Genomic DNA, 72,089 nt, shown 5'->3' with positions numbered 1-72,089 from the left:
TCTCATCAGTACTTTTCAAAAGCAACTTTGTTTTCTTAGGAGAGAAACAACTGCGGTCTGTATCCTTTTAGGTAACACTTAAAAGCCTTTTCCTGCCAGGAGGATCAATATGTTCTGTACGCAAAACAGATTATTAAATTCATCATCTTTTTGCAACCGGAGCAACTGAAATATAGTGATGAACTGTCCCAAGGGGCATATTCTATCATAGGCACTTGACATTTCGGCAATTTTTGGTGCTTGTAGAACAAGTGAAGTATAGTTTTTTACATTACTCTTGTTGCAGCTTGTGCTTTTAGGAATACTTGTATGATTCTCATTGGCCTCAAACTTTAGTACTTTGAAACGAGACATAGTTATTTCAGCTTTCTTTTTTTCTTTTTTCTTTTTTTTTTTTTTTTTTTGAAATGTGTGAAAACTATGCCATTCTAGTCAAGTGTAGCACTAACTTGAAAAAGTCTGAGTCTGTAAGTATTAGTCTGTAATGTGCTCGTGTTTCTCGGCTTTTTCACATTTTTATTTCTGCATGCCTGGCATCGTCTTCAGTAGAAAGACTTCCAATCTGCAAGTGATGTCACTTTGAATTGATGGACCTAATTTTATAATTCTAGGTAGATTGCCATTGGCCATAAAGTCTCAGTTGTATCCTTTATGGATGTTATTTCGACATAAATCACTGTATTGTGCATATCTTGCCGTAAAGTTTCTTTAAGTTAACTAGTTATTTTCAACTTGTATAATAGGGAATTTGAAGTCTTTTGTGTTATAATATGTTCACTTTAATCTTAAAAACAACGAACAATAAACAAGGGTTGCGAGTTCTTCTACCGCTCCTACTAGATTTGCCTGCTATAATTATGTCCTTATTTTTCTTTGTTTCTACTGTTTTAGGAATTTGAGAATGTGTTCCCATGCGAATCCTCTTCCGAACCAAAATACCAGCTTCGAAGAACAAGTTCGGCATCTTTTTGACTCGTAACTCGAACCAATGCGTTTATGATATTGGATTCATGGTGAAACTGCTATGGAATCTCATCATCAAGCTGCTTGTTCATTCCGCTGCTGATATAGTTCTTCCCATGCACTGCTAGAGTTTGTGTGTTCTGTACATCTATGTTTAACTAGGAATACATACAGCAGCAAAAGTGCCATGTTGATAGGTTTTGGTTCGGTTTTGCTGGAAAATTATTTTAGGAAAGACTTGGGTGCATGGTATAAGTCGGTGCTTTGTTAATATTCTAATGTGGGTTAGCCATGATAGTTCCATGTTACAAAGTTCCCTGGATAGTTAAGTTTGTGGCTTCCCAAATTGAAAGAAAGAAATCTTGAATATTTTTAAGCTTTTAATTTAATCATCTAAGGAAATTATTCTTAATTGAAATTTGTATTCTTGCCATACTTTCTGTTCATGGATTACACCAAATCATCATGTGAGTGTTACATTAGCTTGAAAAGGAAAAAAAAGTTGAACAATGATAATAATAATGTATATGAGCTGACAGAAGGTGAATTGACATGAATTTTTATATTCCATTCCTCTATGGAATATTTTAAAAAGGTGAATTTCGTGAGACAAATGAGAGAGTTATGAGATTTGAATTTGGAAGTATTTGTTTTGATTAATTACGCCACAATCCAAAGCCAAATTTTGGCATTCGATAACAAAATCAATGTTTGGTACAGTGACATTTTTATTGTTAAAATTTGACATGTCACACTGGTGTTAAATTTAATCCTGAGTCAAACAAATAACATATGAAATGCATTGTGCATTAGTGTATAAAGTATAAAATAGAACATTTTACCCAAAATAAATTCTAGTTTTAGAAATAATCATGGGATAAAGATTGAAGAATGCCATCTAAATTTGAGTCTGTTTAGTTCGCTGATTCGAGTTGAAATGTGAGTTTATGTAAAAGCTTTTTACTGTAGTAAAAAAGTTAAATGTGACTGTTTTTAAGAGTTTTTTACTGTAGTAAAACTTAAATTTTAAACTCGAATCGGTGAAATGAACAGGTCTTATACTTTTTCTCTTCAAGAGATGGGAATTCCAATGTGCCGAGAGCGTAGGTTGTCTTTTCAATTCTGGATCATTCAAATCTACGTAATACAAGCCATAATCAGATTCATAACCGTTCAACATCTCCAACAAATCTTAAGAAGGACCATGTGAAATATCCTTTCACGTTCGACCCATTCCTTGCAAGTTTAAACAAAAGGAAGCCAAACAAACACAACAAAGAAAAATAAAAATGTCAAACTCTACTCACATAACATAAAAGAAAATAGTAATTGTATAACAACAAAGGAAACTTAAAAAAACAAAAACAAAAACAAAAAACAAAAAATAAAGACCGTGTTTGGAATTGATCCAGTTTTTATTTTTTACGTTTTTCGAGAAAGAAAAAATGAAAACGTTTTTAAAACGGCGTTTGACACAATAAAGACAATAAACGGAAATGAAAACGATTTTTTGGTTTAGTGTAAAATGAGAGAAAAATGAAAAACGACTTTTAGTCGTTTTTCGGGCTCGTTTGTTTGCGTTTTCGTTTTCGTTTTTCACGGTTTTCAAAGCAAAAAAATGAAAACGGGTGTTAAAAACGTGTTTGGTGCAATTTTTTTTAAAAAACAAAACCAAAAACGTTTTTGTCTTTTTGTGGAAATCAGAAAACGAAAAAAATGTGTTTTCATTTTCTTGTTTTCGTTTTCTGTTTTCTGAAAAACGGATTTCACTTTTTTTTTTCTTTTTCATTTTCTTCCCTCTTTTCTGAAACCGTTTTTGTATTATATATGTTTATTTAATATATTTATTTAATATATTATTATTTAATATATTTAATAATATTATTTATATAATATATTTAATAATATTATTTATTTAATATATTTAATATATTATTTATTTAATATATTTAATAATATTATTTATTTAATATATTATTACATGTTTTCAAAAATTAAACCACCAAACGCAGTTTCAGTTTTTTTTAAAACTGAAATCAATCTCTAAATAAAACTACCAAACGCATTTTTAGAAATAATTCAAAAATGAAACTAAAAACGTTTTCATTTTCATTTTCGTACAGAAAATAAAAACGTTTTGGAACTAATTCCAAACGCACCCTTCATTTTTTGTTTTTATTTTCTCCTCTCTCGAGCAGAGAGAGAAAGAGAGACATTAATATGTTTTTTTTACACTGAAAATAATCTCTTGATAAAACCATCAAACGCATTTTCAAAAATGATTTCTGTCTGAGATTGAAAACGTTTTCATTTTCATTTTCATACAAAAAATAAAATCATTTTGAAACGAGTTTCAAACACGCCCAAAAAAATTCCTCTATGGAATCTTTATTTTATTTTATTTTTTTTTAGAAAAATAAGTATCGGAAACTTTAGTATACAGGTTTAGTGGAATGAGCATAGAGGAACACTATAAACATTTATGTACCCAAAAAAAAAAAGACTACTACAAACATAACTCAAAAACTACACTAAAAAAAAAACAACCCCTGAGTCACCCCACAGTACATACTTCATCTTATACCAATAGTACCGTGCAACACTTTTACAAGTATTGAATGACGGTTTATGAATTTAGATTGTCGGAATTTTTATTATTTGATCCCCTAATAAAAATAACTCAAATTTCATCGTGTTTTCACTTATCCATTATTCAACGTATGATAAATTGCATGCACAATACATCCAGAAAAGGACGGGTCGCAATACAGATATAGCTTTAAATATTTTTTTCTGTGGCGTTGATCGTGTTTGGAATTGATCCCGTTTTTATTTTTTATGTTTTTTGAGAAAGAAAAAATGAAAACGTTTCTAAAAAATGAAAAGTAAAACGGCGTTTGGCGCAATAAAGACAAAAAACAGAAATGAAAACGATTTTTTAGTTTAGTGTAAAATGAGAGAGAACTGAAAAACGATTTTTAATCGTTTTTTATTTTTTGTTTTCGTTTTCTCCTCTCTCGAGCTGAGAGAGAAAGATATACATTAATGAGTTTTTTTATACTGAAAACAATCTCTTGATAAAACTATCAAACGCATTTTCAAAAATAATTTGTCTGAAATTGAAAACGTTTTCATTTTTATTTTCATATAAAAAATAAAATTATTTTAAAATGAGTTCCAAACACGCTTGTTGTGTTCATCCAATGAATTTTTTGTAAAACCCTTTTAAAATAGTGTCATGAGAAGAGAGAGAGAGACTGATCTTACCACTTTCATGGATATAAATAAGAGGATTGTTATGATGTTGCTTTATATACTCGAGAATTCCTGTCAGACCCCAGGGTGTGATTGGATACTGCATCAAACTAGAGAAACAATGACATACAAGAATTACCAGACACAAATCAACCAACAAAAAAAGGTTTATTATTCGGTTTTTTACCTCAAATATTGACGGGTCATTTTGCACAGCTGCCAGCAAAAAAAAAAAAAAAAAAAAAAAAAAAAAAGAACAGCTTCAATGAGTCAACGATTCTACTGAAAATCTATTGAAATTAAATAGTGTTTGAACCTCAACTCACTGATTGATTCATTGAGAGAGAGAGTACTGAACTTCGAGAATTCGATCAATAGAGCTCAGTTTTAAACTATCAAATTTGTAGCTATCTGTTTTGCGTGCTTTTTATTTGACGTAATTTTTTTACCAGATCTAACATTTAGAAATGTGCAAAGTCAATTTTTTTCCCCTACAATTATGTCATGACATCCAAGTTACGTTTATGCGAAAGAGGCATACGATATAGCTTTACTCCCATGTCCGCAATGACGTCCCTGTTTTCTGACTGAATGGTGCTAGACTTGTCCTTAACATCACATTGTAATAATTCAATCCTAAAAATTCGAAGGAACCCAACCCCTAATGAGGGCGGATTCCTAAAAAGTTTGGAGTTTTTCTATAAGTGGTTGGAACCATATTTTTAAAAGAGCTAAAATAGGTTAATATGATTTTTTTAAGTTTTTAATAAGCAATGAAAATATTAGAATGAAGTTTAAAATATTGTGCAAGTTTTAAAATCTATTGAAAAGAGTAGTTTGAGAAGTCATATTTTGTGATTTTGATTAGAAACTCTTCTAAAAAGTTAAAAACTTTGCTAACAGGTCATTTAAACACTTCTAAAAGAGATTTTAAATCTAAAAAACTAAAAATAACTTTTAAGAAGCTCTTGCAAACGTACCCAAAGACTACTTGGGTAAAGATAAAATAAAAATGAAAAGTAGTAACATGTAACTTACCAAACAATATAAAAGTCATTTGCTCTTTGAGTAGCAATTTTATCTTCATTGCTGTCTGTTAGAGGGATAAACCAATAAGCAAAGATATTGATTCCTACAAATCCCTGTTGCTTGTCCTGCATTGACCCACACATTTATTTTAATTTTGTGAGATATACAATATGTGCTTGTAAATTTCTAAATACAAATCCCTGATGCTTGTCCTGCATTCACCCACACATTTATTTTAATTTTGTGAGATATACAATATGTGCTTGTAAATTTCTAAATTCTTATAATCAGATCAACCAGTCTCTAAGACTCTTTATATTTTTCTCTAACATAATTTCTAATTTCAGCATGACGACCAACATTCAGAGCGATAACTAGGCTCCACATACTCAACAATCGCCCACTTTAACTTTTAAAAATATAAAGAAATAAAAAACTTAGGCCTAGTTCATTTTACCGATTTGAGTTTAAAATTTGAGTTTTGCTACTGTAAAAAGCTCTCAGAAACAATCACATCTAACTTTTTTACTACAGTAAAAAATTTTCATATAAAGTCACATCTCAACTCAAATCAGCGAACTAAAGGCCCTTAGAGATTACCTTGTAGTTTTTCTCATACAATCTAGCAACTGATGCATGTGCCAACAACATATGATGAGCTGCAGTGTATGGCTCAGTCGAGGAGTTGCCCGTGGAGCAGTCACCAACTCCGAGTGGACGCGAACATAGTTTAGGTGGTAGAGATCCTAGATCATAACCCCCTAATAAAAACACATTGGCCTCGTTTATAGTAGTCCAATGTTTAACTCTATCACCAAACTCTCTGAAGCACACATCTGCAAATTCTCTGAAGTCTTTCTTACAACCACACAACACGTTATTCGATCATGTCAATCGCTCAGTTTTGTACTGTCAGCGTGAAATTTACCAGCTATAGCTGAAGAAACATACATAAATTTTCGACTAACCCATCCTCCATACTCGTCTTCTAGTACCTGTGAGAGGTCAGAATGGTGTAGTGTAACATGTGGTTGGATTCCTGAGAAACAAGGAAGTTTTAGCATTATGTTTTCTGTATCTAAAGAGAAAAGTTAAAAAGAGAAATAATCATCCTCGTATACCCTATAGTTTTCAACTTTATTATATTATTACTTTGATATTCCCAAATCCGATGATTTTTTTTTAGTCTAATAAATAACAAGAAAAAAAACAACAAAATTTTAAGAAAGTACTAAAAAAATAAAATGCTAAAACAAAGAAGTTCTCCTTGCCTCCCTGCTTTATCTTTTTTTATTAAGTTTGTTAACTTAAGTCTAATACTTGTAATAAGTGTAATAATGTTTTTATTAGTTTTTAGTATTGTTGAGTTGGCATATAGTAGCTGTGTAGTTTGTTAGGATCAACAGAATTAGTTTTCGCTAGTTTTACTTGTCTTTTTCTTTTCGGTTATTCAAGAGCTGTATATAAGCTTCTTTTGTATTCAGTTGAGAATAAGAAATGAGATTAATCTTTTCTCAATTTTCATTTTCTTCATCATAATATTTTTCTTTTTTTCCTTGTGAATTTTTTTTCCTCTCGTCATTAATATTTTTAGGCTAAAAATGGGAGAAAGGCCATGGCATGCCCCAAAAAACTACCTTGATGCTTTCAGATGATTTTTTTTTTTTTTTGAAAACTAAAGGTACCCTGAAAGGGTTATGACAACACAAAGATACCAACCTGATAAAGTCGAAAACTACAAATACGAAATATGATAATTTCCCAAAAATATAAAAGTATTCAATGTATCATGTATTGGTAGTGACCATGGTTGACTAATTCATTGATAAAGTTGTTGTAGTATTGCAAACCCTAAGGATTTAGAGATCCTCTTCCGTCTGCAGAACAAAGGATGGTCAAAATGTTAGAAGAAATCGACCTTGTTCTTGATTTCTTGTAATACAAGTAATTAGCTGCGGTGATCATACTTGGGATAAGCCTTGACCATGAAATAGAGAATCTGAATGCATCTAAACCTGTCTTGACAATGAGTTGAACATCTTCCTGCAAGTGAAATTCTATGAGCCAAATCAGCCTAATTAGCTTTTAGATGTGATCACATAGGAGTGAAAATGAAGTTAAATATATTCTTTACAATAATAAAAAATACAGATTAATTGACCTTTATCAATGACTAGAGAACGGCCAGGGAATTTGACCCTAAGAGACGGGAGAGCCTATCAGATAGCGCAATTAGTACGGGCATTGAAAGGGAATTGGACTAAAATTCTTAAATTGTGACGTGGTAGCTGGCGGCAATATTAGAGAGCCCGGTGACGTTGGTGGAGTCTCCGGAAGAGTTACTTTTTTGTTTAACAGCCCGCTCCACCCCAGAAACGACTTAACGGTAGGGTCCAACGGCTAGAAGTGCACCGTACATCGCGCGGTTTCCGATGTGCCCCTATCGCGCATGCCACTTTATTAGAACAAAAAGAAAATTCTTTTCAAAAGAAGACCAAAACAAAAATATAAGACATCGTTCATTTCACCGATTCGAGTTTTTAATTTTAGATTTTTACAGTTAAAAGCTCTATGAAAATGTTACATCTAACTTTTTCTACTACAGTTAAAAGCTCTAAAAAAATATCACATCTCAACTTGAATTAAAAACTCAAATCCGCGAAGCGAACGAGGCTTAAAAGAAAAAAGGAAAGGACATTTTATTTATTTGTAATTTAACAAACTCAATGACTCAAACTAGAGATATTCTGCACATACTAAAATAACTAAACCTCAATCAACATGCTGCTTATTCGTGTGTGTGGGTGTGGATTGAGAAGACAAATATTACATAGAGATTTTTTGTAAAAATATTATTGTGTAATTTAAGTTTATAGTTGTTCTCTTTTATCATTTTATGTAAAGCATTTTTGTAAAAATATAATTATAATTTAAAAGAGCGTGTGAATAGAATATTTATTGAGATAAATATTGACCTCATTTAATTTATAAATTTAAATTTTTAATTTAAATTAAGATATAATTATATGAGAATTTTTTACCATAAAAAAAATTAAAAATCACTTTTTATAAAAATTTTAACTATAATAAAATTAAAATTAAAATTTTAAATTAATAAAATGAATGAAAAATTCTCATGTACATTACATGCGATGTCTCCAGTGGCTCCATTCATATATGATAATATTTAAATATGAGTCAATAAAGTACATATGTTAAAAAAATCACTCAAGTACATCAACATGTGGACAGATGTTTTTTCTTAAAAAAAGTACATGTTGGGCTGTTGGCGATTGCAGTTTAAAAAAAGTTATTTTCAATAACTTTTCTTTCTTTTATGGAAAAGATAATTTTCCCGCGCAATCTATTTTTTTAATTAAAACGATTTGCCCAGAAACTTGTGCGTTCCTAAAATGGCAAAGAGATAAATTTCCATGACAAAGGCAGATCTCCCAGGATTTTCTCACCTAGCATCCACGGATGAATTCTTATTGTCCAAAGCGGGGTTAAATTATGCCAAATATGTTTTGGGTTAACGTAACTTTAAACTCCCAAAATACTAGTTGACAAAAATAGGATCAAATTTCTATCCATTCTACCTCTAGATCTTTTTATTTTAACAAAAAAAGAAGAAAAAAAGTGTCTTTTTCTGTGAAGATCTCTATACTAATATAACCAATATTTTATCCTTAGATCTAATAAAAAATCATGTCAAATTAAAAGTATGCATAACTCATGATATATAGATCTAAAAATACCCTTTTTAGAAGTTCATTTTTTCAGACTCTAAGATAAATCTCTCTAAAAAAATAAAAGGGACAAACAAAAAAACAAAAACAAACCATCAAAGACAAAGTATCTCATATGTTTAGATTCCATTCATTTCATCAATTTTAATTTAAATTTTAAATTTTACTACAATAAAAAATTTTCACAAATAATCACATTTAATTTTTTTATTATAATAAAAAACTTTCAAATAAAATCATTTCTTAACTCGAATTAGCGAACTAAACAGACTTCAGAGTCCTCCCCATCTTGGTTTGCAGCGCCCTCCATCTGCTCGACACAAAACAAAACACAAAATCACCGCAAACCCAAATCCTTAAAATCCCAAAACTCAATGAAAACATCATTATTGATCAATGTTTCTACGTTTAGAAATTGCCATATTGAAATGCGCATTGATCAAAAAATGGACCTGATAAACCGAGGAAGCAGCACCAAACACAAACCCAGATGGGAAATCATCACTGCAAAGCTCATAAGAGTAAATAGTAAGAAAGAGATGCCCCAACTCTAATTCCACTCTGCAAAAAATTTGTTAAAAATTAATGACAAAACCTTGCAGAGGCAGAGATTCAAGTTGTAATTTCTTCTCTCTCTCTCTCTCTCTCTCTCTCTCTCTCTCTCTCTCTCTCTCTCTCTCTCTCTCTCTCAGTTTGTGGGTACGTATAAAAGGAAACTATGAGATAAGATTTTGTTTTGTTGAGTCGTTTAAAAAGAATATGCTATGTTATTTACCTTACGCCAAACATTTAGCAGTAAATAACAACTATGTTATTTGCTTCAGTCGTTTAAAAAGAATATGCTATTTACTTTTGAAATATTGTGTTGGTGTCTTTATCCTAGAATTTGAGAAAACTAGGCTATTTAGCGCACTTATGAGAGGAGGCCATGGATTATTACGGCTTTGCATTTATACCTTTAATAATCGTCACTTTCACGAGTTAAAAGTCCATATTACCACTTGTGTACATTAAGTAACTAAAATAAATCAATGGTCTATTATATCTTTGAGTAAACCATTGATTTAAAGTAGGAAAAAAAAAAAAAAAACTCTCCATACAAAGAACACGTATTAAAGAACTAACGTAAATCATTGGTCTACTTTTCAGTAAAATAATGGGCGCACTTAGAACTCGTTCTAAAATAATTTTATTTTTTGTATGAAAATAAAAATGAAAACGTTTTCAATCTCAGACAGAAATCATTTTTAAAAATGCGTTTGGTAATTTTATCAAGAGATTATTTTCAGTGTAAAAAAATCTATTAATGTCTCTCTCTCTTTCTCTATGCTCGAGAGAGGAGAAAACGAAAACAAAAAATGAAAAACGACTAAAAGTCATTTTTCATTTCTCTCTCATTTTATACTAAACTAAAAAATCGTTTTTATTTCCGTTTTTTATTTTTATTGCGTCAAACGCCGTTTTAAAAACATTTTCATTTTTTCTTTATCAAAAAAACGTAAAAAAATAAAAACAAAATCAATTCCAAACACGGCCAATGTTTTAAAGAAAAAGATTTCTACTCAAAACACAGATCTCACATGAGGGGAGGCTTTGCGGTGGCTTCCATGGTGTGGAAGGAAGGAAGGGGATTTGGGCAGCGACATCGTGGTAGGGGGCAAAGATCCAATGTGGATTGCAACATCGGATCTTGCCGCCACTACGACTCGTGGAGGTGTCACCGCAATTTTGACAAAATAAGAAACTTGAGGAATGCCACAAGAATTAAACATGTTACGATTTTTGCCACTCCAATTCCACAGGATTTGAATTTCTGCCACTCCAAAAAGATAAAATAAAGTGGCAGAAATCCTAACATTAATCTCAAGTGGAGTTTTTTATATGGCAAACAAAAAACCAATACATAGCCCAACGAAACACCCTCACATGGTAAACTCTTACACAAATGCACTCCCCTTGTGAGGCTTTGAAGCCACAATCCGAAATAAAATAATACAAAGTAAATATACATGTTGACAAGTGACTAAAGGGCATGCCTAGTTAATCACATAAATCCCTTTTGAAGGAAGGAGAGGAGAATAACTCTTATTTACATAAGAGTATATGATACACTATATATGATTACATTGTATAACAAAGCAAACCACATCTGCAGAGCCAGCAGTTGTGTGTGTAACGTTTCTTCTACAAAGTGGATATCTTTTTTCCTACCCATGTATAGCAGTTTGAAAAATGCAATTTAATGGACAAAAGGGAAACAAGACTAACACCAAATATGCATGAGTGTTTATATTATCCTGTGAGGATGATTGGAATGTTTCACCCAAGCATGGTTCAGCCTAGAATCTTTGGTGCTCGAAACATCTCTCGACGTATGGAGCTGTTCCAATTTCGCTAGAACATCAACCATTAGCGGTCTGTTCTTTGGATCCGTGTGTAGGCACTGCACGGCGAGTGCAGCTGCGGCTTGAGCTGCTTTTTTGGAGTACTGACCCCCCAATCTGGTGTCCATGATCCTTAATACTCGTCTAGCATCACTCAAGAAGGGCTTTGCCCAATCAACCAGCGTGTCTTCGATGCCAACCGCTTTCTCATCATCCATTGCCCGTCTTCCACATAGCAATTCTAGCAATACCACGCCGAAGCTGTACACATCGCTCTTTGGAGTCAAGTGACCTGCACTTTTGAAACCCGATTTCATCAGAAAAAGAAACCTGTCCCGGGCTCATATACTTTCTAAATTGAAAAGAAATTATAACAGCTTTGGTTTTTTCCATTTTCTGGTTTCTTATTCCTTTTTGTCTTTTCTCAATTTTATCTGGGAAAATATCTTTTTAAGTAATACATCAAATATTTGAAAGTTGACACTTACCGGTGGCTATATATTCTGGCGCAGCATACCCTCGAGTTCCCACAACTCTGGTTGAAACATGAGTATTATCACCTGTGGGACCATCCCTTGCTAAGCCAAAATCCGAAAGTCGGGCACTGAAATCCTATAAAAGTCATTCACAACTCTATTAGCCAAATGAATTTCATGTACAGTTGCTGCAATTGAATAACAGATGCTAAAATGTTCCTATATATACCGAATCAAGCAGAATGTTTGAAGCTTTTAAATCACGGTAGATAACATTAGCATCTAAGCTATGCAAAAACGATAATCCTCGCGCAACATCAATTGCAATGTTCATACGCAAGTTCCACGAAATAGGCTGAACACCTTCTGCACGAAAGGAAAAACTATGGTGATATACAAACCTTATAGAAGTTGTATTAAACGTCAGCGCTACCTTTCATTTTCCCTCACTCAAAAGTTTACACAAAAAAAAAAAAAGAAAAAGAAAAACGCGCACACACACACTCAAGTTCTTCATTCCATAGATGGATAATGCATCAAGGAAGCCATTCCGTATAGCTCAGATAGCGTAGCAAAACTGAACAAATCTCATCCCAGTTATACGTCTTATATAGAATTATGGAGATTATGATATTAATTAGTTTGAATAATTAGTTTTAACTTAATTAGAGATTTATGTTGCATTATCAAGTTTCCTTATTTCATTTTTATTTAGTTTCCTAATTTGTTATTTTGTTTGCCTATAAATATGGTAGTTTGAAATTTCAGTACAGAGTAATGGTTGATCAATGAGCATTGAGATTATTGATTTTCCTCCTCTTGAGTTATTTTTCTCTCTTTAGAATCCTTTGTTTTCTCTCTTTTGGTTCTATTGTTCATTAGTCTCTTGTATCTATTCCTCAATTTTGATTCTCTCTCTCCTCTCTTGGTCCTACATCATAACTCATAAGAAACATAGCAAACCTGCCTTGAGAATCATCCCAGAAATTAAACGTTCTTTTAGACAAAGGAATCGCAATGCATACTTATCCGGATATTTCGTTGAAGTAGACAAGTTAGACAAAATTTGTCTACTTTCCGATAGAGGAAGTTTATTGGCTAAAATAAAAAAATATGCTGAATCAAATACTATGCTAGTAATGGGAGAACACAGAATACTTGATAAACTTAATTGCTTAGTGAAACACCTTTGCTCTAAGGGCAGAGTTTCATGAAGTATGAAGCCAAATGAAAGTAGGCAACCTATTCTAAGATAGATCCTTCGGATGCAAATGAGTTGATCGGAGATGGGTGGGACGGGCTGTACCTATATAAAGCTTAGCAGAAAATAACAAGTGCTGAAAGAGAAAATGAAGAAGTGAATCGTTTTAGAGCCTCTCTTTTCTAAGCATATGTGTTTCCTGTTAGGTTAGGGATACTGAATCGCAATTGCATACTTCAATACATTATGGCATTATTACTAATGCATTTTATTTGAGAAGGGAATTGCTAGCCAAGCTGCTGTTTCTCTGTATGACTATATGTGACATAAAAATGAAAGAAATATAGAAATTAACTACTCAAATAATCAAAGAAAATACAAGAGAACGAAAAAGGAAGCTCCTTTATACTCACTTCTAAACAAATGATTTTCCAAACTTCCTTTAGGCATATACTCATAAACAAGAAGTCTGTTATCAGACTCGGAGCAGTAACCAATGAGTTTCACGAGATTTTTATGGCGAAGCTGACCCAGATAATTCACTTCCGCCTGCAAGTCGAGGACAGATTCAAGTTCATATAATAAGGAGAACAAGCAAAGGAAAAACCAAAGAAGAAAACTTGGGATCGGCAGTACACATACAAGCCATTCCTTGTGGCCCTGAAAGCTTTCTCGTTTGAGCCTTTTGACAGCGACCACTGTCCCGGTTCCTCGTTTCGCAGGAGCTAATGTGTTCTCGTCGATCCATCCCTTGAAAACCCAGCCAAACCCTCCCTCTCCAAGTAAGCTATCTGACTTGAAGTTCCTCGTGGCATTTTTGAGATCAATGAAAGCAAAGGACTTAAGCGTGTTGGGAACAGACGTATCGACTTCGGTTGAGATTAGTCCTCGTAGGGGCTTGTCCTCACTCGGCGGTTTTGAATCCAACTTAACATTGCTACTAGTCTTTGTACTTTCTGCCAGAAACCAATAACTAATAATAACCAACATGATTTTACACACTCATAATAATATGATTATCGGAACCGTTAGAACACTAACGTTAATTCTTTGTTAAAGGTCAACAGGAAAACATGGTTCTACCACATCACGTTGAACTAAAACTTATTGCAACAGCACTTATACAACCTAAGCATGTTGTCATTCATATAGGAATCATCAAACAACCATGGTTTTGAACCTATTGTTGAAGAATAATTTTAAGTGGTAAATTCTCAGTAAGAATAGCTCCAGAATGATGTCTTTGGTACACCAGTTAAAGAGATAAATGGCAGAAGAGAAATTAAGCAGATAAAGTGAAATGTCTTTACTACCCTCAACAAAAAGAACATGATTGAAATTGAAGCTAAAGTTTCAATTTAAAATTTCATCCAGAGAAAGAAACCAAAAAGAGGTCCTTTAAAAAAAAAAACAAAAACGAGGTGCAAATTGTCCTCCAAACAAGAACAGCAACACAACAAAATTCATCAAACATTTATGGACCAACCCTTTAATTATAAAAAGGATTCCAAAAAAAAAAAAAAAGTCAAATGTCTTTGCAAGAAAATTATTACATTTAACTCATTTCCAATCAAGAACAATTATAACACCAGATTCAGCACCCAAAAAAAAAAAAAGATTCAGCAAAAATATATAGAACCTCAAAAGTTGACATAAAAAAAAATATATATTTTTTGGGGAGAAGAAAAGAAAAGAGATTTTTGTTACCAAAAAAGTTGATGGAAGAAGCATGGGCACACTTGGCAGGGTGTCTAAAGCAATTTCCCATCTCAGAGAAGAAAAGAGAAGAGCTCAGGAGAATTCCCAGAAAATTAGCAATGAATCTTCAAAATAAAAAAACCCATGAAAAATCTGAGAAGAAAAATGAAACCCACTTGGTGGAAACGAATTTAAGCAAGAGTAAATGTCTAGCATAAAAAAAAAAAGGGTCGTCGTGATGGGCCATTGATGATAGAATACTCTGCTTCTTAATTAGCTTTTAGTCAATGGACGAATTCAGACGTTGAACAGTAATGAAAGAAATTTCAGCTTGTTCGGATAACGATAAATACACTCAGAATTATTCAAAGCCCCAGGCTAATTAATTAATGGGGTCTTAGTTTACCCCTTTTTTTAACGGAAACTATATTCCAAATCATGGACAAACAATAAGGATTCTTAACGGCTCTTCATTCGAGTTATAATTTTATTTAAATTTATATTTTTTTATAAAATTTGAGTTTTAATTTAAGTTTGAGATTAAAATTTAAGGTTAAATTTTTCCTTTAATTTAAATTTTTAAACTCAAACTCAAGTTAATAAATAGTATTTTTCTATTTTTAAAAATATCATAACTTTTTCGTTTTAATTCCGATTGAGATGATTTTTTTTCTATGCATTCACAATGAATAGACGAATAAAACTCCACCTATATACCCTATTAAAATTTTTCATCACCATTGAATTTTTATTAAAATACTATCCAAATACAAATTCAAGTTTTGACACACCCAAATACAAACTCAAATAACTTCTCAATTCAAACCATAACTCAAAATGTGCACATCCAAACACAAACTCAAATTAGAGTTTCAACTCAAACCATACTCAAATATACATTAATTCAAATCAAACTCAAAAAATGCAAATGAACAAGCTCAAATTTGAGGAGGGGGTCAATTCTAAAATAGAGGATTTGAATTAGGGGTTTTTATTGTTCTCATTAAATTATCTACTAAATATCAATTTGAATCTTAAACTACAATTTGAATTGAATTTTTAGGTTCAAATGGTTGCAACTAAGACTGTTCGTGGTTTTGATCGATCCGACCACGCCGCTTTTTAAAAAATTAAAACCGAAACCAAACTGAAGAGGAGAGACTTCAGTCGGTTAACCACCCAAACCATGGCCGATTTCCGGTGGTCGATTCCAACAAAACTAAAGTTTATTAAAAAAAAATTAAACTACATTTTTTTTCATCAATTTCAACTATTAATATAGTCAAAATTAAGAGAAAAAGAACTTTTGTTGAAGCCCATCTAAAAATAAGGCATACAAAATATAGTGTGAGGCCAAGAAAAGACTCACTTCTTTTATATAGAGTAGTTGAAGTAGTATTTTTTCATCTCTTCTCCATGTGGGACTCTTGCAACTTCAATTGTTAGTTGTCAAAGTCTAAAAAGCGTAAAATGTTAATAAATATTATTGAGACCATAATGATACTAATAAGGATAATGTGGTTTAGTGGTTAATTGATGGTCTTCTACCCTCTAGGTTAAAGGTTCAAACCTCCACTTGTATAAATCTCATTTTTCTAAGTGTGTAATAGTGGTCGGATGGTTGACCGATCGATAGTAATCGGTTTCACTTTTGATCGGTTTGTTTTAGTCGGTTAGCGGTCGGTGTCAGTTTCACAGTTGAACAACTCTAGTTGCAACAAACATGGGCAACGACTAGTACAAACTCAAATGACCTCGTTGACACAAGGAAACTAAATTCCAACCATAGACCGGTTCCACTAGTAACTTCTAATGAAATGGACAAGGGGATAAAATGAGCACTAAGTTCCCATAATGAAAAACTAAAAAGACACACAATTAATCGAGCACACATACGACTCTTTCAACAATTCCTTTATGATCGAAGTAGAACTTTAATCGGTTGAGACCAAGAAACTAGTAGCACTACAGTCACCCGCAATATTGTAAGAATCAACATTAGTGAGTTGGACTCAGAAACTAAGCCAAAGAGTCAGGAAACCATCTCTGTTATTAAATATGAAAACAAAAGCAAAACAGGAAACAAAACTTATGAGGCAAAAAAATTATCGGCTTTAATTTACAAAAAAAAAAAAAAAAAAAGGAACTAAAGCCCCAACACAATAAGAGCCTCCGGAGCTAATATGATCACCGCGAATAGAGAGACTAGAGCAGACGATCCTGCAAAGGGCTAAAAACACCATAGAAAGATTATTCTTTCCACGGTTTACCTTTTCTTTAGCATTTAGTTTCTGAACTTTTAAATAACTTCTTGAATTTTTGTTTTTCAGACAATTTTTATTAGTAATATTAATTAGAGTCACATTTTGGTCACATAATAATTAGAAGGGAAAATTTTATTTTGGTACCATGTGTTATATCGAAATATGAGTTTAGTACCATTTATTTTAAATATTTTTGTGTTAGTATCCCGACCTTTTAAAAAATCTTCTTTTTGTACTTCAGGTAATTTTTTGAGACACGAAAAGATAAAATTACTCTTATTATTAAATTACTTGTGGCGAAGCCACATTACATGGAGTGAGGGCAGCCGCACCACTGGTCTAAGGTGGCCCCTTTAATTATGCCCCAATTAAATTAATTTTTACATTTTTTTTTCTCTTAATTCGCCCCCTGAATTTTTTTGGTTATGATATTTTTATAAAAATTTTCAGAACATTTCAAACATTCCCTAAGTTTTAACTTTTAAGTATCTCATATTTTAAACGTAAATTGCTAAATAAGTAAATAATCAATAAAACTACTGTCTAAGTTCATAATTTTATGGATTCTAGACCTTAAAAAGTGAATTAAACTCAATTAAAAGCTTGATTCATTTATATTAAAAAACACACAAATAGTTAAATTAATATAAACTGTTCTATTATTTTAATTTAAAACTTTAGTTTTACTCATGCCTCCACTAGAAAAATGTCCTGGCTTCATCACTGTCGGCGGCTATAGAAGCTGCTAAATCTTTTGATTATTTTAGGGTTTGGTTTGGATTTTTTTTTTTTTTTTTTAAGGAAGGCCATTTTTTTTTAGTCAAAGGCTAAAATTAAAAGTTTAATAAATTAAGGGTTGAAACTTTAGATTTATTTTCAATAAAATTTGTTTTTTCTTAATTAAAAATAAGATGTGATCAGTGAGAGATCTTATTATATTGGGTATTCCTTCACATTTTGTGGTCATTTATTTTTTATCTAATGGGTATGAGTAATTACCCTACTGCTGAGGAGAACGTACATCCTCTGGCCTCTACCATAGATTTTTCCTTTTATTTAAAACCCTTAAAAATTAGAACATTTTACATTAACGATTATAACGTGGTTATTTAAAAAAAAAATTAGAAATTATTTGTAAACTTTAATTTTAGAGACTAAAAGTGTAAACAAAGAAAAAAAAAACTAAAAACAAAAAATTAATTTATTAAATTTAAAAGTTTATTGACCAAAATGATAAAATATTCATAGTTTAAGGATTAATAGTGTGAATAAAAAAGAAAAGTCAAATAATTTTTTTAGAAAAAAATAGTGTTAATAAAAAATAAAATACTTCTTATGTTTGATGTTTCTTCTCGTGAGATAATCCCACAGAGTCTCATATAACATATATATATATATATATATATATTGCTAAGGATATTTAAATTACTTTATTCATGTTTTTTCTGACTGGTGTATGGAAAGTTTTTGTTTTCTTAATAGTTAATGGTGTTTGGAAAGTTGGAAAAGTCTGTCCGTTAATTTAAATTTTTAAAAATTTTTTATTGTAATAAAAAAATTAAATGTGATTATTTTTTAAAAAAAATTTTATAATAAATTTTAAATTTTAAATTTAAATCAATAAAATAAATAGACACAATGAGTATAGAGATTTTCGTGGTTCGCTCAGTTCTCTACGAAAGCAAAAGCTTTTTATGTTAATGTTTGGGAATCACGAATCTTTTATGAGGATTTTGCGTAGAGCTGACCAATTTTTTTATTTATTTATTTTCTCGTCTCTGGTCGCTTTCCCTTGAAAGTGAAAAGCATGAATTCGTATACATATTTAGACCTTTCCTCTCACGACATCTATCCTTTATCAAAAACTTTTTTCCTGGTTTGATTAGTAAAAAAAAAAAAAAAAAGAAGACTTTTATCCTGGTTGAAAAATTAGGCCGTGTTTTGGTGTTTTGAAAATGAGAGTCCGTTTGGTTCATAGATTAAAATTATGTGATTAGAATTATTTTTGATTTACGTGTATTTTTTATGAGAGAAAATATTGTAGCGAACCACGAATCATTATTCGAATCAAGGAACGAATCTCTCTACCAAACATCACCTGAATTTCACGTTTCTATTTCTGAAAGTGATTCTTGAATAGCGTTTGTATAGTTATATTTTCGAGATTGACTCATGTAGTTGGCAAAAACGAATAAATAATTACTATTATTAATTGTATAATTATTGATTAATGACTAAATACTAATTAATAATTAAATATGAAAAATTATTAATGAAACATATCGTTGATCAATATATAAATTGTTACTATACTATTAATCATTAGTAATTAAGCTAATTACAAGTGAGAATAAATTATGATTAAAAAAATTACCATGCCTTAAGTGAGCTATAAACAGTCCACACTTCTCATGCACACATCATTTTTTTTTCTTTTGAATTTATGCCATCTGTTTTTTTTTTTTTTTTAGTTTCATCACGATTACATTATATAATATTTTTATTCGATATCAGTAGATAGTGAAAATCTGACTGTGAAAGTACTTTCCTTTTGTAGTTTTTTTTTTTTTTTTTTAAAGGAAACTTTTCTTTTTGTAGACTTTTGAATAAGCATTTTAGTTTTCATCTCTTCTTTTCTTTTGCTAAAGTTTTGTAAATTGTGAATCATGGAAGACAAGGAATTTATTAAAAAAAACTGTTGAATTATATGAGCAAAATTTTAAATTTGGCGGTTGTATAATCTGATAAATTTTACTTTTTTATATGTATGAGTAACATCATTAACCTTTACGTATAAAGGTAGGCTTGCGAAAAGGATTGAGAACAGTACAGAGTCGTGAATCAATTTCGCTCTGCACTGACAAGAACCGGACTGGTTCAATTAATAAGAAAATGCCTTATCTTATATGGCTTGTAACGTACAAATAATTTTATATAGAGATATGATAAGAGTTACACTTATTGACTGGTCTAAGTATTAGACTTGAGACAATTCCGTATTATATTTATAGAGCGAAAGAGTGTATATATAATTTTTTTAATAAAAAAAGGGGATATGATCCCACTCATCACCTTCTTAACTTATAAAATCTCTAGAGTAATCCTGCACGTATTTTTAGAGGAGAGGGAAAAAAAAAGCGTTTGAAATTCGTTTTAAAATGATTTTATTTTTTGTATGAAAATGAAAACGTTTTTAATCTCAGATAGAAATCATTTTTGAAAATGTGTTTGGTAGTTTTATTAAGAAATTATTTTCAGTATAAAAAACTCTATTAATGTTTCTCTCTATCTCTCTATGCTTGAGAGAGGAGAAAACGAAAACAAAAAATGAAAAGCGACTAAATGTCGTTTTTCATTTCTTTCTCATTTTACACTAAACCAAAAAATCGTTTTCATTTCCGCTTTTTATTTTTATTATACCAAACGCCGTTTTGAAAACATTTTCTTTTTTTCTTTCTTGAAAAACGTAAAAAATAAAAACAGGATCAATTCCAAACATGACCATTGTTACTGCTAAACCAACTTATCTGTCATTGGTGAGAGTACAAAGATATTTAGGTCTCGTTCGTTTTGCGGATTCGAGTTTTCAATTTGAGCTGATATGTGACATTTTTTGAAAGTTTTTAACTGTAGCAAAAAAATTAGATGCGACATTTTCTAAGAGGTTTTAACTGTAGAAATATATAACTAAAAACTCGAATAGATGAAATGAACGAGACCCTAGACTAGGAGACCATATTGACCTTTTTTTTTTATAATAGACTAGATTGACTGTTGAGACGCAAATGTGTGTGTGTGTGTGTGGACACATGTAGGCCTCGTTCGCTTTGCGGATTCACATTTTCAACTCGAGCTAAGATATAACATTTTTTTAAGAACTTTTAACTGTAACAAAAAAATTAAATGTGATATTTTTTAAGAGTTTTTAACTATAAAAACTTAAAATTAAAAATTTAAATTTATAAAATGAACGAGTCCATAGATATGCAACAACCATTCCTCGAATATGCCAAGAAGTGGTCGTTTATTGGATTAAAATTGGTCGAAAATCATGATCAAGTCTAAAGTGGGACCTACAAAGGCCCTCACGTTTCTCATCATTTCATTCCATACCTACTCTCTCTTTCCGATCAGTAACATTAGACGTTTAGTTCATGGATTAAAATTATGAGATTAAAATTATTTTTAATTTATGTGTATTTTTTATGAGAGAAAATAGTGTAACGAACTATGAAATATGATTCAAATTATGGTATGAATCCCCTTATTAAACGTCTGTAGAGCCCTCTTCTAATTTTTTTTTCTTCCTAGACTCCTATCTGGTATACCTTTTATTTCACCAACGTGAAAAATGAAAATGTCCTATAATAAGTTGTAAAAAGTCTACGAAGCATGCAAAGGAAGATCAAAAACTCATAAAGAAATCAATCGTTTCGCCAACAGTTAAGATCAACAACAGATAAGTCGTAAGTGAATGTGGAGAAAGGTAAACACTCCTTCAGATTGGCAATGCCGGGTGAGTCATCCACGTGTCTGTCTTGCCATCTCTCATTCAATGCTTATAAAAGTGCATAATAGTCACGTGTAGAATATATTTATAGAAAACCTACCAAAGACTCTCCGTACCAAACTAATCTTTGAAGTTGAGTGCAGATTCACTATCCCTATTTTGTGTAGGTAATTATCTCTCTACTAATTATTTATCATGTCATTTAAATTTAAAAATTCAATCACATAAATAAAAACAGAATATTAAAAATACTTAAGTAATTTATGAGGTATCAAATTTTAATTAGAATGACAGCCACCGAGACAAAAAAAAAAAAAATGAAACAACAAATATTGATTCTTTGTGGTTTGCTTTAGTTTATACTCATTGAGAATTGGTTTACATTATAGATTAAAAATAAGAGAGATGGAATGTAAGGTAAACTAATTTACAAAAGATAATTTTATCTTGGAATTCAATTGGGTTTCAATAATTATTTATAGTGGATCTTGAAACGGTGACTTGCTTGATTAATGGTGGATCGTTATTTTTCTCTCGCTTCATCTTTCTCCATTTTCCTTCTCCGATCAGCAGAGTTCACGCCCACCATCGATCCTCACCATCGCTAGATCCTACTCCCCGTGTGAATCTATCTCATCACAATTTTGTTTCTCGGCGACCAAATCAGGCTTTGCTGACGTGAGATGTCACTAGATCTTCGATTTTCTCCATATCTTTAATCTCAATCGCGTTCCTCTTTAGTCGCAATCTCCACAATCTACTAAATTATTTTAGTTTCAACTAAAAAAATTGGTAGATTATGAACAGTAATCTAGTAGATCATTTTCGGTGATTGGTATGAATTTCAGATATCAGAGATGGTCAGTCATTTTTTAATTTAAAATAAAAAATATAATTTAGTAGATTATGGAGAGTAATTTACCAAATTACTCTCTAAAGATCGTCATCGAAGATCAGAGACGATCAATCAGTTTTAATTGGAAATTAAAAATAATTTGATAGATTATGGAAAATAATCTAGCAGATTACTCATCGTCGACCTATGCTGGCATTGACATTGAAGATTAGAGACAATCAATAATTTTTATTTGAAACTTGAAAATAAAAAAAAAGTAATTTGGTAGATTATGGAGAGTAATTTAGTAAATTACTCTCTGATGACTGGCGGTCAGTATTGGTGACCAGAGATTGCCTTCCGGCTTATCAGTGGTAATCTTATAGATTAACTTTTTGATCATCGGTGGTAAGATAGTCCATACATTGGACCTTAGTTTATAATTAAAAGGGTGAAAATCAATGGACCAAACGTTTAACCGACTAACTACCCTCTTAATATAGTTTGGTTTCGATTCACGGCTTTCAAAAATTGAAAGTTTCGGTTCGGTCACTGAACCAACAAAAACTGTCAGTTTTTAATCGACGAACATTCCTACTTTTACGAGTAAACTATGCAATTTTTTCTCATAAATTAGTTATAACATTACAATCCATCATAACAATCAAACTTCATATGATACAGTTTATGACCCTTGCTTGATCATTGTGTTATGTGATGTTAGTGTGTGGTGAAATGAGTGAAATTTGGGCCCATCATTCTAGTAGAATTGAGTCAAGTCTTTTTGTATTTTATTGATAGACTCTAAGATTTTCAAAGTGATAAAGAGGATAGGGTGAGATGACACCAATTATCTCCATGTTTTTAGCGAAAAAACTTAAATAAAAGTAAAAGTGAAGTCCTCTTCATTCATCAACATGATTTGTAATTTAACATCCACATTTGACTTATGTGCAAAGAGTAAGAAACATCAAACAAGATAAGTTAATAAACGAAAATATGCATAAATGCTTTGTAGTTATTAACCCTAGTGTAGGATTATATCATTATTGTCCCTAAATTTTAAGGTCATTCTGCACTTAAAAAATTATCACTTTACCTTCTAAACTTTGAACTTTTCCCACTTAAACCTTTTTATTGTAATTTCTACTTAAAACAAATAAAAAATAGAAAATAATGCAATTACATGGCCTTTCTGTTTAGATTGTTAAAAAGATATAGATAAAAATCATATGACCACACTTAGCTCCATTTTTTTCCGTCTGATTTTAACATAATTTCTTTAAAAAAAGGGGTTTAAAGCAAACAAATTCAAAATTCAGTGAACAAAGTGAGAATTTTGAAAGTTTAAGTGGTAAAGTGAGAATGATCTTAAAGTTCAAGGAGCACCAACAATTATAATCTTGTAGTGTATAACTTACATGAATTAATGAATAAGTTACTCAAGATCTACAAAAATATGAATAGTGCTTATAATTATTAATCATATAAATAGTTCTTATACAAATATATATAGCCCGTTTAGCTCACTGATTCAAGTTTTTAATTCGAGTTAAAATGTGACTTTATGTGAAAACTATATAGCCCGTTTAGCTCACTGATTCAAGTTTTTAATTCGAGTTAAAATTTGACTTTATGTGAGAACTTTTTACTGTAGTAAAAAAATTAAATCTGATTATTTTTGAGAGCTTTTTACTGTAATAAAACTTAAATTAAAAAAATAAACGGAGCCATATTTTGAATTTGGTTTATTGAAAAATGCTCATAGCTATCCTTCGAAAGATTTTCTTAACCCGTACCAAAGCGAAAGTCCTCCCTGCCCATCCATCCATGTGGATTAGTTTGAGTTGAACAGATTAACCGGATTTGAATATAGATTCGATTGACACCCTTAATAATTAAGAAGATAAAAAAAAAAAAAAAAAAAGATTTAACTCGGGAGAGCCAAAAAGTTAATATTGGTTAAAAAGTCAATAAACTTTAACAACGCAAATATCTTAGCCACAACTATTATATGCCCCGTTTTTTTTATTAATTTGAGTTTATAATTCGAATTTTGTTACAGTAAAAAATTCTTAGAAATAGTCACATCTAACTTTTTTACTACAGTAAAAAACTCTCACACAACATCACATCTCAACTCGAATTAAAAACTCGAATTAGCGAACCGAACGGTATAACAATTCCCTTGTATTTCCCCTCCAATCTATTCTACATAATTAAGGGAGAATGTTTTTGTCTCTTAGGGCGCGTTTGTAACTCGTTTTAAAATGATTTTATTTTTTTGTATGAAAATAAAAATGAAAACGTTTTAATTTCAGACAGAAATTATTTTTGAAAATACGTTTAGTAGTTTTATCAAAAGATTATTTTAAGTATAAAAAACTCATTAATATATATATCTCTCTCTACTCGAGAGAGGAGAAAATAAAAACAAAAAATGTCATTTCTCTCTCATTTTACACTAAACTAAAAAATCATTTTCATACCCGTTTTTTGTTTTTATTACACCAAACGTTATTTGGAAAACGTTTTTATTTTTTCTCAAAAAATATAAAAAATAAAAATGGAATCAATTCCAAATACAACTTTAATTTTTGCGGAACGTTTTGCACATGAGAGACAAATGCGAAAAGTTTTGCAAGGGGTTTTCCCCCTTCCGAGTAGTGAAATATATATTTTTTTCATCTCTCTTTTGTGCCTTTTTTTTTAAAAAAAATTAATCCTTTATTTTTTCCCTCTTTTGCTTTAGATTTTTTTTTTCTTGGGTCAACTTTTTTAATAATTTTATACAGCAGTTATTTTAAACGAGCCATGCGTATGGAGCGCGCATTTTTAACTAGTCTACCAAAAGGAAGAAAAACAAATGGGGAAGAGTTTCTAATAGAAGGAAAAAATTACAAAATGATACTAATGATATTTTAGGGACACGTGATGTAATAAACAGTTGTCACGTAAACGTTGTTACAGCTTGTGAATCTTATCTAACACGTCATTAATTACTATAATATGCTGTTTATATTTTTACTATCTTAGATCAAGGCAGTATTGCATAACACTGCTTTTCTTTGATATTCATTTCACTGGTGACGCTTCTAATTCTTTCTCTAAAGAAGGAAAAATTCTCTCTTTGTTTCTTCTCGTTTGCTAAAAAGAACTAGAGATAGTGAATGAGTAGTCATTTTTCTCTAAGTCATTTCGGGCTGTTCTTTTACCCTTTTTGAGTTAGGTGATTTGAGTGTAAATTTTGAGTTGAATTTGAGTTATAACATGAGTTGAAGTTGTAACTTGAGTTTGTGTTTGATTGTGTACATTTGAGTTATGGTTTGAGATAAGAATCTTTTTTAGTTTGTATTTGAGTGAGTCAAAACTTGAATTTATATTTAGATAGTATTTTAATAAAAACTCAATCCTGATGGAAAATTTTAATAAGGTATATGGGTGGAGTTTTATTCATCTTTTCGTTGTCAACGCAAAAAAAAAATATCAATCAGAATTAAAACGAAAAAGTTATAACATTTTTAAGAATACAAAAAATATTGTTTATTAATTTGAATTCGAGTTTCTGAACTCGAGTTGAAGGAGAAACTTGAACTCAAGTTTTAGTCTCAAACTCGAGTTCAAACTTAAAAGAACATAAACTTGAATAAAGTTGTAATTCAAGTTACTTTTTTTGAGTTTTTGACTCAAGAAAGGGGCTGCCGAACAGCCCCTTCGTTGTTTGAAGAGAAAATTTACACTAAAACAAATTGCTACATCAAGAAGGATTGGTCCACAAATGAATCAAGAAAGAAAGAGAAAATTGCTTAAATTACCCTCTGAATTTTCACCCATTATTTTTTATTAATATCCATTTGATTAATATAATTATTTAACTAAAAAAAGATATTAGGATAAAAATCTACACTTAGAAGTATTTATCTCAATTTCTTATAAATGGGCTTAGTAGGTGAGCCTGAATTTAAGAATGGGCCCAAATCACGAACAAATGATGGTTCCTTTCAGGTGGGGAGCCTGTGGTTTGCCGTTGCTGTGAATGAAAGGACGAAACTTGGTGGAAAAACATGCTTGTTCCTTCCATTAATGGTTAGCTTTTTGGATACTCTATTAAAAGTTGTGATGATCCATGATATTTTTGTGGATATTCACAAAAGTAGTGAGGATCTTCCTTTTAATATCGTATATTCGGTTTTATGTGAAAAGGCTATTGTTATTTTTAAACAAAAAAAAAAAAAAAAAAAAAACACGATTGGAGTTAAAGTTGCTTGTTGAGGGACCTTTTGGAGTTGAGGTAGAAAAGTAACCTTATAAAGGTTATACGTGCATACCTTTTATTCCATTTGATTTTGATAAAAGCGATTCGGGGTAAATAACCCTTTTAGAGTTTTGTTTTATTTTTTTTAGTAAATGATCAAAGTTTTACAAAATTAAAAAAATGATAATTTTTATTAACTTTAGTTTATTACGAGTTAGTTTATCATTGATTAATTTTAATTTATCACTGATTAATTATAATTTATTAATTTAAGTAAACTATCACCGATTAATTATAATTTATCACTAATTATAGCCTCTAATGGTAAAGTACATAAATAATTACCACTCGATCACTATCCAACGGTTAGGATAAACAAATTTCTATGCATCCTCCCAGACTGGACTTTATCAAAAATTCAAAATAAAATATAATAAAATTATGAAAAAACCCCTCACCCTTTGTTGGGGTTGAGCCTAGATAGTAGATCGGCTGGCTCACCTTGAAATTTCCGTCTGAATGTTTTGGATTCGTAACGAGTCACTTGACTGGATTGGGCCTAAATACTTATATTGAAATGCATCTCAGATTCGACTCTTAACTTGAGTATGTTTGGTAGGAAAGAAAATAGAAGGAACGAAGAATGTTGAGGGATTTTAGGAGGAAAAATGAAAATATAGGTTGTTTGGTAAGAGAGAAAAGAGAAAGAAAGAGAAAATAGAGTGAAAAATAATACATGTGGGCCCCACTATTTTTTTTCTTTCCACAAGTGGGTAAAAAATGTGATGGAAAATGGGGACAACTTATTAAAATGAGCAAAGTTACTAAACTATCATTTTCTCTATCAACATCCAAGCAAAAAATTTAAGGGTATAAAAGTAATTTATGAGTAAGATTTTTTCTTTCCTCTCAATTTAACTGCAAATACCAAACAAGTGAATGTAAGCTCATTTTCTTTCCATCTTCTCATACCAAACAACATAAAAGAAAATCAATTTCCTTTCCATCATTGCTATTTTCCATCACTTTCATATTTCTTTTTTATCCTATTTTCTTTCCTTCCTACCAAACATAGGGAGAAAGAGGGAAATATGTCAAAACTTGAGATGAATTAAAATTAATAGGCTAATAGTTTACATAAGTTAATAAATAGGCCGAATTACTGTTTTCGTCCATAACTTGTTTGGTTATGAACCATAATTTGACAAGTTATGGACGGTTTTTGTTCATAACTTATCTGGCTATAAATTATAACTTGACAAGTTTGTTCATAATTTATATGGTTATGAACCATAACTTGACAAGTTATGACCTATTAAAAATTATAACTAAAAATTGACATATATACTTTATTAAACTTTTCATATTGACTTATTTTTTATTATTTCCGTTTTAATAATTGATCTATTATTTCCGTTTTAATAATTGATCGATCCTGTTGGGCTTGATAGCTCCATGGATTTGGGTTTATCAAATCCAATCCGAATAAAAAATATAAAAGATAACATGTATGATATGAAAAGATAACTTATAAGATATTAGTGGCATAAAATAAATTTAAAAATAATGGCATAAATAACATAGTGTTAACTCTTTAACGGCTTTTTTGAAAAAAAGTTTCATCGAGTACTATTGGACAGCTGAGAATTGAGATGTTCTGTCATCTTTGGCTCTGATAAAGGCGTCTCAAGCCAGGTAGACATTTGTGGTTGAAATAATGGTGTTGTCATTCCACAACCGAGCGGAAGCAATTCGAAAAGTGTTCATGTAAACACGTTGGACCAGCCATTATGATCAATAAAGAGCAATTTAAATTGTACACGCTGCAAAAGATAATAAGTATCATTTGTAAATCATATAACATATTATGAGAAGAATTATAACAAAGTACTTTATTTGTGCTCCATTTTTTTTTTTTGTCTAATTATGGTAGAATTATATTGAATTTAATTCTTTGTAAGAACATTTAATAAAAATCTTATTCTTCAATACCACGTGATATAAATAACTTGTTTTATACCTTAACAAAGAATTACGGCATCGTTCATTTCACCGATTCAAGTTTTTAGTTTTAAGTTTTTACAGTAAAAAGCTCTCAAAAAATGTCACATTTAACTTTTTTTGTTACAGTAAAAAGCTCTTAAAAAATGTCACATCTCAACTCGAATCTGTAAAGTGAACGATGTCTTATATTCTATAACATGTGAAAATATTTGTATATTTTTATACAAATTTAACAGTTAAAAAAAATCGAATTTTATAAATTTAAGGAAAAATTTAAGCCCCACCCCTGGGTTTATGCAAACGATCTCCTAGAACTTTACTCCAATTTCTAGATGCCGCACTGGTCTTTGTGGCTACAAAGAATATCACACATTTGTTTTTTTCCTCTCAATCTTAAAAAAAAAAAAAAATAGAAATTAGGATTTTAGAGAAAAATCTCAGCCTTCCAGGATTAATGGATGACTCTATGATGTGTGTTATGTGTATATATGTTTAGAATTTTAGGGCATGTTCTTTTGTCCAAAAAACTTAAAAAAAGACAACTCAAGTTTCAACTTTATTCAAGTTCACGTTCTTTTAAGTTTCAACTTTATTCAACTTCACTCAACGTTATTCAAGTTACAACTTCAACTCAAGTTATAACTTAAATTCAACTCAAAAACTACACTCAAGTTACATTCCAAAAGAACAATCCCTTAGTTTTTTTTTTCTTATTATTGGCAAGTTTATTAGTTTGGGATTTTTTTTCCCTTTGATTTGATTATTAAGGGCATTCTTTGATATTTTAAAAGTTTTAGCGGTCAAAATTTGTTTTGAACGGAAAAGGTATTTTATTAAACTGAATACATCAGTATAAATAACTCCCAATTACATGAGATAATACTTTCAACCTCAACCGGCTTCATCAGTAAAATCTAGTCAAGCTTGAGAAGAAAGACTTGTATTGAGACCCGATGATAAAAAAATTCCTCAGTACACTAATAATAAAGCACATGTAAAACATGTTTAACAAGATTTCTATAATAGTACACTAATAATAAAGCACATGTAAAACATGTTTAATAAGATTTCTATAATTGATGGAGGCATCCGATCGATTGAGAGCACATAATATGTAGCGCAGAGGCTGTTACTAATTCCACATGCAGCGCAGAAGCAAACACTAAAACAAAACTCTACTCATCACCATCATAAAACATCTAGCAAAGGACTAGCCGGCGAGAGTCCACCGCCACCGCAAGAAGCCTGGCACTGTGCGGACAGAATCCTCTAAGGAGCTTGGCCGCCAAACCAAGGACGCGCCGAGAGACGCAGTCAAGAAATGTACCCACCACTCACATATCCATATCCGATCCGACCCAACGGGACGACGACGCCCAACACTGCCACCACCATTACCACTGAGCAACCTACAAAGAGGTGAGTCGGAGGACCAAGATTGGTGGTCGGGAGTCCGGCAACACACCTGGAGGCAGCCCGAACTCTGGCCAGATGTGCACCACTTTCTCTCTCCATTCTGACTCTTATCTATTTTTCTACAATCCTTTATTAGTATATTCTTTTTTTTATATATTTTTTTAATATCAAGGACACATTTTGTATTAGTCAAAATAGTCTGCGAAGAAAAAATGTGTAGTAATGAAAGAACTTGAGTAGTATTCTTTAAAAAAGAAAAAAAGAAATTGTTAAAGAGATGAAAAAATAGATACCAAGTCAACAACAAAGTCCAAACGTAATGAGGAAAATTGTAAAATGACAAAACTCATCCACATAAGAGCTGTAAATCAAGGTTCAAAGAGGAACTCTGGGTCTAGTTTCTTTTCTCAGTTTATTTTCTTTTTTTGTTCCCCTTCTTATCTTCATCCCGAATTTCAATAATTCTTTACACAGGAGTGGAGGAGACGTCTGGTAAGAAAATTAATATTATAATTTGAATCATGATTCATAATTCGTTATAATATTTTTTCTCATAAAAAATACACGTAAATAAAAAATGATTCTAATCTCATAATTTTAATCTATGAACTAAACGTTGATAATCTACTAATTTTCTTTGTTTTTTTTTTCTTTTGTAATTGTATTACTTTCATAATGGATAAAAGTATATTTAAACTTGGATCCCATTATAAAGTGATGAGTTTGGACCATTTGAATTTTAATATTTGGCAGTAATCTGTTTAAGTTTTTCATTTTTTATGTGTCTTTATGTAGCTCAATTGTGCCCCTATTTGGAGTCACATAACATACCAACACGAAACAGTACATTTTTTTTTTAGAAACAATATTTTGATGGTTTTATTTATAATAGTGACTTGTTTGTTACATTGATATTTTTTTTTTTTGGTTTTTTTTATAAGATCTATTTAAAAGAGAACACTATTTTATTGAGCCTGAGCTTTTAAGATGAAAACTCAAAACTCTTAAGAAATTTATGTTTACTTATTTAAATGATCCTTGACTCAAATTTATTGTAGACTTTACATTATTATTGTAATCTGAGTAGCGCTTCTATTTGATGGGGCCAACCAGCCTCCTAATTCCGAATCATTTATCTCTTGATAAATAATTTTTTTAATATTTGTTTCAATCTGAATGAAATTACTGCCTTCAATAAAAGGAAAAAAAAAGGAATTATTTATTCACAACAAACAGGGGATTGAAGCGTTGTACTTGTAGATGACCATTCCTCTTCTTATTAGCTGTTGAATCCTTAAAGGGACATTTGAAAGAGGGATTCGTGTCATAATTCGTGGTTCGTTACAGTATTTTTTTTCCATAAAAAATACACGTAAAAAAAGAATGGTTCTGAATCATAGTTATAAATTCATGAACCAAACGTTCCCTAATTATCGCTAATGTAGGAGGATTAAGATATGATTTATTTTCAAAATCTATTAGACAAAACAAGACTCACATAAAACGAAGGCTGTGTTTAAAATTGATTTCGTTTTTATTTTTCACGTTTCGAGAAAAAAATAAAAACGTTTTTAAAACGGCGTTTGGCGCAATAAAGATAACAAATAAAAATGAAAATGATTTTTTAATTTAGTGTAAAATGAGAGAGAAATAAAAAATGACTTTTTTTATTTTTGTTTTTCCATCTCTCGAGCATAGAGAAAGAGAGAGAGACATTAATGAGTTTTTTTATACTTAAAACAATCTCTTGATAAAATTACTAAACGCATATTTAAAAATAATTTATATTTGAAATTGAAAATATTTTTATTTTTATTTTTATAAAAAAAATAAAATCATTTTGAAACGAATTCAAACGCACCCGAAATTAACAAACATTTCACTTTATGATTCTCATTTATTACGTGATCTACAGTTCTTTTTTTGTTTTTTTACTAAATGATCTACAGTTCATTTAATAAGACGGTTCTGACGTGGGTCATTATGCTATCTTCTCTTAAAATATTGTATGGTTGATCTGTACGTGAATTTTTTATATTTTGTTTATAAGTTTCTTTACAGCTCTAGTTGCTTGGATATGATCACTACTTATAAATTGTAATATTATTTTCTCATAAAAATTTTTACGGTCCATGTGGCTTTTGGTGTGAAGAAAATTGTAAAATTGTGTGTGAATTTAAATTTTTATTTTTTATTTTTTATTTATATCATTTTATTAATATAATTATTTAAGTAAAAATGTTATTAACAGGAGTAAATAGTAAAAATTTTGATAAATACATTTTAAAGAGATATTTTATCTCTTTTCTATTCGTGTGTTCTGCTTCAATATTGTTATAAAATAATAAAAGAAATGGAACTGTTAAGGTCAGTTTTTAATTATTGAATTTATAATAAATTAAAAAAATATGTAAAATAAATAATTTAAGATAGAGATCTGACGTGTAAAAAGTATGTGATTTATTTTTCCTCAGTTTTACAGGAGAAACTCCTTGGAAGAAAAAGAAACATGGTAAGCTCCTTGAAATCTGTCCGTTTCAGACGTGGTGAGCATGAAATATGACTCCCCTTTTCGCCGTTAAATGTTCTGCGGACCACACACTACCTTTTACTTTTCTCTCTGTTTCATTTCATCAATAGAAACACAAAACCCGTTCATTTATTTAAATTTTTAATTTTAAATTTTTATAATAAAAATTTTTTAAAAAATGTCACATTAATTTTTTTTTATTACAATAAAAAAATTTTTAAAAAATATCACATCTCAATTCGAATTAAAAATTTAAATCTGTGAAGTGATTTATAGCTCCGCTCACTTTACTGATTTAAATTTAAAATTTAAATTAAAATATATATTTATGTAAAAATTTTTTATTATAATAAAAAAAATAACTGTTTATGAGAGCTTTTATTAATTAAACCGACTTGTATTGGACGCCCCAAAACGACAACAAATCCCAAAAGTAACGCATGTTTCGCTTAAACTCATCCACATAAAGAATCTTCTCTCATAAATGTTTGCTTTTTTCTGTTTCGGACAAACAATAATTACTCTTTACAGCGTGTAAAATAACAAAATCCGATAAGATTATTTATTAATTATTTAGTTTTAATTAATCAGAATAAATTAGAATATTCTGTGGAAAAATGGAAAATGAGAACCAGCTTTTTATTAGTTCGGTGGTCTAGTTACAGTCCATCTAAAGTCTCTCCGAAATCAACAATATATAATCACCACCAAATTTACCCATTAATTCTTTTTTTTTTTTTTTGCTTCTCCGGCCTTTCGGAGACTCAAGAGCCAACCAGAATCAACAATCAAAGTTGGCTGAGTTTTCTTCTTATCTAATTTCCTTTCAAGTATATCCTTTTCTGTTCTTCTGTTCCCACTTTTTCAAATTTTAGTATTATTTTTTTCTGCTTAATTATTGTGTTACGTTTTGTTTTATATTCATGTAATATAAATATGTGTGACGCGGTTGGCGAATTCGTCTTTGACTGTTGTGTTGAACAAATTCTTTGCCAATTCTTGGGACTTCTCGAACTTGGGTTTGCCTAAATATGGAGTTTGGTTGGATTTCTGTGGTTTTGGACTTTTGGGTTCTATGATTTTCACAAATTCCCATCTGGGTTTTTTCTCAAGTTTTGATTTTTGGTCACTGCATGTGGTGATTCCACAGACCCAAGTTTGGAAATCTTCATTAAATTTTTTTTTTTGAGTTTTTCTGATGTTATATGAATATTTTGCTTTTGTACTAAGTGCTGTACGAATTGTGTACTGAAGTTTTCTTATGCATGTATTAAGATTTTGGTTTGAAGTTTACATGTTCTGTGTTGATTTTCTCTAAATTTGTCATTTATATATTAATTTAGGGAAAATGAAAGTGTCCATGTTCATTTGAATGAATCACGTGGTATTTGTTCTGCATACGTAGGAATTATATAAAATAATGAATTATAGGATCCGCTTGATTTGATCTGAATTCTTTGACTATTTGTTTACTAATGAGCAAGTCTTAAGCTACTTATTTCAGAGCTTCAGCATTTATTTATGTATATTGCATGAGCTCAAAAGTAATTTCCACTTGCGAGTTGCTATACCATAATAGTACTTCCTAAATCTCATAATCTTTTTATTGATTTTTGTTTGGAATTCAAAATGGTTTTCAAGGCTCATTTTTTGATGTTTGATTTAGGTGGTAGTTTCTAAAAAAGCTGGCGGAATTGCAAGTATCAGAAGCTTCTTCAAGTGGTGGAGCTCCGAGAATGAATCAACCGAAAATCAAGCGAAGAGTGGGAAAATATGAGGTGGGAAGGACAATTGGTGAGGGAACATTTGCCAAAGTGAAGTTTGCAAGGAATTCTGAGACAGAAGAGCCTGTGGCTCTTAAGATCCTTGACAAGGAGAAAGTTCTCAAGCACAAAATGGCTGAACAGGTCTCTTTTTAGTAAAATCAAAACTTTGTTTACTTTGTTAGATCTAACTATTGTATATTTATTTGTTCATTTTTTTCTTCTTTAATCTTCTGGGTGTCTATTTTTGTTTTCCTCTATGAATTGAAGCTTATGTGATGGTAAATTATCTCAGATCAAACGAGAAGTAGCAACAATGAAGTTGATAAAGCATCCGAATGTTGTTCGGTTATATGAGGTCTGTCTGTCTCCTTTATTTCTTAGTAATCTGCATTGTGGAACTTACCCAACAGGGGAATAGAATGAATGCTTTATTTCCCATTGGTGCAAGTTCTTTAAATAGTTTCTCTCTTTTCAGGTGATGGGTAGCAAGACAAAGATTTTTATTGTTTTGGAGTTTGTTACTGGTGGAGAGCTCTTTGATAAAATTGTGAGTAGTAACTTAATCTCTAATCCTATTTTAGTGCAGCGATTCTTGCGGTTCAAGACCGTGTTTAGTTTACTAATTCCTATTTAGCTATGCTAGTTTTATTACGCTTGTCTGTAATTTGATCTCTTAAACCTCTCAAATTTGAGATATAGAACTCTGATTGTGAAGGTAAACCATGGACGGATGAGAGAGGATGAAGCGCGCAGATATTTCCAACAACTCATTAATGCAGTTGATTATTGTCATAGCAGAGGTGTCTATCACAGAGACCTGAAGGTACTAATTTTTTAACACATGATGATCACGACCTGCACCGGTCCAAGAAAATAACATTCATGGACGCTATTTTGTTTTATGATTCTTTTGCAGCCGGAAAATCTGTTGTTGGATGCTTGTGGAAATCTCAAAGTTTCTGATTTTGGATTGAGTGCATTGTCCCAACAAGTCAGGGTAGGACTTGTATTATTTCTTCTAAACTTTACAGTTCTTCTTCGTGCATTTTCAGTCAATTCTCTGTGAAATTTGGGTTGATCCGTATGGCTAAAGAAGTTTTAATTTTACACTCTCAAATTTAGACATACTAGCTGGTGAACAAAGAAAAAGATACACCCAGCACCTATAGTGCCAAAATTATCATCCTTTTCCTTCGTAATTTCCCTTTAAACTTTTCCGAACATAGGTGGTGTTCTCTTTCTTTCTCTTTCTCTCTCTGCACGATTCTTGTACTGAAAGTTTAAGTTGACAGGACGATGGCCTTCTTCACACTACTTGTGGTACTCCAAATTACGTTGCTCCTGAGGTATGGACCGTTATTATACTAGCTACTTTTTCTTCACGCTTCTGGTGCATCATGTAACTATGTCTATCTTGGTATTTAGGTCCTTAATGACAAAGGCTATGACGGCGCAACTGCGGACTTGTGGTCATGTGGAGTGATACTCTTTGTATTACTTGCAGGTTACTTGCCCTTTGATGACTCTAATCTTATGATCCTGTATAAAAAAGTGAGCATTTTACTCATTCTATAGTGTAGCCTCCTCTAATTCTTGGTCTTCAGTAGTTACATTTTATCTCCTTACATGCAGATCTCAGCTGCTGAATTCACTTGTCCCCCTTGGCTATCTTTTAGCGTGATGAAATTGATAGCTCGAATCTTGGATCCAAACCCTATGACAGTAAGTAATTCGCTTGGACAATTTAGTCTCTTGTTCTTATTCTTTTGGTAGTATGTGTATCATACTTTAGTGCACAATACAATCCTTTTGAACAGCGAAAAGGCACTCCTAGAGCCGCTTTTAAACTGCTCTTAAGAATTGCCACTAAAAATAGATTCATAAACTAGATTCACATTACTGTGCGGTTGGCATCTCTTATTACTAACTTGATTGTCTACTGCAGCGCATCACCATACCCGAAATTCTAGTAGATGAATGGTTTAAGAAGGGGTACAAGCCTCCGGTGTTCGATGAGAAAGAAGATACAAATTTGGATGATGTAGAAGCTGTTTTTAAGGATTCAGAAGTACGTTTCAAAGATGATTTTTACCATTTGATATATCCGCTTTTGTGAGCAACTTCGAACCTGCTTTGAAGATAAGATCTTGTGTCAATGTCTTGTCATGAAAAGTCCCCTCATGCTTTATTTGTCTTAACAGGAGCACCATGTGACGGAGAAGAAGGAAGAACAACCAGCAGCTATGAACGCATTCGATTTAATCTCAATGTCCAAAGGGCTTAACCTTAGCAACTTGTTTGATGCTGAACAGGTTCACAGATCATAAACTATTCTCCCTGATATATGTCGTCTATGCCATGGCATATCTTTGTGAAATACTGCCTTTGCATCGATATTCAGCTTTGTTCTTTTGGGGTTATTTGGTGAAAAGAGTTGAAATTTAGGCGGTATTGTATATCTGTGCAAGTAACTTGTAAGCATTGTAAAAATATGCAAGTCTTCCGGGTTCAGGAGAACTTATTTTGCTATTCCTGTTTTTCTCCCAAGATCTGAAAATATTCCGTTGACTGTAGGATTTTAAGAAGGAAACAAGGTTCACATCGAAATGCCCTGCCAACGAAATAATTCATAAGATCGAAGAAGCTGCAAAGCCTCTTGGTTTTGATGTACACAAGAAAAATTACAAGGTGAGACATTGCCAGCAACATATTAGTCTTCTCAAAAAATCTTTCGAAATTCCCTGAAAACTAAACTATTTTTATTGTTTCCTCCTCAGTTGAGGCTCAAAAACATGAAAGCTGGAAGAAAGGGAAATCTTAATGTTGCTACAGAGGTCGCTAGCAATGTCTCATTTCATCCCAGGAGATAAAATTTTTTTAGTTTTTGCTATAACTCTTTCTTGACATTTTTTTTGTTTCCTGATCAGATATTCCAAGTTGCTCCCTCGCTTCATATGGTTCAAGTGAGAAAAGCTAAAGGAGACACATTGGAATTCCATAAGGTATAATACCCTTTCCTTCTTTCCTTTGTGTTATTAAGTAACTATTTTATACCCTGCATTTTAAGCTTATAAAAAATGTGTACTATACATTTCGGATGTTCTCAATATTGTACCTTTGAATTCTAATTTCATATCAAATTTGTACTCTCTCTTGGTCAACTACTAGTTTTGTCCACTTAAATGGCGACTTTATAATGTAAAGATTACCATTAACTTCTTCATTGAATACCTCACAACTTCTAAGTCGTCATCTAACTGGTCAAAATCAGCATTTGATTGAGAGAATGCATGAATTTGGTGTGAAATTGAAATCCAAGGATAAAATGTTGGGAACATTGAAAATACACGGTATAGATTTTAACTGCGCTTATTAAAAAGCGATGTATAAAAGAGTGAATAAAGATTTTCCCTCTTTCATTCAGTATTCCTTGTATGTCTAGGGACAACAAAAGATTGAGAAATACCATTTAATTCCAAAAACATATTTCTTTAACTGCAGTTCTATAAAAACCTCTCAAACAGCCTGGAGGATGTTGTCTGGAAAACTGAGGAAGACATGCAAGAAAACAAGTGAAACCTTGTGTCCATTTTGGAGTGTGATTAGCAACCTTCTTTTTTTTTTTTTTTTTTTTTTTCTCTTGTCATGGAAATGGACAGACTTGGATCATGGATGTTACCAAATGTTTTCCCATGTTATTAAGTGTTGGAAAACATGCATATCATACCCTCACTAGAAAGTGCAATTACTCAACTCGTGTTCATCCTTCAATATCAGTATATCACAGTCACGAAAGTTATAGTTGTAAGAAATACCTCTTTACATTCATTTTGGAGAGGCTCTTTTTTTTTTCCTAGAGAAATTTTGTTCAGTTTTGTATACCTTTTTTTTTTTTTTTTTTTGGCTCAAATTGTAACTTGATATAATATATGCACTTGTGGTCTTGTTTTCCACACGTAGGCAGAGTGAAAACCGTACGGAATACAAAAATGAAATTGTAAGGATCTAGACCATGTGATCATGAAGTATGGGCGCCAACTTCAATTGACTTATCACGTCATATCACTATCAACACAATGATGAATAAAATATATTGTGACGTCCCTCTCAAGTTAATTTGAATTGGATATTATATTTCTCCCATTCTTGTAAAAATTGAGAAAATTTCGTAATTCTAATTTCTCAAATTTCGTAATCTGATATGATTCGAATTTAAAATTTAAGTTGTGTTACATTAAAAGTTTTCAGAAATAATTACATTTAATTTTTTTATTACAATAAAAATTTTACATAAAATTACATCTCAACTCGAATTAAAAATTTAAGTTAATGAGCTAAACGAGCCCTGAATAGTAAATATAAATATTTTGTTATTTTATATAACATAAATTAAGTTACATATTAATTCAAATTAAAAACTTAAATTAGTGAATTAAACGACTTTTAAATAGTAAATATAAATATTTTGTTATTCTGCATTGCTGGTTCTCGAATCGAATTCGGGTGCGGAAGCGTGGTAGGAAAACAGCGGATCATATATAACAAAAATTTTCATAAAACTTTTGACATACTCTATAGATTATATTAATTTATGCACGAATAAATTAATCACATTAATTTACATCATTCAAGGATCAACCGAAAAATACCTGGAAGCCGACTCGGATGATAACTTGAATTTCTTTGACCACGAACAGTCCTTGCTCCAAGCTTTGTGTTTAGAATACCAAAGTCTTCCACGTCAATTCCTTGATTCCACGTAGACGTGTGTGTGGGCACACGTGAGACAAAAATAGGTTTCTTAAACACTCGAATTTCCACAAACACCAACGCATGCACGATGTGGAATTTTTGGAGAAAAATATTTTACTCTCTTTTTCCTCTATGAGAATTTCGGCCACACTCAAAAACTAGGGTTGAAAAATTGTTAAAAAATTGTCTCTACAATTTTCTATCTTTCTCATATTTAAAGAGTAGAAGTCAAACTTCAAAATAGAATCAAATCCTTATCCAGTAGTCCAATTTTAATTCAAATTCAAATTCAAATTTAAGTCAAACTTAAATTAATTTGAATTCTAAATTGAACAACTTATCAAATAAGTTTAAATGGATAAATCTAGATATGTTCAAATTCAAATTTAAATAATCACATTATTTAAATAATAATTAATTCTCAATTAATTATTTTTTGAGTATTTAATTTTAGAATTCCGTAATTCTAAAATTCCCATTTTGCCCTTTGTGTCTGGTAGAATTACAAGGACGACGCGGGGACATATGGACCTATAATTCTGAGCTCCAATAAAATTAATAATTAATTAAACACTTTAATTAATTTATTAATTCTATTAATTCCAATAGTTACTCCACTATAAACTTGGAATTGAACTCTCGAAATTATAGACATTAATTACTTTTAAACTGCGAAGTGTCCATTTGATATAGTCATTACATATAGATCAATCCTCCATAAATAATTCATAATTAGAGTCAGGTAGAATCTGTTAACCTCTCTAATTACATCTTTATCCTTGAGTACCATTGATTCTCTAATGGATAGTGATTCATAAAACACATTCATGAACCAGAGCGCTCTTACTAATCCAAGTACCGAATCAACACTCAAGAGAATTATTTATCTGCTTCTTTCTCAAGAAGGAATAGATTCCATCTCGTATAATAACATTCCCAGCTACCTATTTCATTATGTCTCCAAAATACAAGGAATAGGATTCAGGGTTTCGGAATCCGTACCGAGTAAATCAAAAGACATAAATCCATAAATAGGAGTTTGTTAAGAACTCAAGATTAAGATCATCCTATATATGACCATCGGCAGACTCAATTAGAATTTCTATGCTTAACGAAAATTATTAGAAATTCATATTGTGTCTGCGTCCATGTTCCACATAATCTCATTATGCGAAATACACTCATTCAATATCTCGCCATATTAACAGTACGGATAACACCGTTCCATTCTAAATGGGAATGACATGTATTAATAATGTTTTAATTAAAAATTCTGAACTTTAATTAAATTCATTATGAACAATTACTTTTGATTATTATCCTTAAACATTATCCTCTCATATACAACACTTATATACCATGTTTAAGATTACATAAATAATCAAGGAATTTTATTTGATATTCATAAAATATTCATAAATATATGCACATAAAATGATGAATAAACTATTTTATTAAATAAATAATAAATATCATTTTACATTTCATGCTTCTAGGACACTATTTCCAACATGCATAACATAAATTCTAAGTTGATTGAGAATTTAGTGGATGTTTAGTTTATGAATTTAGAATAATAATTCAGAACTATTCTCATTTTACGTGATTTTTTTGAGTAAAAAATTATGAATCATGATTTAAAATAATACAAAAAATAAATACCTCCTATCTCATTACACTCTCGGTAGGTCTCTAAAAATGTATTGCTCTGATATTAAATGATAACGTAACTCTCAAGGTAGCATTTTAAATTATTGGATGTGATATGTGAATATATATGTATGTATTTATGTACGATTGTATAATATTATCATTTTCAGTAAAATCTTACTATGATGTGGTAGTACTACACAAGCAGTGGAGGCTGCAATACAAGACGTGAATAATTAGTAGTAAATTCTTACCCGTGTTACACTTAAATCTGTAGATCAAGACGTTTTTGTTTTTTGTGGTGTTCAAACTTACAGAATGAAAATGCCACCAACCAACATTTGGAGATATTTCTTTTGTACTAATGACACGCAGGCAATTACTGTTTTGTTGAAATGACCTGGATTAAGTAATAAGTAGGTCAGAAACATTATTTTTGTCGGGTTGTATATGTCATTTACATCATTGTCAGATCTACCAATGACTTCATGCTTCATGCTTTGTGAAAAAAAAAGGGATTATTTTCACTTTCGGACTTGAGGAATGGGCACGTTCGCTTCACCTTTTTAATTTTAAATTTTTACGGTAAATAATTTTTAAAAAATATCATATTTAATTTTTTTATTACAGAAATTTTTTTTAAAAAATATTACATCTCAATTTAAATTAAAAACTTAAATTTACAAAGTGAATGAGACTAAAGAGACGTATAATAAAGGAATTTATGTCATAATTTAAATCATGATTCATAATTTATTATATTATTTTATCTCATAAAAAATACACATAAATAAAAAATAATTATAATATCATGATTATAATTCATGAATTAAGGTTCCGTTCACTTCACCGATTCGAGTTTAGAATTTAAGTTTTGCTATAGTAAAAAGTTCTCAAAAACAGTCACATCTAACTTTTTTATTATAATAAAAAGCTTTCATATAAAATTATATTTTAACTCGAATTACAAACTCGAATCAGCGAAGTGAACGGCATAAACTTCTCCTAATAGTGTCTCACTTTGGTCACTAACACTTATAATGGCACAAATTTAGCTTCTGAAGTTTCAGTCTGTCACGCTAATAGTCCTTCCACAACTGACAAACAACAATAAAAATATTAATATTATAAAATTACCGGTACTTAAATTTTATAGAAATATAGATGTCGATGTAAATTGAAATAAAATAAGAAAATTCCTACTAAAATACTTTAATTTTAAATTAGATTTTAATAAACTCTAAAATAGTTAATAACACATAAATTAGATTAAACTATCAATTAAAATACTAATTGAGTGATAAATGATGCATGATAAAATGTAATCATAATACCATAAATAATAATAATAATCACACATTCACAAATAAGTTAAATAGTTAAAAGTCAACCTAATACAAAAATCTTACATTCATGATTTCATACTAGATGACAAAATTATTAATTTTAAAAGGAGCTTCTAGGTGGTTTCAAATTATTTCGAACACATTCTTGGTTTAAATAATATTTGATATTAAGACATCGAAATTGAAATACAAAAAATGACATAAATTGTACATTATTCAAAATTCAATTAAAAATATAAAGTTATCAATACCTAGGAAATTTTTCCCATACGTCCACGAAATTTTCATAACATTTTCACCATATTTGATCATTTAGAACTTCACTTTTCATTTCCATATTACCGTAAAAATATTGATATTTATGAGAATTTCTACGGAAATTTCAAAATATTTTACAGAAAAAGTACGACATCCTTATTTTCATATAAGTACTTTCACAATTCGAAAATTTTGGCGAAAACATCAATAAAAATTTCGATTTTTTCAATCCTTGCACTAGCCATTTCCACGCATAGCAAATACCAAGATGAACAACTATTTCCAAGTCTAAATAGCAAATTAACTAGATAAACAACCATTTAATGTTTGGAGACGAAAGGACTGTTAGAGTGATACACTAAAATCTTAGGGGCCAAATTTGTATTTTTTGAATTGTCAGGGATCAAAGTGAGACGATCCTAATTCCTCAAGGTCCAAAAATGAAAATAATCCAGAGATAGGAAAGCTGGAATTTAATTAGAGCAGTTTGAAGGCAAAGTAGATGGTTGGAAGGGTGTTTTAGGTGAGGAAGGAATTGAAGAATTGATGGGTGCGTTTATAACTTGTTTTAAAATAATTGTGTTTTTCGTATGAAAATAGAAATGAAAATGTTTTCAATCTCAGACAGAAATTATTTTTAAAAATGTGTTTGATAGTTTTATTAAAAAATTATTTTTAGTATAAAAAAACATATTAATGTCTCTCTGAACGAGAGGAGAAAATAAAAATAAAAAATGAAAATTTTTTTCATTTTTCTCACATTTTACACTAAATTAAAAAATTATTTTTATTTTCATTTTTTATCTTTAATTGTGTCAAACGCCGTTTTGAAATCGTTTTCATTTTTTTCTTAAAAAATGTGAAAAATAAAAATTAGAACAATTCTAAACACGACAGAAATGAAAATTTTTTTCATTTTTCTCACATTTTACACTAAATTAAAAAATCATTTTTATTTTCGTTTTTTATCTTTAATTGTGTCAAACGCCGTTTTAAAATCGTTTTCATTTTTTTCTTAAAAAATGTGAAAAATAAAAATTAGAACAATTCTAAACACGACATATGTTTGTATAAAAATATTTGTTGGCGTTCTACTAAAAAATATTTGTTGCTGTACTTCAATTTGATATTGTTATTGATGGTCTAGAAACTTCTATTATAAGTTTTCTATCTAGCCTGGCATCCCACATGCCTCACGTCATAGTCAAATTTATCACAACCATTTTTTTTTTCTCACTAATTTCTTATGTGTCAACAAGTATGTTGAAATGTTGCATGCATAATTTCTTATGTGTCACAAGTTGCATGCATATAGGCCATGTTATTTTTATAGGAAAATATGTTGTTTATATTTATGTGTCTATCATTTGAATAATGCTAACTCAAATCTCAATTTTTACGTACTACATTAATTAATAATAAAAAATTACATTTATTAATAAAAAGATAAATCACATACAGTGATAAAGTTAGAATTTTTTTTTCAAGAGGCTAATAATTACAACAAAATTAATGTATTAAAATTGTCCACGATAAGTTTTCATGCCTTGAAAATGTTACATAATAGTCTCATTATCAAGGTCATTGAAAATGTCTTTCTCAATGTACACAAGTATCATTCAACAACTGATCTCCCTTTCGATTGAAATCCACCTTACTTGATTTAGTACCACCATCATTTTTTCCAGTAAGACTTGAAAACTCTTCTAACTTTCTTTTACAATACTTTTCAATCATTCTCAATCGATTGCTACATAAAATATGAAAGAAAAAAACTTTACAATAAACAATCCGTTCTTACTTTTATTAAACAAATAAACATGTGAACATAATGAGTGTAATGTATTTAACTACGTAATTAGTTAAACCCTAATGTATATCAAAGAATAAAAAAACTCAAATCCCTTGAAAAAAAAATTCAACTATGATTCTATGAATTATGTCATATTATAATGTAATAAAATAAAAAGAAGTACAAAAATAAATAAGAAAATAATTAAGATGAGGAAAAAAATTATCAAGTGAAAAAGAAGAGGTTATTTATTTATTTTTTATATTTTATATTTTATTTTTACTTCTTTCTTTTCTTGATCATTAACGTAAAACTTATGGAATTGAGATGTTGGGCAGCTTGGGCTTTAGTAATTAGTATATTGGGTTTTTTGGACTAGTGGAGTAAATTCCAAGTAGTGATTGGTAGCTGATTTTAAGTACTCAGGGGCTTTATATAGATTTCCATTATATGCTTATATATTTATTTATATATATATATATATAAATTTTAAAAAAATTTCAAGCCCTCCCTCGCCCCTTGTATCTTCGTCGTTGAACTGGTACGTAAAAATTGAGATTTGAGTTAGTATCCTTAGTATTACTCGTATAATTTAACAGAGAATTCTATGAACTTAAAGAAAAAGTCCATGTGCAGTTTTTAAAAACTATATTTAGTTTGATCTAATCTAATGGTTAAAAGGAAAAAAAAAAAAAAAATCATATCCTACCCGTTGTATGGTAGTTTTCATTTTTTTTTTTTTTCTTTTCCATGTGTACAGCCGAATTACATTTTTATCCTTAGTAGCAAATAATATTAATAACAATCTCCTACTGATATGCGATTTAATCCATAATTTTATCCGTTCTTTTCAAAAGATGCATCTAAAGTTGTAATGATATGGATATTGTAATGATAAGGAATCTAAAAGTAAAACTAATTGCTATTTATAGAGATTATATTCAACGTATATGAAACATCTGATATTTGCAATATTAATTGTTGATTTTAGAATCTGTATATTGTGTGGTAACTGTGCTGATTATTGTCTAATAAATTATTTATTAATGACTGAAAAATATGAGCTTTCTAATTATTAATGAATTATAGTATCGATTAGGAGTTATAAATTACTCAAAGTTTGAATGAAAGAGATAAGAAAATCATTCTCTTAGATTTATAGCTCCTAAAATTATTTCAAAGATTAAATTCATAAATATCTCCGGAGCAAAGTCCGGAAACTAAAGCTAAAGCAAGGTACGAAGCTACAGTTAGCAAGCTGCCTTGATTCTTCCAACCAACTCCCCTGTTATGTTCTCAGCGAACAACCACCTTGCCGGATTGATGAAGGCATATTCCTTAATAGAAGAAAGGATAGTTATTCTCGATGAATTAATTTAATATGCCACTCCAATTTTAAAAATGATTCATTTCATTTATGAATTTATAAAATCTTCAAAATACTTTAATTCACAAACACCGTGATTCATGTATGTTTGTACTTTGTAATTTTTTTAGTCACCACAAATGCCACGCACTACCAACTTCACACCTTATTATACTACTACTTTCATATAGTAACGAAGAACTAATGAGAATCCCATAAATAATCTCAAGAATTTTTATGATTAGCGTCCCGTTCATTTTATCGATTTGAGTTTAAAATTTAAGTTTTGCTACAGTAAAAAACTTTAAAAAACAGTCATATATAACCTTTTTGCTACAGTAAAAAACTCTCACATAAAATCACATCTCAATTCAAATTAAAAACTCAAATCAGTGAACTAAACAATACTTAAATTAAAAAAAAGAAAAAAAACTTGCCACCAAATGTTTCACCAACAAAAGGGCCAAGCAAAGATGATAAGGTCGAAGAAGTAAACAACCTTTTTAAAACAAAAAAAAAAAAAATCTATTACGGTATTACCTATTATCAAAGGAGAATCCTTTTTGAATAGTGTCCCCAGGAGCTCATCCATGCTGCCATGTGGCAACTTTTCCCTCTCCCCATCTTCTCTCTTTTTCTTTTTACATTTTTTTTTATCTTTATCTATGCCCAATAACTAGGAGAGAATCGGTTTTAGGGGACATGATTAGGGGATGTTTAGTTGAAGGATTCAAACCATGATTTGAATCATGATTCATGATTCGTTACAGTATTTTCTCTCACAAAAAATACACGTAAATTGAAAATAATTCTAATCACATGATTATAATCCATGAACCAAACGTCTCTTATGTTTTGTCTGTTTCTCTCCCTCAAAATCCATTAGAAAAAATAATTTTTTTTTGAGAAAATGATTCGGTGTGGCACGTTTCAATGGAACTGCCACGTGTTGGCAAATGATGGGTTGGTTTAGATCGTGGGCTCCGCACGGGTGGAATACTAGTTGGATTAAACGAGAGACCACTTGTTAGCTTGGGCGATGAAAAGACGCAAACGTGGACCATGCCACACTGGAACGCGCGCGGAAAGAAGGTGGCCGACATTAATGACACGTGGTGCAAGCACATTGGATGAATTGAGACACTTTACGGCCCCGTTCATTTCGCTGATTCGAGTTTAGAATTCAAGTTTTGCTACAGTAAAAAACTCTAAAAAACAGTCACATCTAACTTTTTTACTACAGTAAAAAGCTCTCACACAACATCACATCTCAACTCGAATTAAAAATTTAAATTAACGAACCGAACAGGCCCTACATAAACACTATAAATTTTAGGTTTGGATTGACATATACTAGTAAACATAAATTATTATAGAAAATGCAACGGTCAATGATACTTACAAATCATAAAATTCGTAAAAATCACAAATATATAGTGAAAAATCATAAAACTCTCATAAAATCTAAATATACTGACTGAAATACATAAAATTACAAATATAATTTTATTTAGTACACAAAACTTAAATGATGTTACTGTGGTATATTTTATAATAATTTTAGTACTTATGACAAAAGTCAATTAAACATTAAAAATCATAGCATATTGCCTAAATATCTCACTGAATTGAGTAAGTGGCATGCCCCACTTGGAGCAGACCTATGTCGCATCTGCCCCTTTGACAAAAGTCAATCAGCCATCAATCACATGCATATCCAATCGTTTTTTTTTTCCTACGTGATCGTAAATGGGGATTTCAAACATGGCTATCAGATAGTGAAGACTCGTAAAAACATGAAAACCAAGGATGAAAATTTTCTCTTGTGGCCTTGATTCATCAAGAAAGTAAAGCCATAAGCATCACCCATACGAGAATTCGCAAATCCAAAAATCAAACGAAATAGAAACCACAGCTTCGCGCTTTGACGAGCTGAAGAAATATTTGACAAATCGATGACAATGATCATACTGCTCTTTTCTCTGCATCATGTTTGAGGGGGTGGAGATGTTCCACGACGTTTAACTTTCAAGTAGTCTATACACTGTAATTTCTTGCTGCTTGAAATACCGTCGATCCTCTTCATCGACCAGAACCAGGTTAAGAAAGTACTTGACACTAAACTTGTTGTTGATATTGCGATATGTTGGTGTAAGTTCACAAGGACTGAGAAATAGTCTAACAGGAATTGATTCGCCTATATAAGAAAAAGTGGTGTTAAAAGTTAGAAATGCATAGAAGAAACACCATGGTAACGAGGGGAAAAAAAAAAAGCAGCAATTAACATCGTTTTTTTTTTTTTTTTTTTTTTTTTTTTTTTTTTTTTTTAAATCTCCCAAGCCGAAGTACAACATTAAGTAGGGAAGAAGTGATTAGGAAGCTGGTTTCCGTGGGTTTTCTAGAAATTGTGGCGCTCTAATTGTGGAAAACCTGTTGGTTTTGGTTCGAGTAAGGTGGCAAAGGTGATGTGAAAGTTGTGGCGCTGGCTACTTTTTGGGTCATTTTGATGGAAAGGAATGGATAGATGTCCGGAGAGATGGGAAAAAAAAAGCTAGTTTTCTCTTTGAAAGAGTCGATACGTAGCATCCTTATGGGCTTTGACAGATGAAGTGTTCAAGGACTTCTAGCAACTTATGATCATGTTAAGTTGGATGAGTGTTTTGAGTCACTAGTGCGTCTTGTTATTTTTAGTTTTATTGGTCTTTTCTATATTCTTTAACAACTTCTTGTTCTCAAATTCGTTGTAACGTTTCTTCTTTAGTAATATCTTGTTTCTTGTAATAATAATAAAGCAACCAGGTAATGTCGTAACTGGATCTTTCCCAACCAAATTAAAGTAGAAACAGAAACATGCAAGCTCACTATATGAATTTGAACCAGATTATAAGGGAAAGCTAACATCATTTATACGACAATCATTTGATGATAAGAAGATGGTTTTAATTACAACCTATATCAAGGAAAGACAAAGTACAAAGCTAGTAAAATATGGATGTAACAACTGCTGACAGAAAATAATCCTAGATGTGCCAAGTTATCTAAATACCAAACAGATATAGACATCATCACGTGGAATGTTAAAGAAACTAAATGGAATATACGACTCCTTACCTCTCACAGGAGTACCGTCCATCAACTCGAATTTTGCCAGAGTCTCTGTTTCAACATATGTATTAGGACCTGATCCAGTAGACTCTCGCCGCCTGATCTCGAGCTCCATTTTTTTCATCTTGATTCTCACAAGAAGAAAATAAATCTTCCCAAGTATGACATCTTTCAGGTAATACCTTTTTAATAGAAAATTTGAACACATGAGAATCTTCTTCTAGAAACACATAATTAAATAAACAAGATGAAAGTGTTCATACTTGCTTTTACTGTACTCAAACTCGATATGTAGGCAATCCTCAATTCCAACTTCCATCTGCAGGAAGTATCAATTCAACATAAAGAATAATAAAAAAAAAAGAGTAGAAGAAAAAGAGAGAAGATGGACCAATTTTCTTAAAAAGTATCATAAACAGGACATGACTGACATTGATTCCATCAGTTAACTCCAGACATGTGATGGTACTTAATTTTACTTGGTACGGTCAATTATCTGAAGAAAAATTGGCAAAGTAATAATCGAGAGATAATAAGAGTATAGGACAGGTACCTTAATGCTGTTATTGATTGATGGAGGTGGAGTGTAGTTTTGAACCTGATGCCAAATGTAAAAGTCAAATAAATTGAAAACAGAGGTGCTCTACAATGCCCCAAATCGAAACATTCAAATATATGTTGCCAGATAAAATAAGATTGAGCACATTTAGATGAGTGGAATATTTTTCAATAACGTAGTATTGTCTTCATAGCAAGACAAGATAGGACCGGCTTTACACAAGCACATAAAGTTGTTTAAAAGTGAAATTTTGCATTTTCTCCGAGTTCAGTGTCCTACTTTCCTTTTGCATGTTATAGAGTCAGTAGTCCAATTCAATTGAAACAGTGTGACTTGTAACCTTCAGAATACTAAATCCCTTGGCATTGGTTTAGACCCCAAACTTTTGAAATAAGGGTAGTACAACATCTATATCTCCAAAAGATATCAACAAAGAGAGCAGGTTAATGTGTGAAACCTTAAGGTCAAGCCGCAACCTATTTCCGATGCCTTTTGCTCTTTTGGTACATCCTTTTCATCACTTCCCTCATCAAAGACATAGTTTACAAGGCCAGGAATCATCAAACAGTAAAAAGAAAGTATTGTGCGTAGACATGCACAGGCGCTTCTGTGCAAGACTCAAATGCTAGTTTCAGAGATAGATAGTCACCGACATGAAGGTAAATAAAAGGTTAAACACACACAACACGAGTGCATGCGTGTGTGTGTGTTTGTGTATGTGTCATAATAATGCACACACAGCTTTAATTATTTAAAAAAAAAAAAAACACGAATTACCACAAAATCCTGGCACTCCACAATGTTGCTTACATAGTTTCGGCTAATTGTCACTTTCAATATGTACCTGCAAGTGTTTCAAAAAGTGCTAAGAGTAAAGAACTTTGTTTTCTAGAATAAAATACTGTGGATCCCAATGGGTTTATACAAACACCAAAGGTAACTAAAACAATACGCCAGAACTAGATGCAATGAAGAAATAGCAGCCTATATTAATCTACCATTAACAAAATGACCAAGGTTGGACGAGATTTCTAAGCCTTTCTCCCCAAAGGCCAATATTCTAGGGAAAGTAAAGACAATACAGTGCAAGAAATCTGTCATATAACCACATCAAGCAAGGAAAATACTCATTGCTTACACAATATTAACGAGCAAACTTTAAAAATTTCAAGGTGTGGAACAAGTTAGACAGGTGCATACCTAAGCCGTACGTTCACTCCATTGTATGACTCATATGGCATTTCAACAGTTGAAAACTCAAATGGATATGTCTTCTTCTCATAAAATTCACCGGGAATATCAAGCTCACGCACTGCAGAGAGAAAAAAGGGAATTAGAGCTTGTTTGACCACAAAATTAGAAGGCTTTAAATTGGAAATAAATGATCACATTAAGAAATTAAAATTTTCAGAAATGTCATGTCAACTAAGAATGGACCTAAAAGAAATATAAATTAAGGGGTTGCAAAAAGATATGATTTATATTCATAATGATGAACCTTACTAATTAATCATTGTGAGCGGAGAAAAAAAATGAAGAACAAACCTTCAACAAACTTACCTAGAGATGTAAAATCATAAAAATTGCCTCTGTCGAAATACAATTCTGAAATGGGGGCAAGAAAAAGTATAGTTATGATATTTGAAACCTTATTGTACCATATGCACAAGAGATGAAAAGTTCAGTATTAAAATCATGGAAACGAAACAATAGCTTGATCTGACCGCTTCTCCAATGGACTAATGCACATAGCTAAAAACCTATGAACATTTAAGTACAACATCAAGCTATGACATAAGTAAAGGAAACAAGTACCGTAGAAACTGTAATGTCCAGGAAAATCTCAGAACTAAATACTAAGTAATTAAGTATTTAAGCCAAGGATTTTCTTGGTAATCTTGCATTAATATTTTTGAATGAAGAATTTAGAATTTTAAGTCAATTTCCATAATTCTAAGATTAATGTTAGTTTCGGTATGTTATAAGTACAATTGCACATTTTTAATTACAATACCACTCAAGATTTGGAAACCTTCCACCTCAGTCTATGTTAGGCCCCTGGTAAGGAAAGTTTATGTGAGAAGGGCCAAGAGGGGTAATGTTGTGGGCCCGGGACTAAATGAAGTGGGCCAGCCGATGGAGGTGGGAAGTCCACCTGGGGATCCAGGAATGATCGGTTAGAGCTTGGGAGAATATCAGGGGAGTATCGCACCAGGAGGGAGGCATTGTGATTCTGTTGCATGTGCCGCTGCCTGGGAGTTTGGGGGTTACTCGAAAATCCTCCTCTATCTTAATTTTCCTGTACTTTGTTTCCTCTTCTTCCATTGTTGAATTCCAGAGCTTCTATGAGCTCCGAGTTGTTGTTTAACATTTTCATTCAATAAAATACAATCTGTTGGATTCCAGACTACCAATTTGTTGGCATTTCTTAGCTAAACACCTAGGACTCTAACAGTCTAAGAGGTGGAGGAAAATTCGATTAATAAGGTACTAGAAATTCAGTAAATAAATATATTTATACTATTCATTGACTGTGATAACCTACGAGACAACTAGGTCTAAGAAAGTCAAATAAGGACATTAAAAAGTGGATAACGTTTAAAAAAGGGAGCATGCTGTCTATTAGTCATTGAATAGTTGATTTAAGGTCTGAATGACTAGTTTTTACATTGGGAAAATTTTTCTCTTCCGTTTTGATTAAGTGGGCGCCAATATTAAGAGTGGGTTAAGCATGATTTTTGCGTCTTCAACCTCGCTTAGAAGCTTAACAAATCCTAGTTAGAAACTAAGCTCAATCAGTCCAAAAGTCTATAAAACCGTTTAGGTTTAATCAGAACTCATTTGGACAAACTTTTTCTATCTTCTTCACTCTTTGGCTGCCCCTCTTATTTGACATTCTTGGACCTACCTGTCTACTAGGTTAGCACAGTCAAAATTTGCACAGTTTCTGATCACTTGATCTGCTAAATTTTGCAATCTATAAAAATGTGTAGGTTTAATCAGAACTCATTTGGACAAACTTTTTCTATCTTCTCCACTCTTTGGCTGCCCCTCTTATTTGACATTCTTGGACCTAGCTGTCTACTAGGTTAGCACAGTCAAAATTTGCACAGTTTCCAATCACTTGATATGCTAAAAATCTCAGTCCAAATCCAGACTCCAAACGGGTTATTTCCGACACTTAATTGATCAAACGCTTAGTGCTTGTTTGGTTGGAGGGTTTAAATTACCCTAGTTTTGGTTCGAATAATGTTTTCTTTCATAAAAATTTAAATTAAAAAAGTTCTTCTGTAGTGTTTTCTCTCACAAACTTTGAATTCTGGTTCAAACAACCACCTTTCAAATGGGCCCTAAATGTGGATCAACTTAAATAGTGAATTTCCTATTCTTAGGTCGGGCCAAGCTCAGTTATCGAAAAAGTCTGCTCCCGGTCCAAAAATGACGGAAATATCCTTTTTAGCACTAATTAGCGCGAAACTCTCTAATTCTAGAATACGGGTTACTAAAGTCTCGTGAATGTGTTAAAGTGTTTGTCTGAACACTATTAACACCGTACCGTAATGGAAGCTCTTCTATACTGAATTCTCCCAGTACCTCATTAATTATATTTCTTCTACTTTAGATTGAGGTAGAAGATTTTCAACTATTGAACAATATTCTAATTAAAAATACGCAGTTATACTTATAACGTGCCGAAATATTAATCATAGAATTATGGAAATTGACTTAAAATTCCAAAACTCTTCATACAAAAATATTAATGCAAGATTAGCAAGAAAGTCTTGATTTAAATACTTAATTAATTAGCATTTAATTCTAGGATTTCCATGGACATTACAGAAACATAGCAAGCTGACATCCAATTCTAATCTAGAAACCCATTTCAATAAGATCAGGATTAATCAACATGCATTCTCTTCGACTTATCTACTATATCACCCTACTAAGACTGTCAAGCTTTTTCCAACTACCAAATAGCAAACAATTAAGGAATGCAATTTCTATCTTCTCAAACAAAGCATGATTTTTTTTTTCTTCTTTTTAATTAAGTTGGTTTTCTCACATATGTGCATGCGTGTGTGTGTGTGTCTAACATAAACAAAACAAAACTGAAGTGCTCACTGTAGGAAAAGAAACACATTATTTGAACAGATTGAGTATATTGATCTGCCAAGAAAAAGGTAGTTTGCCGACAACAATTTTCATAAATTTGTTAATTAAACAAAAGAAGAAGAGAAAAAAAGAAAAGTGGGAAACAACAACATAGATGTGCTTGAAAGTTTCCAAGAGATCGCAAAGTCTTTTGACAATATCTTATCAATTGTTTCCCAACTGAAAAATAAACTCTTTTATTATTTTCAGTCTCAATTAAAAGTTCTGCAGGTCAATTGAGGATATCAATAATGAATAAAGAAATGTACCAATGATTTCAAAACTACTTAGTATCAGGAAAAGGAACCAGTTGCTTTTACAGGCGACCACAACACTTGCCCATTTTTTGTGGCCTTGATGAGAAACTTGTGGATTAAAAGATTCTACAACATTCAGTATAAAGAACACTGATGCATTTATCATTACTGCAAAAATTTACTACAAAGATAGATTTAATTGATTTTTCTACTAAATAAAGGAACAATGCATACAGCAGGTACAAAAGCATGCTTGTCCAACACATATGAAGAAAGGCTCAGTACTTGTAAAGGAAACACACCTATTTGACCCAGGAGCTCAATTTTAACACCATTGTGTTCAAGCTTCTTCCCCGTTATTGGTTCTATATTAACCTGAACATGGCAATTGCAAGTTTTAGTCCGATAGCTGCAATTGGAAAAGTTAGCCAAGTCCAGTTGGATATGCCATTCATAAGTTGTAAACAGCATAATTAGCAATATTAGCACAAAACATACCTCCCCAACAATGTTTTCTTGACTTTGGAAGAGAGGAACCATAACTGTTTGACCGTTTTCCTTTTTCAAGGGAACCTACAAAAGACAAATAGATATATAGGATATTGCAAGATTCAAGGTAAAATGCTTTGAGAAAAGAAACTTGAGAAGAGCATTTAGCATGTCTATTCATTTTTTTTTTCTTTTCTGTTATTCGTGAAAATAGAACCATAGTTGTATGATAAAAAAACACACAAGAGTCGACTTTCACAAAGCTAGAAAGTAGAAACTTTGAGGTGGTGGAGCCAAAAGGAACTAACCTAACATCACATTACTTCTCAACATTCTTCAATTTGTTATCTAAGGCCCTCATATGTATAGATGGCTGTTCACAACAAATAATGGGGATTTTTATCCTATACATAGAAAGTCTCAGTTTCAGGCGATGTGTGTATACTGAATGAAAAGCAACATTCCACAGTCATCCTAATATTCTTATTTATGTTTGAGGATCGCTTGGGTCCTTTTCTGTTGTATTCTTCTTATTTTTATTAATAAATCCAATTCACAGTTCTCGTTTCTTTTCCAACATACATATATATATATATATATATATATATATATCATCAACAATTCCCGGTGGTAGTAATGCTAATTATGCACTTAAGAATCTCCTAGATTTATTTGAAGGTTATTCAACGATTACAAAACAAAACAAAAGGAACTGGAGCATGTATTTCCATCAGTAGAATACCTGCTTGCGGTTTCTTCCATCAGCAAATGTTACCGAAATATTACATGGCTGCTTAAAAGCTCCAATAAGGAAATTCTGAAAGACATTGATGTAAAAAATTCTCTCACTCGAAATGTGTCGACGATAGATATATAATAGAAAATAACAATGATGTTTTTTTCAAATTTGAAAGTGCAAAAAGATTTACCATGATATTATAATTAGCTTTTATATTCGAACTTCGTCATGCATGAAGAACCTGGAAGCAGAAGAAAAGTTTAACATTCGAAATCCATTCAAATAATGTTTCAAAAACAAAACTAATAACAAGAGGCCAACAAGGTGTTCAAGTCTGGAAAAATCTTTGACATTAAACGTTGTCAGACTTCTGAAAATAATAGTACTCATTAAGCCATGGTTCTATAATAGAAGTGCCAGGTTACTGCACACAATGTCCTGATTTCATTTGTTGCCTGACAAGATGTAGCAATAAGGGTATATATATGGGGTGGTCATCTTAACCTTTTTTTGTTTTAATATAGGAAAGAACATAAAGTCTGCGATGGAAACAGAGTACAATCAGGCAAAGGAAGCCAATGTGGCAATAACGCAGTATTTCAGACATAGAGCAGTGGTTTTCTGTATTAAGAATATCACTAAAGCTAACTGATAAATTTTTCGGTTTATTCAGGTGTTGGTAGTCCTAGAATATGGCAGGTTTTCTATGTTACTGGTGAGGCTTGAAAATTGGTGAGACCCAATAAAATACATAACACAATCTACACAGACTATAAAAGAGAGGCTATTGCCTGAACCATAGTTACTTGGACCTTTTCTTTTTCAATTTTCACTTGGGTAGCAATGGACCAATGTCTTTTGAATTATTTCATTTTTGCCATATAAGCATCTCCAATGCAATGCTATAATTGATGTGCCAATTGTAGATTTAGCATTTGAGCGCAAAAAAACACTCTCCAATGCAATGCTATTCCTATTTGTTGTGCCAAATTTGCCATATGCTATATTTTGCGGCAAATTTCTCGGCAAGTATAGCATATGGCAAATTTGACACTTGATGCCTATTGGTTGATATATGGTTACTTTTTCATTTGATCATATTACAAATTTTGCCTTTTCAAATTATTTTAAAATTAAAATTTTACTTTTACAACTTTTAAAGCTTATTGATTATAGAAAAAGTAGATTTTAGCATTTCAAATAGTATTATGCATTGGAGCACAAATGAAAATAATATGTATATACGACTGGCATTTGCATTGGAGATGGTCTAAATTCCAAAATTTGCATTTTACTAGAAGGAGATCTAATTGTCGCCTCGCATTGCAAGTAAACCGTATATGAAATATGACACCAAACCCGGCTAATTAATGATCAACTAGAATCAGTATAATAAAAACATTTAAAAGGAGAGACATTATCAAATAACTTTTTCTCCTTCTAGTTCCATACTACCATACAAACAAAAAGAGAGAGAAATAAACACAATTTTTTTTTTTTTTTCCTGGATTGGGAGGCCATCAAGGCAGGTCATAAATGATTTAGGGAGCGTTTGGTATGAGGTAATCTTAAGGGTGGGAATGAGAATCTGAAAGATTTCTATGTTTGGTACAATTATTGAACTTTTTTAAAACCCAGGAAAGTGAAGCCCATGGGATTCACATTACCACATTTTGGGGTAATCCTAAACCCACCTAATAGAGTGTTATTCACTTTCTCAGGAAAGTAATATCACGGGAATCAAAATCTCTCTCACTAATTTGTTCTCAGCCCATACGCCTATCTCGACAATGAGGAACAATTTAATGCACTACGTCGTTTGAGATGATCGTCAGTTTGTAATTCCGTTGGAGAAGAAGTTGTCGTCGCAGCTTGCTATTTGGAGAACGCCGTCACAAGATGTGGTCGTTTGCCGGTAGCGGTGGAGATTTCACCGACATTTGAGTGACTCCGTTCTCTTCATAGGATCCGACGAAGATCTCCACAGAAGCTCATTCGGCTGATCTGGCTGTCAGCCAACAAAGTGACATCGGGGATCTCTCGCCGATCTTGCTCACATCACCTTCAAGAAGATGGAAGGTATGGTCTAGATTCACAAATGATTGAATAAAAGGGTAAAACTGTCTTCCGCCTATTCAAAAGTAATGGATTTCAAAGGAAATCAAAGAAGGTGGTATTCTTGAATCAATAATCATGCACATAATGGTAGCCAGACTAATTAACTATTGGGTCAGGTCTTTTTTCTATAAGGTCAATATAATTTTTTTTTTTTTTTTTGAGAAATCGTAATAGCCCATTTTATTAAACCATTTGTAGTAAAAATAAATAGCATAGTTTAAATTTTCAATACATTGTGTTACAATTTTATCCTTATATTATTTTTATGTGGTAAATGTATTTAACCAAGAAATGCTTCATTTAGCAAACATTAACTTTTTAAAATTAGATTTGACATTTAATTTTTTTAAAATTACATTTTAACCCCTTAAATGTTTTTTTTTTAATACACAACATTCCTATACACAACCAAACACAATAATGTATTATTCCTGGGAATTTGAGACAAGATTCATGTATGGAACCAAACACAGTAATGTATTATTCTTGGGAATCATATTACCCTCCATCACTTTCCCAGGAACATGATTCCTATTGATTACTGCTTACCAAACGGCCCCTTAAGGGCATGTTTACTTTGCATGAAAGGGAAAGGGTAAGTAAGGAGTGATTCCTTTTTCCCATCTAATAATGTGTTTACTTACAAAATTAGTAATGGACATTTAGTGAGCCCCACACAATATACAGAATGAGAAAAGAGAATACCAATTCTTGCACCCCCTTAGTATTGATTCCTTATAAAACGGAATAAATACTAAATTTAATTATCTACCCTTAATAAATTACTATATACAACCAATGATTATTTAGTTGTGTAAAAGGATATCTTAGTGAATATTGCTATTCCTAATTTTAGTAAACATAAAAAATGGAATGTGGTTGTTTCCCATTACAACACCTAATAGTCAAGTAAACACATAAAAAGGAATGAATGACCATTAATCCTATTACTTTACTTTTCTTTCCAATCCCATTATCTTGTCCATTACATTCCTTTACGGTTTAGTAAACACGCCTAAAGTTAAACATATCAGACACTTAAAAAATAAAAATTTATGTTTTATGGGGTTTCCCCCGAAAGCACAATGCTAGGAAGGAAAAACCTTGGAGTTTTACAGTACTAATTTAACAAAATTATCTTAAAAATGGTAAAATTCCCTCCTAATGACAATCTTTAAAAAAAAAATCTAAAAAAAATCAAACTTCTTGCTGATCATCTCAGGCCATAACATCTCCACTTGACCACGAAATTGAAGTTTTCAATCTGTAGTGATATAGAGAGGCATGAATTTCTGAAAAGAAAACACTTTTCTTATTTTTCTACTTCCCTCACCTCTTCATTTCGGCATTGATGATCTGACAAACTCTTACCCCCAAATTCAACATGCCCTAATAAATGCAAGTCACCACACAACTCCTAGGCGAGCAAAATCATCAATAAAGAATGGAATTGCAACCAATATCACCTCAATTTCCTCGAATTTTCCCGGTTACCAAACAAAGCACAAAGACTAAGCTAAATTACTGGACTTCCGTCCAAATTCCGCAATTCGAACCAGAAATTGAGAGAAAATAGACACAGAACTAGAGCGAGCGTGAGAGTAAGTACCTGGTGAAATCTTGAAAGAGAAGGTACTCGATCAAAGCTAGGGCTGTATCGGTTATGGAGGTAGTGAAATACGATTTTGAATCGAATCGAAGTGAAGAGGAAGCAGATCAGAACAGAGAAAAGAGTTTTATCCTCTGTTACTCTTTAAACAGAGTAACAAACAAACCGTCAACTTACAGGCAAGACTCAAGACAGCCACGATTTGGATGCATTGCTTTTTTACGGTGAGGGAAAAGTAACCTTTCAAAAAGAAAAAAAGAAAAACAAAAAACAAAAAATCTCTGGTAGTCCCAACCGAGTTTTTGTCACACAAAATTAAAAAAATATGCATATAACTTTTAATTTAAATTTAACTGTTAAAAATAAAGGATTATTAATAGTTAATTTTTTTTTCTAGTCTTATAAAAAAAAACTCTTAAAAAATTCTGAAAAGTACAAACATGCTATCCAATAGGGCCTTCTATCTGTAGGTGAATTACCGTTGATAAAAAAAATGTGCATAAAAGAATTTTTTGATACAAATTTTAACAGTTGAAAAAAGAAAAAACCCACCGGTAGTTATTTTTTCATATGACACCATAAAAAAAATTTTCATATGCTACCACAATAATTTTCCTAATTTGCAAATTGCAATGTAATAATTAGGAAAAGGCATGTGTTATTATTTATTTCAAAAAAAAAAAAAATGGAGCTCAACTTAATTAGGAAGAATAGGTTTTTTTTTTTTTTTTTTTTTTTTTTTTTGGCATCTCTCCTGTAATAGTTGTCTTGTGCAAAACTTTTTGTCAAAAATAGTTTTCTATCAACATTTTATTCATTTCTATTTTATTGCATTGTTTATGTGATGAGTAATATAGAAACTTTATTCTAAGAGAGACAATCTATCTATAGGGAAAATGCAATTAAGTACATATTCAAAGAAAAAAATCAATGGCAACAAACTATCTAATTTTTTGGCAAAATTTGCTTTACCTTAAATTATGAACTTATTTAGTCGCTCAATTTAATTTTGTTATAAAAAGCCCAGTAATGCAAAATATTCTTTTTCTTTTCTCAGGAAAGGTGGAAAAAGGTTGTCCTCTCAAAAATAAAATAAAAAATACAGCTCACAAGTTCACAACTTGATCAAAGTAGCAAATTTATGAGAGGATATCATGGCTCAATGCGAAATTAAGTATATCAGACAAAAATTATGTCATGGCTCAATACACTTGCACCATGTATATATATTGGGTTAAAAAAAAAAAAAAAAAAGTCAATCTTCTTGCACTGAGCCAAGGCAATCAAATAAGATACTACAGCCCAAGTTTGTAATTTACAGAAGAAATGAGCCCTGTAATTGTGGACCAAAATGCAATTAAACTCGCTCAATTCTCAAATGCCGCCTTCATCTTCTTCTGCATCATCCCCTTTTAGACTTGGATTTGAATATACTCTCTTTGTAGTATTTGAGTTCCTTGATGCTTTCTCTGATATCATCCATGGCTCTGTGTTTACCTTCTTTAGCTGGGGCTTTCTTCTGATCTGTAAAACTCGCGGTAGTAGGTCGATTAACTAACTACTTATGGGAAGAACTGGAGTCCCTCAAAAAGAGGTAGGGAGAGACTGAAATATATGCAGCACAAGAAGATAACCAAGGTTGTGAATTATGATTATTACAACCTCTGCGGAGATTACATAATTGATACCACAAAAGTCGCGGTTATTCAAGTTTATGCATGAAGACGAAACAGGACATCTAAAAAGAAAAAAAAAACGATTGAATCCGAATCAGGGTGATGACAAGTATGCAAAATTCATATTAAGGATTCAACTCATTTTAGCACCCGAATTATAGGTCATATCCCATTTTTGTCAACGTCCTAGAACAAGTCCCTAATCTACTACTAAATTGTCCCAAATCAGTCCTTTTGTCCATTTGACAGTTAAAATTTCAATGGAAAAAGGGCACAATTTTCTTCTTGACAGTCCTTACGATGTAAAATTACAAAATTAACTATCTTCAATGAGAATTTCCTTTATATTTCTAAGCATCCTTAATGCACTCTACACTAGTTTTGCGTCATGGTCAGCATAATTCTACTTTAGTTATTCAAGATGAATTTAAATTTAGCTAACGACTACCGACTTTATAGTAAAAACTGGTCAAATTAGAAAGCATTTCAAGTGCCAGAAGAAGTCAATCTTGCCACTTAAAGTAGCCTGCACAGACCTCCAGTAAGGTTATAGCATATGCCTTAAGAGTTCATAATTTCAGATCATTTTATTTCTAAGGAATGTAAAAATAAAAGTAGCTTCCATAAATTTACATGGTGATTAAAGCTTTACCTCTAGGATACCAGCGAATGCATAGCGCTTTCACGCTGCTGACATCAACTACTACATGGGAGAAAAGGCTAGCCAAATCCGGCATGTATTTCTGAAAAAAAAAGGGTTAGGAAATGCTTATGAACCGTTTAAAGTCGAATAAAAACCTGATAACGAATAGAGGAAAGAAATAATTTGCTCATGTTTTTCAGAAAAGAAATACATTATTTAACTAGATCACCTACAATTATATGAGGTTACTTTCAAGAAAAAGCAATCACGTTACCTTTAGAAATATGAAATCCATATAAACTGAATTTCCTGCTAAATGAGGCGTGTACGTGCCGACATTCTTTTTCACAAATTCGATAACCTGCATAAGTCAAGAGTATGAGCCATGACAACCTAAATTTTGAGAGGATAAAAAGGCAACAAGAAGATTGTTATTCAAAGTTGCATTCTGAAGAAAATATATGACCTAGAGTGTGGTATCTGTATATCCTTGGACTGCATACAGAAGTCAAAACTTATGGAAAATGAAAATTGATTATTTACAACACGATTTCATGTGTAAATAAGTGAATGAGCACTGATCACAAATAGGTTTTAAAGGAATATCAATATATATCTCAGTTTTTTTTTTTTCCATGTGTAGACATAAACTAGTTATGTTTCGTTTAATTATTTCACTAATAACCAAATTTTATAATTTCCATTTCCATATACATAATACACACACACACACACACACACAGAGTCAAACTCGAACTGTCTTGATTTCTAAGTCTTCTGATGGGAGCAAAGAGTCAAAGACAATTGAAGGTTGTCAACACAACTGGTCGAATTGTGACATGTTGAAGAGTTGGTGCTAGAAAACTGAAAATTAGCAAGGGACATACAAATAACCAAAATTCTTACAAACCTGTTTTTCTGCTTCTCTTTCAATCATTGTACTGTGGAGCACTTTTTTTGTCAGCCCTGTAATTGTTAAAATCAGTTAGAAATAGTAAGTCATGCAATCTTACTAAATGCAAGTAAGGTTACATGCCTATGAATATGACTAGTAGATGTAAAGAAGATACAACCAATTCATATGGTAACTAGAGAATAGAGATTGTGTTGAACCAGTGGATATTAGCTGCTTACCACTAGCTGCGTGATGACTTTGACACCATTCTCCCATCTGATCTAAACATTCCTTACTTTGGTGGATGACCAAATCAGGACCCTAAAGAGGAAAAATACCCTGAATCACAAAAAATAAAGAGAAAAAATAGAAGAAAGAGGAAAATTATCCTGAATAGGAAAAGGGAAAAGAAAAAAAAAAAAAAAAAAAAGTCATTGGTAAGCTGTTACGACTTTCTTCTCTATACTTCCAAAAGTTCAAGAGAGCTTGATGGGGAAAAAATGAAATGCTTCTCTTTTTCATTTTGAAAATCCAATAATTTTCCAGACCCACGTAGCAGGGTTTAAGTGTAAAATTTGAACCCTGCCGAACATGACAATCTTTGAAATGCATGAAACCATGGCTAGTCAGCAACATGTGTTTTTGCGTGATTTAATCCAGACCATATGGGAGCAAACTTAAGAATGTTGTCCAGTAACTAACACCCAGGCTTGTTCTCCTGTTTTTCCGTTATATACTTTTCATTGCTATTGAATAAATGTAAAACCAAGACCACAAGCTCCACTTTATATGACCAAATCCAGTTGGGTTGTCAATGGACTGCGCAGTAGCACCAAAAGGATTCATTTTATATATCGAAATTCTGGGATTTGCTTGTTCCATTGATTGTAGAACAGTACAGGGGGAATCCTTTTAGTTATTGTAAGTATAAGATCCGACTGTGCACAGTCCATCTTTACCTATAAAACAACTATTAATGTGCTAAAAGTAAAAACCATAACTATTAACTAATAGCACTATAAGTAGTATGTTGTGTTAATAGTTTAACATTAGAATTGTGCTACTTTAAAATGGCGATAAGTGACAAGTTAATCCAAAATGAGAAGAGTAAACAAAGAGAATAATAAAAAAAATGATAAAGAATAAATCTTAAATAAGAAAACACAACAAACCCATTCTCACACATCCAAAAAGCAATATTAAAGGGAGGAAAAAACAATAAAGAAAATTTAGGTTCTTAATTCTTATTACAATACAGAAATGGGAAAAATACCTCCACTGATTTGGTTAAATTTCCATCAGTAATTATGCAGGCAATTTCCAATATTCTATCAACTTCAACATCTAATCCTGCACATACACAGAAGTAAAGAAGAATGGAGCTATTGGTATCAATTTCATGTCAATGCACAAAAACTTGACTAACTATTGAAAAAGTAAGTAGCTATTCTAAACAGAAGCAGGAAATTTTTACCTAACTCCTATGCTAAGACTCATAAAAAAGCATACTTGAAAATGCAGGAAAGTTTACAACTAAAAAGCATAATTGGTTCTATTACCAAGAGTTAGTCATAAATTTATCATTTTCTTTATTCATTCGTTCTTTTTTTTTCACGAGTTAATGAAAACAGAAAATCAATAAGTAGAAACAAGAACATATATATTTTTTAATAAACAACGACCTTCCATTGAAGGTAGAAACTAGCACATATCGAAGGTGTCTTTCGTGCAAGAAGCTAAAAGGAAAGTTAAAATCTGTAGTAAAATTTTTTTTAAGATGAAGCAACAGGAAAGAAATTGAAAAGTTACAATAAGTGGGTTGTTTCTGGAAAATGCAGGACTTAAATGAGAAATGTACGTAAAGTCCAAAAACTTTATATAGGACTCCAAACTTTTTAAATGTTGACTGAGACACTAAAATTGAAATAGAGTTGCAGTGTTGCCAATGAGTATATTAGAATTTCGGTACTATATGTAGGTGGGTAATATAAAACCCCCTCAATTTCTGCATGGAAAAAAGGAACATAGGAACTTTCAACATAAATTGGCTGAAATTTGAGCTTTTCATTTCCAAGGCATTTTCAGAACCATAAATTTTCAAGTACTTTCACAATCATAAATGTCAGCAGCACTTCCATATGTTCCAGAATTCAAAGAATTTGGTTTTGGATAGGGTTTAGAAGTCCACTTTATCTTAGCCAATTTGGACATCTTTAGCTATTAGAAATTCCTTCTCCATGAGAAGAATTTCAAGCAAGAAATAAAGAAACTTTCCTAGCAAAAACTTTCAGAGAACTTCCTTTCAATGATTAGATTCCATTCAAATATCTAGGAGGGACTTGTAAAAGACCTTGGAGATAGCAGGCATTCTTTTGTAATGTTCCAAAACAAATTTACCAGTCATCTCTAAATCAATCCACACGAGAGGCAACTTGTACTCTGCTGGAGGAGTGTCTAGGTTTTGTTGATTGTTCTTATGTTTTTCTACTATGGCCGTGCTCTTAGCTTCCTTATCTTCCACACCTGCATCAAGAATTCTATAACAATTAGTAAGACCAACTTTGACCGGTCCAACGAGTCCTTGAAACAAACCCAAAGCAAATAAGAGATTTTTCAGTCAAGAACAGGAAAATAAGAACGGGAAGCCCTAAGCAGCACAAACTAAAACATGACTGACAACCTCAAACATACCAAAACCTTAAGCATAGCTTCTGTAGAACTGAATACACCTTTAACATAAATGATAAAACTAGTTCTACGCCTCTTACTCCGAATTGAATTATACTCTTTAGAATCTTATTTATAAAGATCAAGTTTTCTCTTACTAAAGGGGAAAACAAACAAACAGATATAACTAGCACATTTCCTAAGAGCCCACAGTCTTTCGTCTCCATTGTCTATAAAAAACGGCAGAAAAAAGCGGTGTCATACAAAGTGTGGCGAAAAGGCATTTCTCAACTTGACAGGATAACAGAATATGATGGAGAGAAAAAACAGAGAGGGGGAGAGACAACTTTCTGCGGCTATGTTTGTGTTGGAGGGAAAATAGCCGGGAAAGAAATGCATATAACCTACATACAAGGGGAGAGCTTTATCTTATTGTGTTTGGTATGGATTTCCCGCTCTAATCTCTCCATGCCGAAAGAGATTAAAGTTGAGGTTTTTTTTTTTTTTTAAATCTCTCATTCAATTCATTCTCTCCTGTTTCCTATCCTACTAATCATGCCCTCAAAATCCTCCTACAAATCCCCGCACCCCTCTCCCTCCTTCCACTTTCCCCTCCTACCAATCATGGTGTTTGTATCCAAAGATGGATTTAAAACAAAATTCACCTCCCCTAATCCAAGTCCAAATTAGAAATGAGAAGTTATAAACTATTGTCCTATGGATGATTTTAAATCCCTTTCCTAATCCAATTCCCTCCATAATCTCTGCTAAGTCCTACCAACAACTATAAACCCAAAATGCACCCACTAATCCCTCCTTCCACATTTCCCTCCTACCAAACAAATTCTTAGATCATAAATAAAGGAAAAAAAAAACAGAGGAATTGCTCAAAACCCAGATGCTAAGAACAAATAACACAACAAAAGAACACGGCATTGGAATAAGATTTTCAATATCAACAAGAGCAATTCATCAAAGGAACATCAACGAGAGTAATCTACTATCAAGAAATTTCAAAGATTTCCATAATCCCAAAATTGAAAAGAGAAAAAATTAAAAATTAAAAATTAAAAGAGAGAGAGAGAGAGAGAGAAAGCTATGGTAAGAAGAAGTAACCAGAATCGGCAGAAGCGCAGACTTTGGCTTTGGAATCGGCGGAAGACGACGCCGTTCGCGCCTGATCGTCGTCTGGGGCGTCGAGCACTAGCACAGAGAACGCATTCGCGAGTCGCTCCATTCTCTCTATCTGTCCCTCTCTTGTTGAAGCTTCGAAGAGAGAAAAGCGAGCTAATGAAGAGGGCTGTCAAAATCTAGGGGTTGTTATTTTGCAAATGTAACCGAGATATAATTTTATTTAAATTTATATATTTTTTTTAAAATTTGAGTTTGAATATAAGTTTGGGGTTAAATTTAAGTTTAAGTTTATTTTTTAACTCAAATTTATAAACTCAAACTCAAGTTAATAAATAATATTTTTTTTAGTTTTAAAAATGTCATAATTTTTTCATTTTAATTTTGATTGAGATGATTTTTTTATGCATTCACAACGAAAAGATGAATAAAACCCCACATATATAACCTATTAAAATTTTTCATTACCATTGAGTTTTTATTAAAATACTATATAAATATAAATTTAAGTTTTGACCCACCAAAACATAAACTCAAACAGATTATCAATTCAAATCATAACTCAAATGTGCACATCCAAACACAAACTCAAGTTACAACTTCAACTCAAGTGATAACTCAAACTCAGCTCAAGATCATCACTCAAGTCACCTTAATTCAAAAGTGTAAAAGAACAACCCTAAAGTCTCTCAAAACACGATTAAATAGCGTCGTTTTTAGGTTGATCCATCGACACATAATTAATTCACCGTAACTCATTTATTAAACGTGTCATATTTAAATAACATAAATACAAAATATAATTACAACCCATTTGTTATCTATATTTACAAATATATTTTTTAAGAGAAAAAGATAAATAATTTTTTTTTCTTCTCTCATTTTTTCACTCCATGTTGAAGCTAGGTTTTTTTTTCTACCGCCGCTCATTCTCTTCACCGTTTTGACCCTCTCTTTCTCTCAAAAGTCACCCACCCTTGCAACCTTCCTTCTTCTTCGCTTCTTCTTTTCTTGTTTCCTTCTTTCATCTCCACCCTATATGTCATCTCTCTATCTGATTCGGCTTTGGGAAAGTCATGTTCTTCTCATTTCTTTGTCGGATCGGCCTTCGTGAAGTTTAGTTTTTCTCATTTCTTCATCAAATTCGGCATTCGGGAAGTTAGATTTCAAAATCTACGCTCAGTTTCAGGTATTTCCCCTCTCCATTTTTTTTATTTTTTTCGTTTTGATGATTTGATCTATGTTTGTGGTTTTTATTTCTCTTCGTGTTGATGATTTGATATGTGTTTATGATTTGGATTTATAATTTTTTGTTTATGGTTTGATCTGTGTTTGGACTGATGGTATTTCGCCTGTCCTCACAAAAAAAAAGCAATTTAAGGCTAACCTCTCATGAAGATGGTTTCATCACGAATGCGAAAATTCATTAATGCAGAGTTTTACTAATTTGCAGCTGGGGATGTCATTGAAGAGGAATTTGAAATGTAGAATTGCTTTGAGTTTTGTTTTGTTTTGTTTTTTTTTACTGATTGCTTTATGATGATGGTTGGTTATGCGTTGTTTACGCGCATCATCCTTGTTTATGCGTTGTTCCATAGCTTTAGGAAGAGCCAATATCCGTTACCTAAGATGCCAATTAATGTAACTTGCAAACAATATGTTATAATTGGGTTCAGAAATAGGTTAACACGATTCATTTATCACTCATTTTATAAATGGGTTGGCAGGTAAAAAATAGGTTGATATGACACGTTTATGATCTATTTAATAAATGAATTAGTCGTGTCGTGTCAACTTGCTAATATACAGGTCGTGTTTGGGTTTTGTATTTCGACACAAATAATAAATAGGTTGTGTTCGTGTCAGGCCTTACCGTATCAACTGAGGGAGTCAACATGACACGAATACAACATGGCAACACGAATTGCCACCCCTACTAATAAATAATCAGTCAGGACGGACTTTTGTAATCGTGATTTTATCATCATCTTCTTCTTCTTCTATTTCTTCTTGTGTTTTGGTTGTTCATTTTCTCAGTGGGAGACTGACAACGCAAAAGAGAGGAATTTTATAAAGGTTTATGTATGACTTACTTCTACAAAAGGAAGACTCGAGCCCCGCCCTCTACAACGTCTTCTTTTACAAAAATTTAAATTCAATTAAGATAAGCAATTTGTATTGCTATGTCGAGTTCATATCATGTCATATCTATAAGAAAATATTATAACTCTTAACACAAATACGACATATTTAATAATCGTGTTAGAAGACAAAACCCAAATATGATTATTTAATTAAAGAGTTGACACGAACAAGACACAGCTAACTTATTTACAAAACGAGTTGTTACCATGTCGTGTTAACTTGAACCACATTTATAGCTCATTTACTGAAATCCATTTTTTAAGCTAAAAATATTTAAAAGAAATTGAAAAGATCCCAACAACTTAACAAAATAGTAAACTTAAAACAATAAAATAAAGTACTAAACAGTAAACAACAATCAAACACAAAAAATAAGATCAATTTTTACATATATTTATAAAATAGGTTATAAATGGGTTCATAATGTGTCGTATTTGTGTCAATCTATTTATAACACGTTTAATAAATGAGTTATTCGGGTTAATTTCATTTTGGAAAATTCATGTCGTGTTGACCCTTTCTCTAATCGTGTTTGGCGGGTTCAACCCATTTTGACCCAAACTCATTTAAGGCAAACCCTAACACTCCAACTTCATGCCGGTTTTGTGTTATGTTGTTGTGTTGTGACCTTAATCTAACCCTAGGTAGAACTCATCCCTAAAAACTACCCAAACCACATGTAAACATCCCAACAGTCTAGTAACTTAGCGATGTAAGACAAATTCACAATCTAACACCCTTTCTCACACCTAATATGAATCCGGCTCTAAAATCATGTTAAATGAGCCTCGGATAGAATTCATCCCTAAAAGCTAGCAAAAAGAAAGAGGAAGCCCAAAGCACATATAAGCATCAAGCAACCCAACAACTTTAGTGATGTGGGGACAAATTTACAATCCAACATTTACTATATGTTTTCTTATATGTTTTCTCACTCATTTATTAGTTTTCAGGAGTTTTTTGGTAGGGGTTCCCTATGAATAGAGTTTGTTTATATAGTTAAATCATATCAGATTGAAAAATAAAGAGAAAAATGTAGGGCACGTTTGGAACTCGTTTCAAAATGATTTTATTTTTTATATGAAAATGAAAATGAAAACGTTTTTAACCTTAGATATAAATCATTTTTGAAAATGTGTTTGGTAGTTTTATCAAGATATTATTTTCAGTGTAAAAAAACCCATTAATGTCTCTCTTTCTCTCTCTGCTCGAGAGAGGAGAAAACAAAAACAAAAAATGAAAAATGACTAAAAATTATTTTTCTTTTCTCTCTCATTTTACACTAAACCAAAAAATCATTTTTATTTCCGTTTTTTATGTTTATTGCGTCAAACGCCATTTTAGAATCATTTTTATTTTTTTTTCTCGAAAAACGTGAAAATAAAAACGATATCAATTCTAAACACGGCCGTAAGCTTCTAACTTATTTTAACATATTAAAAAAAGAGTACCATTACTGTGCTTTTTTACACATAAATAGTTTATGATAATGCTAAAAAAAGGAAACAAATTAATAAATTCAATCTAGTGCAATTAGATTTGTAAGGATTTTACATAACCAATTTTTTTAAATTAAATTACATAACCAATTAAAAACACACCATTTTATATATTTTTAGTTTTAATTATAGTTGAGCTATTTAAAGAAATATTTAAGCACGACAATTAATTTAGAATGTCAAAGTATGATTGAGCTCTTATCTGTTCATTTCATAATAATTTAACACACCAATTTTTTTAAAATGAGGAACCAAGCTCTCTATCGCAAGATAACACCTAGCATATATTAAAATATAAAATAACATTTTACTTTTTTTTAATGCATTTCAATATATTTAGACACGACTAAGGATGGCAACGAAGGTGGATTTAAAGGAGGGTGGTCTTCTCGTCAACCCGTCCTATAAATAAAAACACTCTTCATACCTTTTTCATGAACCCACATAAGTTGACGGCTTATAGGACATATTTCTCGATCACGATTTCAGAACATTCATGGTGCCCCATTTACCCGAGTAGTTATTTTTATTGTAAAATAAATAAATAATTAATTAAACAATACAAACATACAAAACATTAAGTTAAAAATAAAAGAAAAGTAATTTAAAATTTATATATATATATATATTATGTGATAGATTGTACTTAAAATTATTATTATAGCATATTATACATAATATATCTAATTTAAAAATAGTATAGAATTAAACGGGGTGGGTAAACGAGTAATAGGATTAGGGACCTCTAAACTCCTTCCCCGCGACAAGTTAAAAGTTTAACCTATTTACAATTCGGATCCATGTAAAACGGATTTTCTCCCCTTTGTTTAATGTGAATCCCTATAGATAAATGGGTTAACCGATAAAATTATCATCCTTAGACACAACCCTAACATGAAATTGTCAACTAATATATGGCTGCGTCGTATTTTTATAAGGCATGATTACTAAATGCATATTTTGTAAAATGAGATAATTGTGCATTGCATTTAGAAAAGTGTTAGCATCACTCTTTCTGTCACTCTCTAAATTCACTGTTTGACATTGCACTTTACTAACATGATATAGTTCTTTAATATAAATTCTTTCTATTTTTATTATTTTATAAATTGTCAACAATGGAAAAATAAAAATAAAAACAATGAGTGCATTTGGAATTGTTTTTGAAAACGTTTTCACACGTCTTTAGGCACGAAAACGAAAACGGTTTACAAATCGTGTTTGTTTAATAAAAATTTTGAAAACGGAGACGAAAACAAAAAACAATGAGAATGATTTTTGTAAAAAAAGTAGAAAACGATTGAAAATTGTTTTCTCTTTTCCGTTTTCAATTTCTAGTACTTATCAACAAAGTTATATTAAATAATTAATTATTAATTAATAATTATATTATATATTAATTAATAATTAATAAATAGATATACTAAATAACTAGTAAATAGATAGTGTTTACGTAATTATTTGTAATGCCTCGAGAAATTAAACGAGATTAATTAAGGTAATTAAGATTTATTAGCGTGCATAATCTAGTTCAATTAATTAATTATTGTTTATTAAATGTTCTGACGTGTAAATTTAAATATTTCTAAGGCATTTAAATATTTTCATTAATTATATTTTTATCCCAGAAGTGTGTGTAGACACATTTCTAGATTGTTATTTTAAATATTTTGGCACCTGTTTTCTTTTCTTTTTTTTCTTTCTTTTTCTTTTCTTCCTTTTTCCTTTCTTTTCCCGTGCACTCTCTCTCTCCTTCCTTGTCATTTTACTCTCTCTCTCTCTCTCTCTCTCATTCGTTCCTCTCTCTCTCCCGTTCAAATCTTCACCAAATCAACCTGATTTCGAACCAAAGAAGAATTTCAAGGAGATTTCAACGTCAAGAGAAGAATTTGAGGTGAGATTTCTGAAAAACATCTCTTGAGTTTCAGATTTTTCGGATGAGAAAACTTATTTTGGTTCGAAATGAATTTTTATGGATTTTGAGTAAAATCATGGTAGAAATTGTGAATCTTTGGTTCTATGGAGTTGATTTAGTAACTAGAACCTAGATTTGGTTGTTTCCCCTTGAAATATTTCGAATTGGAACTCAGATTTGCAGGTTTTAGCCGAATTTTCTTTGGATTGGCCCTGTCGGTCGAGCTGTCAGGCTCCCACTGGTCGACCGGTCCGGTCGACCGGTTCCTTTTCCACCGGCCGACCAGTGGAGAATAACCTCTCTGTCACCGGTTGGTCGGTGTACACGGGGTTTGACCCTGTTGTTGGTTTCCGAATCGAATTCGGATGCGGAAACGTGGGGATAGGATCAAGTATAACAAAAATTTTCATAAAACCTTTGAGATACTCTATAGATTATATTAATTTATGCACGCATAAATTAATCACATTAATTTATTTATTAAGAACTCAATTAGGAATAATACCTGGCGGCCGATCAGGATGATAACTTGAGTTCTTTGACCTCGGCTGATTAGGATGATAACTTGTTCCAAAGCCTTGTGTTTACAAATTAATATGTCTTCCATGTCAATTCCTAGAATCTATGAAGACGTGTGTGTGGGCACACCTGAGACAAAACGGGTTAAAATAAACACTCAAATTTCCACAAACACCAATGCATGCACTGTTGGGAATGGTGTCCTAGAAGCATGAGATGTAATAAGATATTTATTATTTATTTAATAAAAGAGTTTATTCATTATTTTATGTGCATATATTTATGAATATTTTATGAATATCAATGAAAATTCCATGATTATTTATGTAACCTTAAATATTGTATATAAGTGTTATATACGAGAGGATAATGTTTAAGGATAATAATAAAAAAGTAATGTTCATAATGCATTTAATTAAAGTTCAGAATCTTTAATTAAAACACTATTAATACATGCCATTCCCATTTAGAA

At 31.4% G+C, this 72,089-nt stretch overlaps 5 protein-coding genes and 1 pseudogene across 15 annotated transcripts in view; 2 read left to right on the top strand and 4 right to left on the bottom strand.

Moving 5' to 3' along the window:
* Positions 1–1,356, top strand: part of LOC21405327 (ABSCISIC ACID-INSENSITIVE 5-like protein 2) — a 4,273-nt gene extending 2,917 nt beyond the window's left edge. Inside the window, exon 4 of the mRNA XM_010095499.2 lies at positions 892–1,356. Within this exon, the coding sequence (XP_010093801.2) occupies positions 892–972 (81 nt within the window). The 3' untranslated portion in view covers positions 973–1,356. The remainder of the gene's footprint in view (positions 1–891) is intronic.
* On the bottom strand, positions 1,023–9,785 carry LOC21405326 (annotated as a pseudogene).
* A 973-nt stretch (positions 9,786–10,758) lies between these two features.
* On the bottom strand, positions 10,759–15,005 carry LOC21405325 (probable serine/threonine-protein kinase PBL3). The gene is made up of 6 exons (XM_010095497.2): positions 14,765–15,005; positions 13,700–14,013; positions 13,471–13,606; positions 12,086–12,222; positions 11,869–11,992; positions 10,759–11,672 (listed from the first exon to the last, which is right to left on the bottom strand). The coding sequence occupies exons 1-6, from the start codon at positions 14,823–14,825 to the stop codon at positions 11,284–11,286; spliced, it is 1,161 nt and encodes a 386-aa protein (XP_010093799.1). The 5' UTR covers positions 14,826–15,005; the 3' UTR covers positions 10,759–11,283.
* An 18,185-nt stretch (positions 15,006–33,190) lies between these two features.
* On the top strand, positions 33,191–38,214 carry LOC21405323 (CBL-interacting protein kinase 32). 6 transcript variants are annotated; one of them, XM_024163944.1, is made up of 15 exons: positions 33,199–33,362; positions 34,236–34,476; positions 34,628–34,690; positions 34,811–34,882; positions 35,051–35,158; positions 35,252–35,332; positions 35,628–35,681; positions 35,761–35,886; positions 35,968–36,057; positions 36,281–36,403; positions 36,537–36,647; positions 36,910–37,023; positions 37,113–37,169; positions 37,263–37,337; positions 37,837–38,214. In XM_024163944.1, exons 2-15 carry the CDS (start codon positions 34,306–34,308, stop codon positions 37,909–37,911), a joined length of 1,320 nt encoding a protein of 439 aa, XP_024019712.1. In that variant the 5' UTR covers positions 33,199–33,362; positions 34,236–34,305; the 3' UTR covers positions 37,912–38,214. The 6 variants fall into 6 exon arrangements, with proteins under 6 accessions (XP_024019714.1, XP_024019712.1, XP_010093797.1 ...); XM_010095495.2 differs by having other exon boundaries at positions 33,199–33,399; XM_024163942.1 differs by lacking the exon at positions 33,199–33,362 and adding an exon at positions 33,488–33,707.
* Positions 38,215–47,038: 8,824 nt separating this feature from the next.
* Positions 47,039–58,700, bottom strand: LOC21405322 (vacuolar protein sorting-associated protein 26A). Of its 6 annotated transcripts, none has more exons than XM_024163934.1 (13): positions 58,528–58,700; positions 56,495–56,886; positions 54,991–55,041; positions 54,804–54,878; positions 54,071–54,145; positions 53,875–53,947; positions 50,724–50,768; positions 50,364–50,475; positions 49,941–50,007; positions 49,158–49,202; positions 48,868–48,923; positions 48,611–48,786; positions 47,039–47,696 (listed from the first exon to the last, which is right to left on the bottom strand). In XM_024163934.1, the coding sequence occupies exons 3-13, from the start codon at positions 54,991–54,993 to the stop codon at positions 47,521–47,523; spliced, it is 903 nt and encodes a 300-aa protein (XP_024019702.1). In that variant the 5' UTR covers positions 54,994–55,041; positions 56,495–56,886; positions 58,528–58,700; the 3' UTR covers positions 47,039–47,520. The 6 variants fall into 6 exon arrangements, with proteins under 6 accessions (XP_024019702.1, XP_024019701.1, XP_024019703.1 ...); XM_024163933.1 differs by having other exon boundaries at positions 56,495–56,862; XM_024163935.1 differs by having other exon boundaries at positions 56,557–56,862.
* Positions 58,701–59,645: 945 nt separating this feature from the next.
* LOC21405321 (oligoribonuclease) lies at positions 59,646–65,703 on the bottom strand. Its single transcript, XM_010095493.2, has 8 exons — positions 65,525–65,703; positions 64,139–64,264; positions 63,015–63,091; positions 61,981–62,062; positions 61,757–61,812; positions 61,121–61,207; positions 60,856–60,946; positions 59,646–60,051 (listed from the first exon to the last, which is right to left on the bottom strand). Exons 1-8 carry the CDS (start codon positions 65,643–65,645, stop codon positions 59,930–59,932), a joined length of 762 nt encoding a protein of 253 aa, XP_010093795.1. The 5' UTR covers positions 65,646–65,703; the 3' UTR covers positions 59,646–59,929.
* Positions 65,704–72,089: the final 6,386 nt, after the last annotated feature.

Source organism: Morus notabilis, unplaced genomic scaffold (assembly GCF_000414095.1).
Source record: "Morus notabilis unplaced genomic scaffold, ASM41409v2 Scaffold306, whole genome shotgun sequence".
Classification (NCBI taxonomy): domain Eukaryota; kingdom Viridiplantae; phylum Streptophyta; class Magnoliopsida; order Rosales; family Moraceae; genus Morus; species Morus notabilis.
Note: the sequence above shows the minus strand (reverse complement) of the source record. Positions and strands in the feature narration are given on the sequence as shown.

Coding starts and splice junctions, on each gene's coding strand:
- LOC21405321 (XM_010095493.2), bottom strand. CDS start 65,645: ATGGAGCGACTCGCGAATGCGTTCTCTGTGCTAGTGCTCGACGCCCCA. Junction 61,813..61,980: donor AAGTCATCACGCAGCTAGTG/GTAAGCAGCTAA, acceptor TAACAATTACAG/GGCTGACAAAAAAAGTGCTC. Junction 61,208..61,756: donor AAAGAGAAGCAGAAAAACAG/GTTTGTAAGAAT, acceptor TGACTTATGCAG/GTTATCGAATTTGTGAAAAA.
- LOC21405322 (XM_024163934.1), bottom strand. Junction 54,146..54,803: donor ATGGAAGAAACCGCAAGCAG/GTATTCTACTGA, acceptor TGTCTTTTGTAG/GTTCCCTTGAAAAAGGAAAA. Junction 53,948..54,070: donor AAGAAAACATTGTTGGGGAG/GTATGTTTTGTG, acceptor TGCCATGTTCAG/GTTAATATAGAACCAATAAC.
- LOC21405323 (XM_024163944.1), top strand. CDS start 34,306: ATGAATCAACCGAAAATCAAGCGAAGAGTGGGAAAATATGAGGTGGGA. Junction 35,333..35,627: donor CATTGTCCCAACAAGTCAGG/GTAGGACTTGTA, acceptor TTAAGTTGACAG/GACGATGGCCTTCTTCACAC. Junction 36,404..36,536: donor CTGTTTTTAAGGATTCAGAA/GTACGTTTCAAA, acceptor TTGTCTTAACAG/GAGCACCATGTGACGGAGAA.
- LOC21405325 (XM_010095497.2), bottom strand. CDS start 14,825: ATGGGAAATTGCTTTAGACACCCTGCCAAGTGTGCCCATGCTTCTTCC. Junction 12,223..13,470: donor GGAAAATCATTTGTTTAGAA/GTGAGTATAAAG, acceptor CCTTTCGTGCAG/AAGGTGTTCAGCCTATTTCG. Junction 11,673..11,868: donor GCCAGAATATATAGCCACCG/GTAAGTGTCAAC, acceptor TCAAAAGTGCAG/GTCACTTGACTCCAAAGAGC.